At 29.5% G+C, this 72,089-nt stretch overlaps 1 protein-coding gene and 1 pseudogene across 3 annotated transcripts; both read right to left on the reverse strand.

The window, feature by feature from the left end:
- Nucleotides 1–6,399: 6,399 nt before the first annotated feature.
- Nucleotides 6,400–31,627, reverse strand: Fatp3 (Fatty acid transport protein 3). 3 transcript variants are annotated; one of them, XR_015810635.1, is made up of 12 exons: nt 31,495–31,627; nt 20,911–21,136; nt 18,162–18,312; nt 17,850–18,093; nt 17,553–17,793; nt 10,214–10,415; nt 9,940–10,144; nt 9,788–9,866; nt 9,325–9,718; nt 8,689–8,946; nt 7,671–7,761; nt 6,400–7,614 (listed from the first exon to the last, which is right to left on the reverse strand). XR_015810635.1 is itself a non-coding variant. In XM_088192109.1 (12 exons), the coding sequence occupies exons 2-12, from the start codon at nt 21,105–21,107 to the stop codon at nt 7,303–7,305; spliced, it is 1,992 nt and encodes a 663-aa protein (XP_088048235.1). In that variant the 5' UTR covers nt 21,108–21,136; nt 31,495–31,627; the 3' UTR covers nt 6,400–7,302. The 3 variants fall into 3 exon arrangements, 2 of the variants coding, with proteins under 2 accessions (XP_088048235.1, XP_088048237.1); XM_088192109.1 differs by having other exon boundaries at nt 8,689–8,884; nt 9,645–9,718; XM_088192111.1 differs by having other exon boundaries at nt 8,689–8,884; nt 9,645–9,718; nt 31,479–31,627.
- An 18,584-nt stretch (nt 31,628–50,211) lies between these two features.
- Nucleotides 50,212–50,696, reverse strand: LOC148231659 (uncharacterized; annotated as a pseudogene).
- Between the last annotated feature and the right edge of the window lie 21,393 nt (nt 50,697–72,089).

Below are 72,089 nucleotides of genomic sequence, written 5' to 3' on the forward strand. Positions count from 1 at the left end.
TTATCATATATACTAATATATTAGATAAATGTGCTAACATTTAATGTTTCAATTTTGTATTTAAAAAATCAAGAATAATCGTCATTACATTTATTACGAGAGTAAATACGTGACAATTTAACTATCCATAGGATAAACTCTCTGAATCTAGGTCGGAGTTAAAGTGGGAGTTGATGTAAAAATATCTGAAGATTTTTAAACGCATCTTCAACGCTATTTTTTGTTGTTATATTTTTTATCATAATTAAATTATTTACTTTAAAAATAAACTTGAATAAACATATATTTTCTACTATCCTGAACATAAAAATACAATTCAGAGCTTCTTATATAACTGTATTTAGTACTTATCGATAAGTTTTTGCAAGGTAGGTATAATTAAAAAATACCTGTCAAATAGCAACCCATGTATTCTAAAATCCTTTAAAGCGGCACTAATTTCTAAAAGCATGAAAACTCTGTTGCCGAAAACAAATAGACCGCTTCAGTGAGCTCATCCCGTAACGGCGTGAGATGGGATTTGCAGATAACCGTCGGCAGAATATTTCTAAAAATGTACAGACCCAACTTTTGAGCCCTTATCTATCTAAATCTCTTTAGCGCCGCGCTTTTAATCCTTAATAAATAATAATACGTTTGTGAATTACTTTAAAACTTACATAAGAAAAATCATGCATTTATATTTTTATTGCATAACACAAATTGTAAGCAATTGTATACAAAACTAGCGTCGTCATATCATACGAGTATCTTCATCCGTTTTCCTGCGACTTAATCGCTAGCTCACAATGAAATACAAAGTCATTTTCAGATGTTTCGTCTCACAGCTATACGAGCTTTTGACGCCACGCCCATTGACCAATCGCATCTAAGAAAGACACGCCCTCGACTATATCGAGAGCCTATGGTTTTGTGAATGATTTTAGTCCACGCCCCTTGGGGTTTGAAGGTGGGGGTGAAACGAAAAAGCTTTCAAGTGCGAATAATGGAGCTCGCTCGAGTGCCAATATGCGAGAATAAATTTCGCGAGAGAGAGCCCATTAGCCCGCTTCCATCGGGGGGTGGACGTGTGGCGCGTCGTTTATGTAATATTTCAAAAAAAAAACATATATCCATCTGTATATCTTTTTTTAAATATATTTTACTATGCCACTTATAATCCACATTCTTATATATTATATTTGCTATAAAATGCCATCAATATATCAAACTTGATTAACTTAAACTTTCTTTTACAGTGCAAAAAAGACTCGCGCTCCGGAGATGTACACTCAGTGTACATGTAAAAATGTGTACAATAATAATAATCAAAATTTAATAAAAATCATAATGATAATAGTCAAAGCTCAAACGTAAAATTTACGGTAATATAAGAGTTTAAAATAATCAAATGCAGTAATTTAATGTACCAAATATTTGAATACAAAATAATATTAAAAAAATAAATTGAAAACGTCTGTAGGTTGCATTGATGTTTATTTTTGTCTCTATCGATAATTATGTATATATTATATTTATTTAATTAAATTTGTTAGCGTAACTCAGAAAAACACTTATTAATATTTTATTCGGGATATTCACATAATAAGATACCATGTACACTCAGTGTACATGACAGTACATAAAAAGTTAATACGTGTCAAAATAACTTATAGCGCTACTAAATTTTAAATCGGTTTCTTGATGTTTATCTTTTCTTGAAAAATTTTATAATTAAAAAATATATGTAATATATATTATGTGATTAGAATAATACAGTATATTATTGTATATATCTTTATATTATTGATGAACAGAGAATTGGATGGTCGTTGAAGGGAAAAAACTTTAATAGGATTATGATTTATTATAATGTACGCAAATAATCGAAGGACTATAACGGTATGATCTTCTTTGATTGATTATAGAGCGTCGAGTTACGTCGGGCTCCCATATGTACATATATCTGAATCGTACCGAAAATTTTCAATAACAATTGTTGCTATTTCACATTTTTAATATTTTGAACGAGATTTAAGTTCACCGAAAGGGAATTTTATGGCGTAACTCTATGGAAAGCTTCCATACATTTTTGCAATCTGCCAATTCCCACGCGGGGTCGTTTCATCTTATCTAATTATTAATGTAGCTCTTAGATTATTAAAGCAAATATAAGGCAGAGACGTCATTAATGGGGCAGGTGAGTGCATTTTCCCACCTTGAATTTGGCTAGAAAAATACATTTTTTTAAATACTATGAATCTTATTGGAAACAAATATTAAAAATCTAAAAAAAACAGTCTCGATTCTATTCCGAAAATATTAAAAAATATGTTATTTCAATGAAATCATATCGGAATATATTTTCACCGGTAGGTACATATTTTTACTAGTGAAAATATAATATTTCAGGTGCTAGTAAAATTATATGTTTTAAATTTTTTCATGCGTAGTGATAGTTCCATGAATAAACGGAACATGAGAAAACAGAACATGTCGAATCAAAACTGTGACAATTTAGAATAAGTTAAAAAAATATTTATAATTAATTTCATGTTGACAAGTAATTATTTGATAAATAAATAATTCCATAAATGATCGGTGTACCTACAAATGAAAAAAAAATTATGTTATCAGGAATCCAATTTATTCTAAAATTTATTTATATATTTTATTTATTTATATACAATTATAAATTTTATTTTTAAGTAGGATCGTTGCAGAGAGTTATTCATGGGGTGCTTACTATTTTGATCAACGCTCACTCGCTACCGCTCGTTCGCACATGACCTGTTTAAATTTATGCAGCAAAACAACCTTTTGTAATAAAAATAAATAATCGGTATTTCAATTAAATGATCGGTAATTAAATCAAAATGCTCAGAATTAAATATAAAATAATCGGTATTTAATATATGATGATCGATTAGTACATTAAATGGTTGTTTTTAAATTAAACTAAAACTAAACTAACTTACTAACTAAAACGACACGTACGTTTGGAACATTTGGACAGTTAATGTGTCGCCCTACAATTATTTTTAAAGCAAAATTTGCTAGTGGAGTACAGGACTTAACAATAAATGATCAATGGATACTGATCATTATTTATCCATTTATTTTATTTTACTGCGCAAAAGCTGAAATATTTACTAATCAAAAATAATTTTATTTATCTGATCATTATTGAGATTATTTACTTCTTCAATAATTAGTAATTATTTTTAAACTTGTTCTGATTTGTCATTGTTCTGTTTTGTTACAGTTCTGATTCGACATTGTTATAAAATGATCTGTTTAATCATGTTATGTTTCGATCGGTTACCTGTAGTGATATATAAATTTGTAGTAATACATTAAATTCATAGTTAAAATTATTACATAATTATAGTTTTCTATTTTGTTTTATTTTAAAAACAAACACTACAACGCAAGTGTCTAAATTTATCGCAATTTCGGAAGTGAAGGGGAAATGCTTTTTTCGTGTGATATTTGACTCTCCAAATCCGGTGGAATCTTCTTTTGAGTCCCACTTTTTACGCCCAACGAAAATCTGCTAAATTTAGGCCGCAAAAAATAACTATAAAAAGAATCACAGATTCATATTAATGGTTTTAGTTTTATTTATATTTAATATTTATGCTTTTAAAAATATGTATATACATATTTGTTGGTATCAAATGTTCGAATATATCTCCGATCTTAATTAATTCTTATCGCCTCGATCATCTCACGATTCGACAACCCCTTTTGGGAGTTCTCCCTCACATTTCGAATCCCTAAGTTTCATTTAGAGCTTTAAGCTGTCCCCAGGGTGTCCTCTTATTGTTTTTTATGCTCCCTGCCCGCAAAAACCGGAAGAGATAAAAATCGGAAATAACGCTATGGCGATAAATTACTCGCTTAATTTAGTACAGGCAAGTGTGAATTCCAGATTTTAATACGCATAAAAACACATCTTCACCATTCACTTTTTTTTATTGTTGGGATTTATATAGATTTAGAGAGCGTTAAAAAACTAAACTCGTGTATCGTTAAGTGCTTTATATTCATAAAAATGTATCACATGTTGCATGAATTTATACATTATAATATTCGTCACTAAAATTAACTCCATACTGAAAAAAAGGTATATAGATAGTTAAAATGCATATTTATCTTTATGTTGTTTGATATCAAACATGTCCAATTATTTTTAGTCAACGAGATATTTATAGAATCGTAATGTAAGAAAACCTTCTTTATATATAGTATATATCTTTATATAATTCAATAATATATTTTTTACATATTTTACATTTGACATTTATTTTCAAACTATTTTTTGGAATACAAAACCGACGAATGACGCATACATTTCCATTAATATAAAAGTAATGCAATACCATTTTATAATATGAATCAATAACCCTTTCGTATTAAAGCACGTCTGGTCTAAAAAAATTCACTTTCCCTCAACAAATGATTATATTATATAATATGTATATAGTTAAAATTAGTTTTAGTTGTGTCGCTATGACGATCTAATAATCACAATTGGCGACTTATTGATCGTTTGTCAAAAAGTTACTGACTGATAATGACAAAGTAACTGATTTTATTTTGTCATTAACAGTGACAGTATCTTTGTCATTAACAGTTATATTTACTTTAAGATAAACGAGCAATAAATACCGATTGTAGCTATTAACTTGTCAAAACGACAATACCAAAACTGATTAATTTTTTTACTTAACAAATTAAATGCTCAATAATATTTTTATTATTTGGTCAGCAACATTTTAATAAACAATCAGTTAAGCTACAGTTGCCATGATTAACCAGTTATAGCGACATACCAGAACAAATTAATTTTTTCATTAAAAATATAAATAAATTCATATTGTTCAAGTGATTATGTGATTTTAGAATATTAATATTTTGTGGTGGATATAATAGCCGACCGTTTAATAATTAACAATTAAACAAAGTTGTCCATTTATCAGAAATTAATGAGTAAAATCAAACAAAATTACTCACCCAATAAATAAAAGATATTCAACTTTATCTCAAAAACTTATATAATTTTCATCCTAAAATAACTGTATATAAAATATTTTTTATAACAATTTTTTCAGAGATATAATATCAGTAGATTGTAAATGAAACGGACATTAATATTACTAATTATTATCAGTTATTAATAATAAATATTTAGTTATTATTATAAAAAGTCAGAAATGAAGTCAATAACTTTATAACAAACGGTCAGTAAACCTTCCATCATAGTGAGAGTATCAAAACTTTTTCATCACATATTTTTTTATTCTTAATATTTACACTCAATAAATATGGGCAATTTTTCTTAATAATTACAAATTATTTTTTAAAAAGCCACTGATAAATTACTTATATCATTTATCAGAAGATGAAATGTAGCAATTGTTGTACAGTCCGTCCAAGATGTGAACGCTCATCGATATACCTAGTATTGGTGAGAAATATTTTAGAGTGACCATGTAAAATTACAGGCTCAATTAATTTTTCCTTTTTTAATTTAATTTATTGAGGAAAATGTAAAATATCACTTTCCTGATTATTTTGTTTATTTATATACATATTTAACTCAAAAATTTGAGAGCAGTATTGGAATCACTCCAGGTTGAATATCTGTTTAATATAATATTTAAAAAAATACCAATAGAATATTACAGGAATTGTTTTATTGATTACAAAATACCACAACATGGCAATAATTTATAATAAAAATATAGCACATTAAAATTTTAAATTCAATTTCCAACGTATGGTCTCCCTACCCTTAAAACAGCCCTGATTTAGAATTGGTAACATTCTCCTATTGGTGTAAACAAACTCGTGGAAAACTGTTTATGTATGCATGCATGCGTACACGCACCCTTATTTCCAACAAAACGATTATGAGCGTTAACATCTTGGATGGACTATACATGACTTTAACTTTCCTTCAAAATATTTTAATTGCTAACAGATTAAATCAGATTAACTTCTAGCTGAAATGTTTTAATTTTTTAATTTTAATTTTCTTCACCGACAAAAGCTAATTATTTTCATTCACACAGTTTGATCTTTTTACATAGAGCGACTGACTCTTGAATTGTGAGTGGTCAATTTACTGTGATGGCATAATCGGCAGGTGAAATGGTTTTTGCTTAAAATGATATGTGACTGACTGGTGACTTATAAGTAGTCAATTTATTATTATTTTTAGACGCAATGTATCATCTACTTATTAACAGAATTCATATGATCATTTCTAAAAAAACAAATAGATTCTTTGACACTTTTATATATATTTATATTAAGAAATTTCCAGTAATTTAATAAAAAAAACACGCCATATATAAAAGGTATTATATAATAATTTAAATATAATATATTTAAATATTAAAATTAAAAGTGTTGTATGTATAAAATTTTTTTATTGCATATAAAGTTTATACTTGGGGTGTAAATATAGATATATTTCTTGAATAAACTATACTATGGCTAACAGATTTAGGTACAGTAGTATATAAATATAATAAAAAATGAACATTGATATTATAACGGGAAGTATGAACTATAATAAAAATATAGAAATATGTTTTTATAATAACATTTTTGGAAACGATGTAAATACTTTATTATGTTAATCCTTAATAATATTATTTTGGTCCTATTTTCAGTAATATTTTTTTTAAATAAAACGTATTTTATATAATACATTGTTTATCAAAAGCTGTAAATAATTTTAAAATGTTTTAAAAAGTTATAAAATAGTATTTTTTAGTTATAAATGAACACTTACATTGTGCAGTATGAGTTGGAATTTTATATCACAGTCTTAGTTCCCAATATTTGATTACATTATTTTTGGTATCAATGATTATAAAATTTCTACGTTTCAAATTCAGTTAAGTCATCTTTTATATTAACAAGTGATTATACATTGTATAATAATTAGTTAAAATGTGCTAAATACATAATAAAAATAACACAATCACATCTGGGTAACTAAATAAGACAACACAACTATAAATTTAACAACAATTTATAAAGACACAAACAGAAGTTAATATTAAAAATATGGCAGTTGTTTGCGTTGTATAGGTTATTCATTTAAGAAATTTAATTTTCTGAGGTAATTTTCTTAAGCTTACTTGTTTTAACACACGGAGTAAACTTACAAACATTACTGAGTATAATTTAACATTCATTGTGTTTTTTTGTACTATCCACAGTGTTACACAATTTATTAAAAATATATATTGTAAATATTACATTATGTCAATTTGTTAATCTAAGCTAAACAATAATTTACATTTACAGCCTGATTTTACCGTTTATAATGTCTTCATATAACGGTAAAGTTAACGGAACGTAATTAGACGTCGCTGAATCTAAGAAGTAAATATTGTCTTTCACACTTGTAATGTCAAAACCTTCTTTTTGTAGGTTTCGTTTGATGATCTTAAAAGTGGAGGTGATTTCCAAGGATGTGATTATCCTCAAAAATATTGGATGCGCGTATTGTGGCAACTTATCGTTCATTTTTAACTTCATCTGCTTCAAGTCCAATTTGCTCTCAGGATCGACGATCGCTGCCATTCCAGCTTTGCCTTCAATATGAGGTATCTAAAAAGTAATGATTTATTAATAATAAATAATAATGGAGTGAAATTATTATTTACCTGCACACTGTACACCACAGTATCGTTTAATTGAATTATGGAACTCAAAATAGTTTCTACTTCAGTGGTAGAACAATTCTCTCCGCGCCATCTATTGAATTATATGTTTATAGGATTTGTATTAAAATCAATTAATTATATATATGAAGTTCACAAAGCAATAACATGTTAGCTGATAGAATCGTAGTATGCTTTTATAATTGATTGGGACCACATAAAATCATCGCGTCCGTTTCCAATAAAGGATTTTTTAATCAGATGTGCTATTTACAATGGGATCTATTGTAAATAGCACAAATAAGAAAAAAAATATGCATAACCAACTGTTTGCAAACAAACAAAAATGGGCCAGCAAGAAGCCATTCTATAAGCAGATATCTACAGAATTCTATTGCTGCCGGAATTATACAATCCAGAACGTAGTGCACTTATCAACAGTAATTAAACAGCTGATATTCCAGTTCTGTCTTTTTCATGATTGGTCAATGAGTCAAGGAAAATGTGTTAATCTCCTCCCATTTCCCCGATTACATATAAGCTGAAACTAAGTATAGCTTAAACTTCTATTCACTACTTTATTTCTGACCAGAAATTACACCAGAATTTAACCCAAAGCTCACCAGTGGAGCAGGGACATCGTTTGGGGAAGGGGAGGGACAGATGAAGGCATTTGTCCCTCCTTGAGTTTGGCCAAAAAAATGCATGTAATTTAATGAAATACTATGAATCTTTATCAAAAATAAAATATTTAAAAAAAGCTGAGATGATATCCCTGATTCTAAAACCAGAAATTTTCAGGTTATCCCTCAAAGAAAATTTTAAAAATCAGTCTCAAATCTATTCCAAGATATTTTTTAAATTTCAGTAATGTAAGGGATCTTCAAGTCATTTTAAACAATGATATTTTGAAAGGACGCAGGAAAGTCTAGTCAAGTAGACGTTAAAACTAATTTTTGACAAAAATGTTAGTTAACAAATTCTTGCTTTGGGGGTCTTATAAATAAAATATATACAACACCTGAACGTATCTCCAGTTCTGTCTTTGAAATAAAAGTAGCCAAGATGATCCATGACTAAAATATCACCGGAATTGAAGTAGTAGTCGTCTTCGGTAAAAATGTTGCGAAGAACTTTTTTACTAGTGGCTTCTTTATCAACGTAGCCAGAAAACGTGTATAGTCTTTTTTTGTGGTTCAATTTTCCTAACATCAAACCTAAAATTAAATATTATGTAGTAAGTAATTTGCACAAAATTTCATTTATAAAAACTTGCTTGCTGTGGAATATGGACAGGGCAGTACAGGCGATCGCCTGGGGCGCTAGATCTTGTGGGGCGCCGTGATACCAAATAAAGGCGCAATATTCACTTAAAATTATCAAACCATACTGTTAAAGAATATAATCTGATATTATTTTTTTGTATACACTACTGTGCACTCTTTAGATTATTTCACGAGTAAAAACTCGCGACGAAAATAAAACTACAAATTCTTAAATACCTACAATCTCAAAAAATAGTATGGTGTCAAATATAATATTTAATTACTTTAATTTGAATTATATTTTTGTGCTCATGTAATGAGTTATTAAAGTATTAATAGGGGGGGGCGCAAATTTAGTTTTTGCCTGGGGCGCCAAATAACCTAGGGCCGGCCCTGAATATGGAATACATTGCGCAGATACATTGTTTATCCACCTGCCACTAATGAAATTTGTTCTAAACATTAATTATTATATTAGTATTTAAAAATGCGTTACCTTAGTGATTCGTTAAAATAAAATATTAGCCGGTCTATTTATATATATTTAAGATTTTAATTTTAATCATGCTCATAAATATAATAAAAATAGCTGTCTCTAAATAATCACAGGTTTATTTGCGTTAAATCTTAATTCCAGGCAATGTTTGTACAAACTACTAGTCTTAGATATACATGACATAGATATGCAAAAATAATAAAAAATCACACGTACCTGCTTCACCAGGTTGGCATGGTATACAAAGACCTTTTTCATTTCTAATTGGTTCACCAGTAAGTTCATCGCATCTGCAAAAAATTGTATATTATGTAATTATTTCAAAGAATTATTACACTTTTTTCTATATCTTTACATACTTTATTAGGTTAATAGGCGAGAGGAATGATAGCACCCGAGGCAAAAATCCGACAGCTCCCATCTTATTTGTGATGTTGACTACAAATATAAACATTATAAATTAGGCATATAACATAATAAATATAAGTGTTTAAAAAGTACAATAATTTACTAATGTTAGTGTTGCCTTCAGTTGCGCCGTAAAATTCATAAATATGCGGTACTTTGAAAGTTTTTTGGAACTTTTCCCAAATGTTTATCCTCAGACCGTTGCCAGTCATGAAGCGTACTTTGTGAGGACCTGCGGGATCTTTTTCGCCAGATTTTTCAGCCGCCAGCAATAAGAAGCGGCAGATTTCTCCGATATATTGAGCTGCCTGTCAAGATGAAAACACTTAGTCTTACATTTTCAAGATTTTATTAAAATTATTTATTTATCAAATTACCGTGCAATTATATTTAATGCAATCTTTCCAGAAGTTGGTTGCTGAAAACTTCCCTCTGAGAGCCACCGTTATTCCGCAAACTAAAGCTTGTCCAATGCCGAGAATGGCACCAGCCGTGTGATGTAGAGGCAGAGGAGTGTACATTACGTCGTCCTCTGTTAAACCGGATATTACAGAAAATCCCATAGATATCATGAGGTATCTGAAAATTACAAACATTTTAAATAAAACCACGTTCTTAATTATATACAATCAAATTTGATAAGCAAAATTTAGACATTGTAGCTAAATTTTATAATACGGCAACGAAATCTTCACAGTAAAGCGCCATAAATTTGAAAATCAGTAAGAAATTATCGTTAAAATAAACATATTTTTACCACCATAACAAATCAGGTTTTGATGATAAGAAGGAATTATAATAATACTGTAATAAGTGCGTAACTCCTTGATTAAATTAGTATTAAACTTGTTAAGCTACTTTTCCTGACACTTTTTGAAATATATGAAAGCGCCTCAAGTTGTGGTCTTCACAAAAACCTTGACTATATACAAATTAAGACTTTACATCGAGAAAGTCACCTTACTACTGTATGAAAGAGTAGAGATGTAATCAAGACTCATAATCTCTTCACAGTTTAAAAAATCTCTAGTTTGTGGACTTTTACCTAATAAAACTAACCACTTTTTCGGCACCATCAAGAACGAGTATTAATTCACCGAGAAGGTGCTTAGATGCTAGATGCCGCTGTGCTTTATAAGTTATAACGTGACTACAAATACCAAATTAAAAATATGACAGAATTGTAACCCAATTAATGCCATTTTCTTTGAAATAACAAACAATTGCGATAAATATATTTTCAACACTTATACGTTCTGACAGAAAATGACTAAGAAAATGTTTTTCTTCTACTTCAGTTTCTTCAAACACATCATAAAAGCAAAATTAGCAACATCTGTATTTATAAACACCTTCTAATTTTACTTCTTACTGTCATTTTAACGTTAGACATATCCTAAATTATGAATTTATTGTTATTATAGACATAATTGTGTCGAAACTAGTTGTACAAAACGTGTTAAAAGCGTCATAAAAGTAATAGATTTGTGTCCCTCAAATTTATTAGGAATCTTGAGTGTTTGGCGTCGTAACAAGCAAAATAGCATTTTTGCATATCTATGTGGATTTTTATTAATGTTAATCATTAATAGTGCCGAAGCAATTTGCATTAAGATCAATTTATTTCAAGCACAGATTTAAACAATTTAAAATATACATAGTTACACGCGCCAAATAGTCAAATAAGATATCTTTTGACTGTAGTGATTTTAAAAATATTTTTTTAAAAACTGTGCAAATACATTATTATCACAATCATTTGCTGTGAAGCCGAAAACTGACCATGTAAATGACTTTTAGATACTACCGAAGAAATGATGATGAAACATTCTGAGTTAGAGTTGGGATGTCATTTCAGCTTTTTCCAGGAGGTGGCAAAAGTTGGCCATTCAGTGGTCGTTTTCTTAATATTTTCATTGCATTAAGATTCATAGTATTTCATTAAATGACATGCATTTTTCTGGCTCAATTCAATGGAGAGTAAATGCCTCCTCCCACTCCCACCCTCAAATGACTGTATATACAATATTTTTAGTCTTTGTCTTCGCATATTGCAGTAACTCAAATTTTAACTTAAAATTTGAAAATAGTAAAGTTGACCTAGAGACGGCTGCCCAGAATGACATGTGCAAATGTCAGGTCGCTACTATTCGTCGTTTGGGAATAGTTGTTGTGACAGACGGGCGCATGTATTTTCTATTTTGTAGTATAGATAAAAAATTCAATATAAATAATTTTTCACAAGATGGCATTTCAGTTTCGACCATTCGGGAAAGTGATTCAAGTTTATATTCGTTTTCAAGACGACTGTTAGCCAGCTCTGAAAACAATTATAGTGTTTTCAATATTTACTGACAATATATTAAATGTTTTAATTAAAAATGGCGCGTTTAAAGCAAGGGTGGCTAACCCAAATGATCTTGCGAGCCACTTTGGAAATGGATCTTAACTCGGGAGGCCACATATAAAATTATATATCCCCATATTAGATTTAGATACACTATAGACATTTTTTTGGAGCGAAAAATTGAAACATAATGAGTTATTATTATTGTGTTTACTATTAGTCTTACATATAAACATATATAATATAATAATAATGATACTAAAAGTATTAAAAAATAGATCCGGCTTTTTCTCCAGGGCGGTATTACCAATAGTTTTTTCTGCAGTTTCATTGCGCATCTCGCATCTCGACAAATGTATCTATTTCTGGTTTCTAGAGGTGTAATCTCGTGTTCTGTTATTAGTAGGGCTAATAAAGTTAGAGCTGAGTTGTTTTCTGTCGGAATTTTGGTTATTAGGGTTTTTAGGTGGCTTGCACTATATTTGCGTTCGCACTGGTTTGCTGACGTTTGAAATTCTCGCTCTCAATTTGGCTACGACTAGTGATCAAAGTAGACGTATTTGCGTCTCTATAGATTCTCGCGTCGATAAGGTTCGAGAGACGGCCAGAAGCCGTAGGGAAGTTGCCTTGTTTGGGCTGTGCGTTTCATTATGAATATTTTTATTTAGGATGATTGAATTGTTTGAGTTATTAGTATTGTCTAATTGTATATAAGCTATGACTGCCGATAATAGATGTTGCAAATCGCTCTTTACCCATTTTGGTATTCATATCACCTAGCACAATAGTAATATTGTTTTTTGGACATAATTTTAATTTTAATTTTTTAATATTATGCCATAGTTATAAAATACTCCTTCGATTTGGACGTTACATGTGAAAAATACCATACGTTAAAAAATATAAATGATCAGTTTAAATATAGATATAATAATCTTGTACAGTATAAAATAATATTTGAATTAGCACAGTGTTGCCGCGTTTGGACGGTCTTAAGTAATTATTTAAAAAAAATATTTTTCGAATAAAAATATATTTAAATATTTAATTGTTTTTCAAATATTTTTACATGAGAGAAAACAAGATGGCGCAGGGTTAGACTTTTCGTGCGATTTTACATGTGCATCGTTGTTTTGACCGGTTATAAAGATTCAAAGTGCAAATTAGCTAGGTACGTTTTAACTATTGCAATGTAATATATGTGATAATTAGAGGTAAACATCGATTAAACCATGTAAACGATTTTTTACAGTGATTCGACCTTCGCCATGAAATGATGAAGTTTCGCGTTCCTGAGACAGAAAAGTGAGACAGCGCCTGAGACAGAAAAGTGAGTTATGTTTTGTAATACATTAAATTTATCATCTTTAGCTGTACATATACGATAATTAATAACGCGACGAAACTTTGCTATTATATGATATTATTCTCAAAGACTAGCCAAAATGTGGGATATTTGTTAGTAAATTTAGTATATTCTTTGTAAAACACGATACTTTTAAAACGTACTAGAACGCGTCGTATGCGAGTTATCTTTTTTAATTAAATTTCTATTATCATTAAGAGGAATGTTTCGAAAACAAAATTAGGATATTTTAATGAACCATTGTCAAACCTAAATTAGTAAACCCAGCCAAAAGTTTCTTCAAACTTTACAGAATTAGTTATTTGGCGCCTCAGGCAAAAACTAAATTTGCGCCCGCCCCCTCTATTAATACTTTAATAACTCATTACGTGAGCGCAAAAATATAATTTAAATTAAAGTAACTTAATATCATATTTAAGACCATACTCTTTTTTGTGATTGTGGGTATTTAAGAATTTGCAGTTTATTTTACGTCGCGATTTTTTACGCGTGAAATAATCTAAAGAATACACAGTAGGGTGTACAAAAAAACTAATATCAGATTATATTCTTTAACAATATTGTTTGATAATCTCAAGTAAATATTGCGCTTTCATTTGGTATCACGGCGCCCCACAAGATCTAGCGCCTCAGGCGATCGCCTGTACTGCCTGCTTCTCGGGCCGGCCCTGCTTCAAAGTGGTACATTTTTATATACAATGTTTGAATTGATAGTTTTTTGTTATCTAGAGCCTTATATTTATATTTATTTTGGTTTGAGGCAATTTTTTTTTAAAATGAACGTCTTCAACTCACTTAGTACCGACAAAAAATTCTCATAAAAAACGTTGTGATAGTAGTCTTAAACTAATTTTTAAAACGAGCTTTACTGACCTAAACCTAAAGGACTGATACAAATGTCCCCCGATAATGGACAAATACTTATGAATACTCCGTATTGCAATATTAAGGCGCGTATGTACATATAGAAATAAAAATCACTTAACCTAACCGACATTAATACGTGAATATTGCATTATGAAATGCGAATACATAAAATAATATTAAGTTTTGTTAAAGTAAACTTTGTATTGAATATTATTGGTAAAACAATATCCCTACTACTTATGTATATAGATACATATATGATCTCTACAAATATACAATACAGCGAGTGCGTTCGATCTTTTCAGTCCCGTGGAAATTATTAGAGCTGTTTTAATCCCTTTTAGAGTATCTTATCGTCAATTGAAAAATTCAATATCCAACATTGTAGCCATTGGAAATAATAAATCATCATTAACTCTAGGAAACAGATTGAGAAGTGAATGTAGCGAGTGTCGGGGTAAAATTCTTTCATTTGATTTGCACTGCGTTTCGAGATCCACACATTACTGCACAGTTCACTATCGAAACCGAAAAGTTGAAATTCTCATTCTAGCACATTCGTCAGACAGTCAAAGCCACGATTTAATTTTGCAATTCTTCCGCATAAACCTGATGCATACAATCTAAAAGATCATTTAAGACGTATTTTTGAAAGTTTACAATTTAGTCTGTCTAAGTTTGCTAGCTCTGTGATTGTAAAATTGTATTAGCTCGTCACATTCTCTTAACAGCAGTTCAGGAAAGCTGCAATTTTTTTTAACAATTTATAATTCTTGTCAAATAGAATTAGTTATAGGAATCTTGCTACTTTCGAGCTTCCGGATTCGTTGGGAAAGCTGTCTAAAGTCTTAAATAAAGTGAATCTTTTAAATAAAAGACCGCAAAAACTAAATAGGGAATTTATTGAACCGATTGACATAAAAAGTGTACGGCTGTCATTCCGAGTAGTATATATATTTGTGTGCAGATAAACGAGATTCTTTTTTTGTATTTTTCTTCTGCTTTTAAATATGAAAGTGAGATTTTTAATAGACGATCAACTTTACTCATATTCGTAGACGGACAAATTAATCTGAGTAATATTAAATTGTTAATCTGTGTAACATAAAACGCTCGTTACTGAGCTTTTATTGCTTTTGAAGTGGATTTTTGACTTCTGAGTAGTGATTATTGTTTTTGTGTTCTCATATTGACCAAAATTCGGTTTGAATATACTTTGACCAATACTCTCATATCAAAAGTCCGTAGTAATATTGATATGGATAGCTAACATATTTTTAAAACATAGTGTAATATCGAAGTGCAGACAAACTATGGAGCAATATGCGAGATGCAACGTCTGTCTGTGCTTCTTTTTCCGCTTATTTTCTTCTGAGAGATGATTCCGCTTAGTTTGTATTTTGAACTCGACCTAATGAAAGTTTTAAAACTATAATTAGTTTTGGAACCTTCATTAGGTTAGGTTTGGGTTAGAATAGCAAATGGACGTTTCGCAACTGTCAAATTAAGTTTCATAGACATTTTAGAGCAGCATGTAAATTCATTAGCGCCTAACAATTAAATTATATTTTCGCGTTAAGATAATATAAAAATAATACACAACGGACACCATAATGGAGATCGTGAATTTCATACTTGGATTGCCAATAGTGCTCTTCAGGAGTAAGAAGAAATGATTAGCGATATACAAGTTTACGTGAGAGCTCAGCGATTCATATCTTAACACTCCTAAAATAAAGGACTGGGATTAGAGTTCTAAATTGAGTATTTGAATATTCATTTATACTATCTCGAAGGAAATTTGAAAAAATCTTAGAATGAAACAATTTGAATACTTGAGCAAAACGCTTTTTCGCTCAATATACCCGAGTGACTAGTGCCGCTCCAAAATCTATGGTCTTGATGCGCCTTCATTTTGTTTCAAAATGTGAGAGAATGAGGCATTTCTCAAAAAAATACTTTTACGCCTACGAAAAACATTTGTGAATAGATTGTCTACTATGACATAAATTCAATGAATTCGTTCGTTGAACAAAACAAAATGTTGGAAAGGCCCACTCATTATTAACGTTAAATGCTTATCTCAAAAAACAAGTGTGAACTTCGTTTTACGTTTTTGTATTTGTCGTTTAAGACGAAAATATTCAATCAGTTTAATAATTCGATCTCCGGTTAATTTATATGTAAATCTGCCCAAAACAAACGCCAATACGGATCCGATCTTAATGTACATTAAATTCGTTTCAAATATTTTTAGCTATTGTATAGATATACAATAAATTCGATAAAATTATATAATATATTTAAAATGTTCTATCATTTCTTTAATTAATTCAATCGCAGCTGATCTTACTTCCAATAATTTGAAAAAGCTGAAATGACGTTCTTGATCAAAAAGTATGCAAAATAATAAATTAAGCATTTTCCTTTTGATGTCCTCCCTAATTAGTAATTCGCACAGCATTGTGCTATGCATATTTTACATGATAAAAGTAATTAATGAATAATTAAAATGATTAATACATTATATGGCAATTAATTGATTTTTTGCACTAATTAGTAATATAAATTAATATCGGTAAAAACCGATATAAAAATTACAAATATATTCGAATATTTCACCCATTTTTATTCAATATTCGAATATTTAAAAGCTATGAGTAATCGAGAGCCCTAATTCGACTGTTTTTTAGATTTTCTTTGAAGGATAACCCGATAATTTCTGGTTTAGAATCAGGGACGTCATTTCAGATATTTGTATTTTTTTAGATTCATAGCATTTAATTAAATGACATAATTTTTTCTGGACAAATTCAAGGAGGGGGGGGGGGGTAAATGCCCCCAAATGACCTGTGAGAGAGAGAGAGAGTACAAATATATATAGAAAGCATTTATGAGAGAGAATATCGTTCATATATGACAAAAAGAGCGAAAGAGTATGAACTATGAATATTGTAATGCAAAATATTAGAAACTAGAGATAACTATATCAAATAATAATTCTAAATACGTAGCTCATTGGGAAAGATACATACAAATAAAATACATACAGAGAGAATTTAAAAGAGACTAGAACTTAGCTACATTATTATTATCTATATTTATTGTTACAAAAATGTTAAAAAACAATACATACCTTGAGTTTTTAATTATAGCAGCTTTGGGAAGTCCAGTTGTACCACTGGTGTAAATATAAATCAAATTATCATTAAAATTTCCGAGTGCTAATTCATCAGTAAATAATGTTGGTGCCGTAGTCTTCATTGTAGAATTTGCACACTTAGCACCATCCAACAAAGGAGCCTCTGCATTATTTACGTTGAACTGGTATAGTAGAACATTTTTCATATCTGGACTATCTTGGATATCCTTGATGTCTGAAATGGTTTTGAAATGAGCCACATTCTATATGAGCAGTTTTATAGAATCTTACCTTTGGTTAAATGATGCGAATATACCAAGATGGAGATCTTAGCAATTTTGGCCGAATGTACAAGTGCCTCTCCTCTTAATTGAGGTGGTAGCAATGCACCGGTAGCTCCGATGCTGGCCAATCCAATCCATAGAGCTGGAAGTTCAGCTCCGCCGCCATTGGCAAACATCAGTCCGACTACGTCACCTCTTTTGATACCTTCCTTTTTGAGCATGTGCGCTGAACGAAGTGCTAAATCTGATAGCTGAAATTTTTTGTTACAAAAAGTTTTTTCTTTTAGAAAATGAAATAAGCGTTTAAAAATAAACTTACTTCAAGGTATGTCCACGATCTTGTCTCTGTATGAAAGACAATTTTATTTGGTTGTTTTTCGACCAGTTCAAAAAATATCTTTGGAACTGTTTTATTATTTTTTTCAAACCTCCACAATCTGTATATCATCTTGGACATTATGGTTGCCATTCTGAAAATAAATATTTAAAATGTTTGATTAAATATTATAATATATAGAAACTTTTTAAGCACTGAACTGTGAAATTTTAAACTTTTATGAAGGAATGAAAAAACACGCTTGTGATGAAATCCTTATAAAAGTTATGTGACATAAATTGATATAGGTTTTCTGTCGGTATTTTAGTAACAAAGATAATAAGAAAATCAGTGGTAAAAATAAGTTGTAACTCTTTTCGAAGTTCTGGTTTTAAAATGTGGTTAATAATGAAAATAATCGCATTTCTTTCTGATATAAAAATCATTTTCTAACATTTTCTTATGTTTTGTGAAATGTTGCGGAAGTTAAGAATGGCATGAACCATTTCTGCTTGTACTATATAGCCTCAAAGTATTGTGAAAGAACTTTTCTACAAAAATCAAACAAAGGAAGCAGTCATATTGTTTGAAGATTATCTTAAAATATGTATGTATCACGTTTGGTTTAAATTTTTGTAAAATTCCTGACAAATTTTCATATTAATTCTGTTTTGGTATTACATAATAAAAAAACATATTTTGAAAATATGTATTAAATCAGAGAGGAAATATTTTTAAATCATATCAGTTAATCGAAAATTAATATTGAATTGAAAAATCTCCCCCTTATGTCGCAAATGTCATTGAGCCAGACTAATGTTTGTTTCACACTTGCACAATTCCGCTGACCCCCCTCCCCTCTCTAAGCATGTGACATAATTTATGGGAGCCACCTTAAGTGTGATCGAGCGTTGGTTAGAACATTTATGTAAGGTAAATCATTTTGCCAATTTATATAATCCTCCTTTTAAGTAGATTCGTTGCAGAGAGTTATTCACGGGGTATTCACTATTTTTAGAAACGCTCTCTATTTAAATTTTAAAAGCGTATGTGGCAAAATATTATTGGCCACTTTCATAGCCGTTAGGGGCAAAACAATAATGTAACGTAGCAGAAAGCCATAATCATTAGTTTTTCAGTGTGGAACCAATATTCTTAGCAAATGCAGGAGGTAATAATGATTTATAATTGAAATTAAAAAAATAAATGAATTAAATTTAAAAAATATATTTAGAAGTCTACTTAATTCTTGTGGCCTTTGCCAGACGGATTTTCTTAGATCATTTGTGGTTTATAACAATTTTTATGAATATGATTACTGCCGTAGTTTTAATCATATCGACATATTTTTTTATAAATATACCTTGTAAGTAAATATGCCTGGACTACCATTATTTTTTTAAATGGCAGCAATTAAAAAATAAAAAAAAGAACAAAACTTTTTTACACACAAAAATTTATCTAACATTGTTTTTTGGTCCGATTCTTTGTTAAAAAAATAAATATAGTATTTATACGTTAAAATTTTAAATTATTAAAATCTTAACGTATAAATACTAGCGCCACACAGAGGCGATGAAAATAACTAATTTAATTATTATTTAAATTCAATAATACTAGCGCCGCGTATTGGCACGAATTAAAATCTATGGAAATTCGTTCTAGTCGATCCGCGATGAGGCACTAGAATCTAGTGCCTCATCGCGGATTTTTAACGAATTAATTTTAACCTTTTCAATTTAATTTTTTTTGATATAAAAAATTAAATTAATTAATAATTGTATTAATTTGTCAAAGGTTTTTTTATATTTTATTTAAAATTTTATATTTTATGTTTTTTAGCAATAATAATAATAGGTTAATAATAGGTTATTAACACATTACGTACCGTTCACGCGTTTTGTGTGATAGTGACTTCAGGTCAGTCCGTTACAAATTATGTAACGCTAGATTCAAACTTTATCATGAGATGGCCATTTATATATTTATACTTATTTTGCTAGCTTGAAAAAAATGTCACATTTTGCAAAAACAAAGATATACATATATTAATTTTAAATTCTACATTAATAGCGGTCTGTAGTTAATTTATGTATATACATACTATGTAGCCTACATAATTCCATTGCTTCTTTATTTTTTACGTATGTTTATATGAAAGTGAGGGATGAAATTAAAATCTTAATCCTATGGTTGTTCATTAAAATATTTATGATAAATGTTTGAAAAACATGTTATTTACCATTGACGCAAATACATTAAAAAAACATTAAAAATTAATCCGACTCTTTTTTCAATGATGACATTGAAGTATTGTCAACAACAAAGGAATTCGGCCCGAGATTTTCAGTACCGTTTCTTGACGTTACTAAGTATAAAATTCAGGGCAAATTATGTGACCGTTACATTGTTAAGTAAGCTATCTATATCGATATTTCCTTACTTTCATTAAAAAAACAATTTCGATATTAGCAGCGTTGAAAAGGTTAAGCAATCAAATGAGAATATTTTTGTTACTCAGTCATCCTCGTCAATCCGCACACGCTTGATAAAGTCAAACATGTGTGTGGGTCGTATACAAACGTAGTAATTTTACAAGTCGGAATGATTAAAGCAAAGTGACAATTATGCACGAATACCAACTGGCAATTACAAGTATAGCAACGCATGCGTGCTTTAGTTACAATTATGTATTATAAACTGTTTGGTTGTCTCATTATCGCGTACTTAGTAATAATGGCGCATCACTGACCTCGCGTCCCGTTTGAAGGTTTTCACTAGCACGTAGATCCAATAAGAGCGATTTCCTGTGACCAAGAAGACAGCGAGGAGAGTCAGCAAAGCCAGTAGGATCTTATTTGAGGACACTATTAGTAACACGGGCAGCATTACGCACGAGATAATTGTTTTAATTAGCCCGTGCGGAATCTCTTGAAGAATGTTGTCCATTTTGGATAGTTTTCGCGACGACTGATGTTCTGAAAAAAAAAATTAGAATATAATCAAATATTTTGATTGATTGGCAATTTGACTGGTCATCAGCATAGCATAATATTAACATTAACTACGGAGTAGCGCAGTCTGTAACGTCTCAGACTAGTAACGCTAAGGTCACGAGTCCTAGCCGTAGCGGCGGCACTCAAATCTTTATTAATAAAAATTACGCTCCTACCTAAAAACCGACCTACCTTTTTATAATTAATAATATAGATGTCACCTTAATTATAATACATATAATAATTTATAATTAATAATATAGATGTCACCGTTTTCCAGACTTTCAGTCTTGTAGTTAATATTTATTAGTAGGTATTCATTATGTCCGATTGACTCGTTGAAATATATTTACCTCATTGTAACGCATTAGGCTTACGCCCGTCAGGTTACAACGGAAGATTAAAAAATAATAAAGCAAAACTCTTTATAAATATTAGACACGATTTTTTAAACAACTAAGAATCGGGACCACTCATAATCTTGAGAAGACTTGCTATAAGGGCCTCACAACATATTCTAAGAAACGAAGTTTTTGTTTTCATTAATTGTTCCAAAAGGACTTGAATAAAACCATGGGCTTTATAAGAACTTTTTTTTTAGATTTTATTTCAGGGATAATCCAAAAAATTTTGGTTTATAATTAGGGACGTCATTTCAACTTTTTCCAGGGAAGGAAGGGGGGGGGGGCAAAAGTTGTCCAGTCAGGGATAGTTTTTCTTAATATTTCGATTTCATTTAGATTCATAGTATTTCATTACATGACATACATTTTTCTGGCCAAATTCAAGGGGCAAGTACTCTCACCTGCCTCCCCCCAAATGACGTCTTTGTCTGGAAGAGTTTTACCCAATAATTGATATTTTATAATAGTCAATCTTAAAATATTTTAAATTAATTTTCGTTTGCTAAAAAATATTTTTAAAGTAGCAGTAGAAAAAATAAAAGTGTGAAATATATTATTTGAAGAGCAACACTGATATTTGGATAAGACTAAATTATTTTTAATTAATATGTTTTGAAAGGCATATAGAATATCTTGGAGAGTTTCAGGTTTAAAATTTTGCAATTATGTAGTACATATTTAAACATTTGCAATAACTAATGTAGTCGATTTTCCTTGAACAATAGCATTCATAAATTCTATTGATAAGCCGTGTAAAAAGCAGACTTTGTTCAATGTTATTTGGCTCGCTGTGAATTAGTGTTATAAACTACTTTTCTGGTATCAAGTTTCTTATTTTTGTCTAATCTCTAATCAATAAAGTTTAGTGGTTCATCTATGTATATTTGATTAACTCTTATCTTCCACTATTTTAGAAATATATTTTTATCAATTTTTTAAGTTTCCTTTTAGGGCACCCTTCCTACAAAACCCTGTATATTTACGGCAAATAAATTTCTAGGTTTCACATTAGAAATACTACCATTGGAGATTTGGTATGCACATTATTATAGTTTGTATTAAAGCATCGAATATGCTCAGATTTGTTATGCGGAGCGCGTGTCACTTAAACAAATATTAACGATTCGATTTCTACACTTATTATGTCTGCATTGTCTGTAGCATTTAGATATAATTCCTTGCGTTCTCGTTCCTTGTGTATATAATGAAGTACTTTTTAAAGTTTTTGAAAGGCAGTGTCGACAATCCGTCGATGTTTTGGGCTGTGGAGTGCCTTAGAGTCGTGATTGCGTCCCTTATTCTTGATATGAGCTTCCTTACACGAACCATCCAGTTTCTCAACCAGTCGCAATGATGTTTTCGGCGATAGCTACGAGGAGCTGAAACATTTTTTTGTGTGATGGTGCACATATATTTAAGGAATGCGCCACATTTGCTCTTTTATTTAAAAAAAAATATTTATTTTGTATTTTTTAGTAAGAATAGGTGTGTAATACTGTGTATATTACTGCTTGTTTAAGCCGGCGTATTATATTTGTATGTTTATGAAATATTATAACAATTTTGTATAAAAGTCATCATGGTTCATTAGAGAAACCTGTCAAACCATGATTTTGTATATTCAAATATTATTCCATACTTTTCAAACTATCAAATCCGGTCCGTTTCATAAAAAGTTTGAGAGCCCCTGAGCGAAATAATAGCTGACTTCACCTATTTAGGGATCTTGATAGCTTAAAGTCGGATATTAAACCCGTTAAACCAAGTTTATGATACATGAACGTAACTCGTTAAAATCACGTTAAGCCAAAGACATAAAAAGTGTAGATAATCACGTTGTATGTAATATTTTTTTTTAATTCTATATTCAAAAATAAATACAACTGTATATTATTGTGTGGTTATGCATAGATATGTGTAAATAATTATTTTTACAATTAGATTTTTACCATAAAAATAAGATTGATTTTTAATAACACTGATTTTTGGGTTTATTTTCATCAAATATGAGAAATTCATAGTTTTTCATTTTTTTTGATATAAGGAAAACAGTTTTTAATTATTTAAATTTTGTGATTGATTGATTATGATATTTATTATGATATGAATTACATTTTAAAAGCAAATGAAACTAAATTTAGAATAAAAAATATTAAGATTTTTTAATCAGATTTTATATACATATATTATATAAACAATAATATACAGTATAGTAAAGATACTATTTTTATATAAAAGGGCACATATGCATATGTATGTGAGAACTTATTCATTAATCATTATTTAATTACACTTAATTAGTCAAAACATGGTTAGCGGTGTCTTTGACAGATCTCTCAAAAACAACGCAAAAATCTGTGCGTGCTCACTTTGACAACTCATATTTAAAGGCTAACTGACGAATGACTTGCAAATTGCTAGTTTGTAGTATTGTACTTTATTCTATTGATACTCACATACCTTCAGATATCATTTTGTTATTCAACTACTTGTAATAAATGTACGTTTGTTATTTACTTTTCATAAAAGCATAAAATCTAAAAATAATATATAACTCATCAACGAGCGATAAAATACTAATTAATCTTAAATGAGGTTTCGCGCCGCATTTTGGTTGTGTATGTTTGGCTTGTCGGAAAAATTGATATTGAAAAAAGAAATTGCGCATGGATGCATTCTCGTTTATTGGAATACATAAAAAGACATTCGAAGTAGGCCAACGAGTTTGAAAATACCTCAAATAGTACGTTACTTTGTCGTAATCTTTTGGTAACAAAAATAAATTGCTCGTAATATATTCGTATTGCATAGTAAGTAGGTTTAACAATTTATACCAAAATAGTGGTATTTCCATTAAGTCAATCGACTGTATCTTATATCTTTTTTTCTGCTTAAAATTTTATTTTTTTATAATCAAGTGTTATTAAAATAAGATTAATATAGCAAAAGTCATATAGAAAATCGGTTGTTTAATCATTTCATTATATAAACTTACGATGATAATGTAAAAATAAAGATATACTACACATACGATTACAAAATTAACTAAACCAGTTTAGACTACTTTTTAATGCATCGTAGATTACTATTAAGTTTGTTCATATCATTTATACATATTTAAGATTACGGTTTTGATAAAATACACAGCAAAACGTGTTTTGTCAAGTCATTAATTTACATAATAAGTGTTTAAATCTCACATTAACTATTTCGAATCAAATTTAAAAAAGGTTAGAGTTGACAAAATGTTTTAAAAATTAGAGATTTTGCTATAATTATATTAGCTTTTCTATCGCAAACTTCATGTGAAGCAGTGAAACTAAGTAGTTAAAATATTTTTTAGTTAATTTCCATTTAAAATAGACATTAATATAAAATATCAATCAACTCGGTTTAATAAAGAGTTCGTTTTATATTGGGATAGTTTATCTCTATAACTTTCTGAGTTTATTTATATATTAAAAAAGTCTGACGGCAAAAATGTTCTAGTCTAGCGAAACTAGACTTTAAAAATTCTCGGCCGACTCTTTCATAATATTTTAAAAATGGTTTAATATTTTTAGATACAATGATCTCCTTTCAACATAAACTGCATAATATGAATTATGAATAAAATTTCTTATTCACGTAAACGTAACTAGTTAAAATCACCCATCTACTAATTTGATATATTTTTTTAAGAGATTACATATTTCATTAGTAATTTATAAAATGTAATATTTTAGTTAGGTTTCGTTAACGTCTTAAATCATTCAATTAATTAATATAGAAAATAAAAATATTAGACCTAATAATTCCATTCACTTAAAAAGATATATTATTTTTTATCTGATTATACGAAATATTATCACTAGTCTCTTTATTTGTAAATGTTATATAACATATCAACACATATATAAACTCAGACATATGTTTGCACTAGGATTGAGTACACGTACTGGTGGTTCATTGCCAAAAGTAGTATTTATTTACACAGTTTAATGGTGTAATAAAGTGTGCAAATATTTGCTAAAGAGCTGAAGGAAAATATCTCTATTAAAAAAGTTAATGCAAAGAACGATTAATAGTCACCATGTAAAATTATTCAACTAATATATTTAATCCTTTAGCAATTAAACATATGCTTTGATATTAAAATAGCTGTGATTCAAAGTAAAGTTTCTACTATATATTTTTTATAATCAAATTAGTAAAATATACAATGGCGTGAAAAAAATTAATAATTTTTAGAAATCATGAAGTATTAAAAATGTATATGTAATCCTTGGTTGGATTTTTTGTAAATTCATGGTAAAAATGTTTATTAAAATTATAGTGCCAAATATTTCACAATTTAGTTTGGAGTAAAAATTCAATATTATTGTTATACAGTATTCGTTAAATAGGAAATCGACAAGTCAACTTTTATAGTATTTAGTTATTAACAATCATTACTTCAGAGACTTTTAAAAAAAAATAACGAAATAAGTGCAATGAATTGGGTTAAACTACCTATGGCGAAGATCCAGCGGTAGTCGTAAAATTATCGTGGATTTTACCAATTAGTATTTGCGAAACATTGGATAAAGATAAGCCGTTATCGACTGAAGAAATGCGTCTAACACGCATTTAATGGGCCAATCGAGACAAAAGTTGTACGATTTTGGATTGAGCAAATGGGGGTGCTGCTTATATTCTGGAATGGAAGGTATTCACTTTTTCGATCGAACAGTAAGAACGGTTAATTATAAAACTGTCCTAAATTTTGTATCGTCATTTCAATGAAAAAGCACATGGGCTTAAATTTGGACGGCAAATTAATTTTTCTGCAAAAAATATACAGTAGTGTTTTTTATTATTATTTTCGAGTTCATTCATTTAATCGGTCTTCTATTAACAATTATAGTGATTAGCTCATGCTATTAAATTAGAAAAAGGGCCAGTTTTGCATGTGTTTTTTTAAACCTGTTTACCGTCTAATAAAAAGTAAATTTCTTCGTTAAAATGGGACATCACCATGGGAAATCTATTAACAGCTTTAGTAATAAAGTAACAATAACTAATTATTAATAATGTATTCAAAAAGATTAAAAAACCGTGTAGTCAAATAACTCCAATATAATTTAGATAAAAGTTAAAATCAATCAATTTAATATTAAAATTTTAATATATATTGTAAAAATAATTATTGTCGGTTATGTTCATATTTTTTTCAATTATATTTTTATTATCACATGTTAATTCTAAGCCACATTGGATGCGTAGTTTATGATTGATTTGAGTTGACGATGCGTTTTGTCACGCTCGGTGATTTCTTTCTTTTGAAATGACGAAACAAAGAATTTGCTTTGAATTTTGCATTGGAATGGAATAAATTAATGGTACAAATGTTGGATAGGTCTTTAGCGATGTCCAAACAAAAGTTTTTGAATGGTTTAAACGTTTCAAAGAGAGACGTGAATGGTTGACTTAGGAACCACCGATAAAAATGTAAAAAATAAGGGTATTATGCTTATTAATCAACAAATCACTACTGGGGAGTATTCTGAAAAAGTTGGTGTCTCGTATGTTTCATGAAAAACAATTTTGAATGTAAACCAGTAGCGACCAAATTTGTTCCAAAACATCATCGTAAATAACTCGCTGAGCAATTGTTGAATGAAATGGCCAATGACCTAGAATTGCTTCAACGCGTCATAACAGGTGATGAATCAAGGTTGTTAGGGTATGACATTAAAGTAAAGGACCAGTTGTTTTAATATAAACAGAAAAAAAGTACGTCAAGATCGATCGATTGTCAAGGCTTTCCTGACTGTTTCATTTGATTATAACAGTTTAGTTCTCTAAGAATTCTCACCATCGAGTCGTACAATCAATAATGTATAGTTTTACGCCGTTTACGTGAGGCAATCCTAAGAAAACGACCAGATTTATGACAAATAGATTTTGCTCCATTCATTGAGTAATCAGTGAGATATTCCAGATATGCTAATGTCATATTCCAGTTTGAATTTTAGTGGCATTATTGATACATATATTTATTATCTAATTACAGCAAACTATTTAAAATAAAAATTTTACATTAAAGTATCGAAATGTAGGAATATTCTTACCTTTAATAAACTGTTTTAAGTTCAATAGTAGGTAAAGGTATTATACAATTTCTTAAATTATAAGTATCGAAAATATTTTACAAGCAGTATGCATGACAGTTGCAAATATTTTTACAATAATTTTAGGTAAAATGAGTTTTTAATAAAAAAAAAAATATCCTAAACCATTTTTTCTGATCCTAAACTCATTTTTAATACTATAGATTCCGCTTAATTTACCGTTTATTTGGGCCAAATATCAAGGAACAAAAACAAATTTAGAAACTAATTCTAAGAGAACGACCATAATTATGGTAAAGTAAATTTTAGATTTTGCTCTATAATAACGCACTTTTTGACCAAAAACAACATCGCTCTGATGCTGCTACCATTGCATTTATTATACGTGAATCTCTGCAATATGATATGGAAAGGACAACGTTTTTCGTCCATGAGAAAAGATTGAGATAATAACTATAACCAATTAGTAGATTCTATAAATGTTATACGGATTTGAATAAATACTGGCATGAATGTATTATATTATATTATATTATTTAATAACATATTTATCAATATTAACCCTAATCAGATTGAGAATCATTAGTTTAATCTTAAGATAGTTTTTAGCAAACCATTAACCATTTTTAATAATAAAATTGACATAATATTTAATATGTTTACAAAGTTCATCTCATAGAAGTATATCTGGATATCCCGCTATCGCGGGGTTGAAAACGAGTCAGGTCATAACGAGTGCGACAAAGATAGACACACAAATAGACCACGTGGAAGTAAAGTAAGGGGTCGTAAACATTTTTATTGTTTTAAATTAAAAAAACGTTCACGTTTTTTAATTAAACAATATCATGATTTACGACCATAATATTGAAGAACGAAAAGTGTATTGAAAAAAACAGTACTGCGATGAGAACGAAAATCTCATTATCATATCAGTCAATAAAAAACAATATCTATTGAAACAAGAATGCCGGTTATGTTTTTTCATATCGTTTTTTTTTTAATGTAAGTATTTTGTTCACAGAAAAAGTACTCTATTACCGAGAATTTGATATGATAACATAGTATGTGTGTTATACAAATATGAAAAAACACTGGCATGTGAATAAAGAACAACAAAGACCGGGTGAATAACCTCATACTGCACAATTGTAAAGAAGAGTATAATCTAATGCAAAGATCCTTCATCCTGATTTAGTCATTAAAAAGCATTACTCACAGTTCATGGTTTAAAGGCTTCTAAATATGATAATATGTGTTAAACAAAGTCTTAATTTAAATATTGAATAAGATTAAATATAGAAAAAATACTTTTATTATGTAATTAAAAGGATAGTAGTGCGCATGTATATTTATTTATAGATATCATAACATCATTGGAACACAACTGACTTGATATCCTTGAACTTAATTCGTGTTCAGCAACTTGATTCGGCGTTATAAAACATAGTGCGTTTCACACGTTACATATAAATTATACATACGTGTTAATACGTAAAAATGAGGCGTAAATTTGTTATCATTGTATCAGGAATTTCGCGATGTTAATTTCAACTGTGAATAACATAGGCTATTTATTATATTGTCGGGATCACCTTTGATGAAATGCATGGACATGAATGCACGGACCCAAGGACTATGAAAAATCAATAGCTTTATATTTTTATTTATTTAAATTTGATGCAATTAAACAGTTTTAAATTTATAAAAATTATTTATAAAAAAAACTCATTCTCAATTTCCTTTAATCTAACTTGCCATACATATGTTATAGATGTGTAGTATCATATTTTGCAAAAAAGTGGCAATAAAATGGCTGTAACAAATATTTTTAAAATATAAAAAATGAGACATGATTAATAAATACTGGTATATGTACGTTTTTATTATAAATACGTATAAAATAAAAATGAAAAAAATATTTATCTACCTTTTATCACATGTCAAAGTGAGATAAATACAAATATTTACTATATGTTTGTCAGTTAGTTTAATTATTATTTTATTTTAATTTAGGTAATCTCATAAAAAAACGCTTTAATGATAAATATTATATGTAACATCAATGAATATAAACTCTTCAGATTCACGTTTTTTCAAAACAATACTCTTTTACTCCACAAGTTATTAATTTGAGTGTTTTATTTTAAGCATATAGAAAATGTATGCAAAAAGTCATACATCCAAAGATATTAGGATTTGTCTTGCAATACGCACATCAATTGAATACCCTAAGGGCACTGTGCGCGTTGTATAATCACCTACTGCGCAGAATCCTCGAACACGATTATCTGATTTGGTTACTAAATAATGCAACTGACTCACTTCTTCTATATAGGGTCCAAAAAAGGGTTTCTCAGATACCTGTACATTTTTATTTTGCACAAAATTTCTACCCGTTATGCTTAGATATGATTCTTTCGGGTCGCATCGACGAGTGAACTTTAAATAGTACTTCTTTAAGCTACTGGTAAAAAAATATACAATCTAGAAATTTTGGAAGAACTTAATTTTTGTGTCACCTAATTACTATTCAATTAAGGGAAAGGAGAGGGGGTAGGTGAGGGCATTTGACTCTCCTTGAATTAGACTAGAAAAATGCATGTCATTCATTTAATAAAATCGAAATATTAAAAAAGGACCATTGACGGGTCATTTTTTGACACTCCACCACTCCCCGGAAAAAGCTGAAATGACGTTCCTGCATGCAATAACAGAAATATTGAACAACTAATATGACTTTACACTATCTGCCGGTTAATATTTATTTTTCTTACTCAAGTACTCGCAGTTGTTAGGCGCATTGTAGTCTAGCAATTGTTATTATTTTTTCTATTGGTGTACCGTCCGAGACAATCTTAAACTTTGCCCCCCCCCCCCCTAGTACAATTATCTAATTCAAAATCTGTAATTTAATGCATGTCTTCAAAATGCAAAAACTCCTCTTTTACATGTCACCCATACTTATAAAAATACATGTAAAAAGAAAGATATTAAAAAAATAGTTTTCAAGTTTAATGAAATATAGTAATGGTTATCAGCCATTTCATTATTTTAGCACGCGCTCGACTTGAACAAACAACGAGAAAAATCTGGTGTAACTTCGAATTTTAACGATTTTAAGAAACAGTACAAATATTTTTATTGGGGCGGTATTTTATGACCGACCGGGTCATAAAATCAGCATTTATTAAACTGTTGTTTATTGTTTTCACATATTCAACTTAACTTTCAATTATTCGTGGATATATATTATTTATTACATTCAGTTTGATAACCATTTCACAGAAACGATCCTTCTATCGCGAAAATGTCGTCTCCGTGCAAGTACCGCTCGGGGCGTTCCGCCTCCCTAACTATGCCACTGATTGCATAATTAAAAAAAAATCTATTAATTTATAAACTATTATTTACATATACACTTTTTAACATATTTTATTTTATCACCATTTGAATAGCACTGAACTGTTAGACATTTAAGCCAATTAAATCTTAAATATATAGAAGCACTATTAAAATTTTGCTTTGAGAAAACGTTGCATGACGATCTTTATTATACACAATGTATTATATATATTAATAATCTAATAAGCTAAATTCAGCTCTATATTATAACATTTATAGCCTTGTAATACTTTGAAAAGATCTTTGTTAGCCTATAAATAAAACAAAGTAATGCAACCATTGTTCCTATAAAGATCTTATTATGTTGTAAAAGTTTAAAAGTAAATAAGCGGTTCGCGTCCCGAGCGTTTGATACACCTTCCATCCCGTTCCCTGGTCTATGATTCTACTATTATCTATAACAAACATAACCTCACAACTCACAACTGGAATTACGCACAATTTCGAGTTCACAGCGTTTGAGTGTCGACCGGAAGTGCGAAATAACAATCTGCGACGATTGTCTCGATGTAACGAACGACGTTCAGAATCCGCTCTTAACGGCCACCGCGCACGCTCGACGCGCGTTCACTGAATTCAATTCTTGTTGTGATGTGTGGACCGTGGGGGCCGTTTGAATTGCGCTTTAGGCCGTCTCAGCTCCATATCGGGGCTGATCTAAACATTGTAACTGTTTTGATGGCGTGCGCATGCGCGGCGCCAACTTTCAATTCGAACAGTTTGAACTTTTTTCTAGACATCTAGTAACGGGTTTAAATAGTAAAATCAATTAGCGGTGCAGTTTTGTTTACGATTTTTTTATGAAATATTACATATGATAAAGTTCAATGGCAGCTGATGGTCATTCACAAATAAAATTAGCTTCAACTTCGCGTGTTGATTTTTCCACTTTTACAATATAAACAGTGATTATACTTTGCGATGGCTCTGATATTTTTTTGTACAATTCGTGATATCCAGATATACAATTATGAAGCTCGCGTTATAACTTGAAGGCTCGATCAGAATTATCATATTTTTCAAAGAAATGGTTTGCCAATTTATTACAAAGTTGAAAACCTTCTCGAATTACATTTGCAGTAAGCGTGACTGGAGTTTCATCTTCTTCCGATTTATTTTCGTTTTCTGGTTTTCGGCGATATCTAGAGATATACCAATAATATCATATTCATTTAAAACATCATCCTCAAGTAATTCATCGACATCATTTTGGGTAAACGTATCAAAACCTTCCCCACCAATTTCATGTCCTAAAGAAATCATTTCAACTAATAATGTTGATGTTTAATTTGTTTCATTGTCTGTGCACACATTCAGGTCAAATTGTTTTCCAGCAAGAATTCAAAGTTTGTGGTCTAATTTGATGGATAGCAGATGCAACACGATTTAAACTGTCCAAAATATCATTTTTTCCCCGAATTTCTGTCTGTTTTACATGGCAAAACGGTTTAAAATATGTAGTTATTTAAAAAAAATGCTTCTTGAAATATAAACCGCATAACTTCAAAACCGTATAAAATTAGTATGCATAAGAAGAGACCCGAGTGTACTAGTTTATTACTTTTTATAATTTTCCATAGGACAAAATGAAAAAATATGTTATATAATAACAGTGCCTCCTAATCCATGTAGAGGCGAACTAAAAGAACAAAAGCATCGACTACGCCCGAGCAATAAATTAAGACTAAAATTCCAAAGTTAGGTCCCAGTAATTAAGTGCGGCTTAATCCCAAACACGTTTGCACGGTTTATCGAGCATTTTTGTGAATTTTTCGTAATTATTCCGTCCTTAGACGCTAAGTGTAACAATCGTAATAATTTTCCTGGTTTCCAGAAATATCATCAAATCACAAATTCTTCAATTACTTTAAAAAAAAAATTTGATAATGCAAAAATTATGGGTGATGAAAAAATTATATTTTTGAATTTAGCATACAAAGTTGCAATATAAAGAACACTATCAACATAAACTGTTTCGTATTTCACTTATCATTTTATTGGACTGCCCCTAGAAAAATATTGTGTGCGCGCTTGAAATTGTGTAATATATATGGCATCGAGGTCATTGAAAATTAAATTGTGTGTTTCTTAACATGGAAGGGCAATTGGTTATCGAAAGCCCACCTCTATAAAGAATTGAGATCCTCCTGCAGGTTAAGGGAATCCGAGATCGACTGCTCTTGAAAATTTTCAGGTCATAAAATAACAAAAAAATCGAACGATTCATTGCCGTATCTGTCATTAATGAACAATAAAAACAGTAATGAATCCAAGATGGATCCATACTCCAGTAGAGGTATTATATCATTCTAAAAATGAGTTTTAAATCTTGACGAACTGATATTCTATCTGTCAACTAATTTGAGAATAACTTAATGAATTTGAAATTAGATAAATTTTTCACAAGTAAATCGTGATTGCTTGTAGCAAACGCCTTTGCAAAATCTATGTTCATTACGTCCACTTGTACACCAGAGTCCAATGATTTCGAAACTAAGTTAGTGACAGTCGATCATATTGCTGTTCAAGAAGCATATATACATGCAATGATTAAAATGTATTTATGTCATTTTATTTAAAATACTTTTGCTGAAAGCAAAGATACTAGGTTGTAATTATTAATGCGCGACTTGTCACACTTTTTAGGAATTGAGATGAGCTTAGAGCATTTTCACAACTCTGGAAAACAGGAGGATCTCAAAATTAAATTAAATGTTAACCGAATATTTTAGTAGTCCGGGATAAAATCTGGTTCTAAAGTAGAAATGGACTTCAGTTTGCTAAATGCGTAGTCCAGATCAACCAAACATAACTTTTTGATTGGCAGTACTGATGACCATGAACGCTGCCTCATCGTAATTAAAAGTAAAATCCGAATGTGAACCAGTGTAATGGTATCGGTTTGAAAATATTTAGCAAACCCGTCAACAATTTCTTCAGAATCGCATGTATAATATGTATTACCATTGACAATATTATTTATTTATAATACATTACATACAGTTGAACCTCGGTTTTCGAGCATAATTATTTTTCGAAACCTTCTTGTATTTCAAAACACTCCCATTTTCCCATGAAAAATAGTGGTAACAAAAATATTTCAATTTATTATAAAATAATTATTTAATTAATTATTGATATCGGAGTCATTGCTGTCTGTCACTGTTGGCTCAATGAAATATTTTCCTTTTCGTGGAACTATAACTAGGAATTTATTCAATGATACTAACTTATGTCTCCTTTTGAGGATTCGGCGAAAATATGATATTACATTGTCATTGAATAAATGCTACAGTTTTGCTCGGGTGGTGTTCGGATTAGCAATCTATACTTTCTCTACAGTGATATATGATATTCACTAAGACTAAGTTTGGTGTTTTTCTAGTTCTACATTTTTATCAATTGGTCGTTGCAGATTCAACAAGTAAAGAACATTTTAATTGAACTTTATGTAGGAGCAAAATATATAATTTACAATAAAAATGTACTAAAATATAAAATTTTATATATCTAAAATTACTTCTTCTATTTCATTTATCAACGGATGAATTAGATATGCTTTTTAAATCTTAAACAAGTACTATTTAGCATTAAAAACATGCAGGATTATTTTTATTAAAAAGTGTTATGGATATTTTTTATTCATTAAAATTTGCTGTCGAATGACATCACGTGTCTAAGGTAATACTTACTTGTCGCACAAATGACACAAAAACATTAGAAAAAATGATTTATTGTTAAACTATGTAGTTTCACTTTTGTTCAACACATCGGTTAATCTACATAAAGATGTTGTTATAAGGTAGGGGTCGGCATACATGAAAGGCTTAATCGAAAATATTTTAGGCTTGGCGGTACAAAAAGTAAAGCAAAAAAACGTTCCAAATTTTCAAACGCAGTGAAAGATTCATATATGAACAATGTTTTTCATTGAAGTTCAGTTACATTCGTTAATAATAAATGTCATGATATCTACAGCAAATACGAATTTCAAAAGTCATTTAGTATTTGATAATAATAACTAAGGGTGGATTTCTTTGTAGAGAAAAATTTCAATCGATCATTCAAGTTCAAAAAATTTCAATAAAACCGTACCATGACTGAACAATTGAATTTCTGTATGGTAGATCAAGTCAGGATTTTCTGTTTCTATTTCTGATAAAAAAGAGCCACGTAACTGACAACGGTTAAGTTCACGAGAACGAATAAAGATTACTGCTGACACAACTTCTTCAATAACACATGATAAATTAAGATGTGTCACACAATAATAACCAGAGGCTTTGCGCATTGAATATTACAAGTCTAATATTTTTTCAACTAAACCTAAACATGTTCAGCATATAATTTTACCACCATTGGATGTGACAAATTTAGGTCGATTTAACTTCAGAATGTCTTTTGTTAACTTTGTTTTCTCAACTTCATTAAACTATTTCATCTGTAGTTGTTCAAAGCAGACTATTTATTGAAGCGAATTCTTCAGTCATTTCAAACATAGCATTAACTCCTTGAATTAATAAAATGTATGTAAGCCAGTAACAAACTGTGTAGAAGTCTCATAAAATGGGTACTTACTGTTACTATTTTTACATACCCGTTTAATTATACAAAATATTCGCTATTTCGCACAATATGTTTGTTATGATTTAACACAGGGTGCAATGGAAAAATCTATATTCAGCTAGGGCGCAGAGTCTAAAAAAACAGAAAAAAAACACTTAAAATTATTTGCTTCGCTATTAAATTGACGATTATCTTGGAAGAATTTTCTCGATAGTAAAGGAAATCGCCATTTGGTTCCGACAGCAGCCAATATACACTATTTTTTTATAAATTCGTTGCGAAATAAACATTGTTTTCATGTCAGCAATTTTTAAATCTTTCGATGTTAACTTACTAATATACATATATAATTTTTTCAGTAATTCTAATGCCATTGTTTATAAATTTATTGTTTCAAGAAAAACGTTAGTCATTCAGAATAAATTAAAAGGTTAAAATTGAACTAGTAGAGTCAAATAGAATAAAACACGCTTTTTGTCTAGAAAGGCGTACTCTATCTAATTGTAAAATATTTTAAAGTATATTTTTTCGCATTTCTGGTCTTGATAATTCAATATACAAAAACATATATAGTATAATACTTCTTATCATAATTATAATCATTAACTGTTAATATGATAACGAATTAATGCTCGCTATCGCTTGACCGCATCGCTTGATTTTTTCAAATTGGCAACCCGATCAAATATAGATAGATAAATAAATAAATAAAGAGCATCTGTGTTTAAAGTAGTAATTTAGAACCGGATATTTTTTGAATATGATTATGGCTAACCATCGCGTGTCGCAGTCTAATATTTTAATTTTATTTATTTGATAAATACTTAAAACTATCAAAAATATTGATCTGCTTTATTTGATATGTGACAGCTATATGACAGTCAATGATTCAGAATGGCAATAACATCCACAAGAAAACATTTGAGGTATACCTTACTGCCCGTGTCTATTTTCCTATGGAAACGGTAATTTAATACACCCCAAATTTCGCTATAGAGAGCGGTAAGGGTTGCATCACGTTGACGCACTCATTCACGTTTTACGTCTTTTAATTATATATTATTTAATGAAGCGAAATTGACATTTACAAATATCTATTCGCGTATATCTTACTCTCCAATAATTGATGGATTGTCATTTTGACTTGATAATTAGGTGCGATAATTGCATACGCGATTTATTTCTCTCAGATCGAATAGATCCAACATCATCGCGGTACAAGTCGACGACAGTATAATTAAAGCACCAATAATAATAGTTAATAGTTGTTATCGTATTTTTTAATTTTCGTAGAACTTTGTTCAAGGCGAACATTCGCGTTTTAACGATTGGTAGAATTTAGATTAGTCTTAGAAATCGTTGGTCTTATAACGCTTTAATCTGCGTTTGTTTCTATAGGTCAACAATTCCATTTCCGTCTCATTCGAATCTATCTATATATTTGTAAATAGTATATCTCTTTCTCAAATTCGTCATTAGGGGGCTTTGAGCTTGGCTATAAAAAATGCATGCCGTTTAATGAAATACTATGAATCTTAAGATTCATAACATGTCCTTTATCTTTTAATAAATTTATTACAAGATATTCATTAAATCACATAAAATAATTGTTTTAGAAAAATAATTAAAATGAACTCTCAAACTTCGAATTTTAAAACTTTGGAAATTCTTTGAACTGGAGGTGCTGATATTTTAATTGTAATATAATCATATATATTTAACTAATTAAGTTAAACATATACGATTGTTAGTAATCGCTTCTAAGCAATATTTTATCTGAATTAAAAATGTATTGACTTTTATTAATCACAGCGCTATAGTTTTCATTATAATCGAGCAAATGTTCTCAAAGAAACAATTACATTCCAATACAATATAGCTCTAATTCCATATAATTCATTCTCATTCTCAATAGAACTCCAAATTTATTATATGGAATGATGTTTGTTCCTCCTTGAATTTGACACAGCCGTAACTATATTTCCTTAATATGGCATAAATGTAAAATAGTTATAATTATATAATATATGGAAGATATAAAATTCAAGCAATAACGTATTATATCAGTCAAGTAAAAAATATATATTTTACATAATGTGTACTAGCGTCCATTCAATTGATATAGTTTTCTATTGTATCATACGTAGGCTCGAGTTAAAAGTGACCTTACGACATTAGAATACTTAATTTAGGAATAAAGTCACAATTAAGTTACCAAGATATACTAAAATATTTTTCAGAACAGTGTTTTTCGTAGATTCATCTAAATCTTAATACGAGAGGTAATAAAATGTGAGATAATTATTTTTTATTTAAGTTCTGATTAGTACAAACAACGTTATCTGAACCTTGGATTGGACAATCGAATTTTAATACGACTGGAACTTATATTGATAATAATGATAAATGAGAAAAAGATACGTAAGCAAATGTTGAAAGTTTTGAAAGCTGACAGCAGATAGAATAACTTGTGGTTAACGAGTTATCTGTCTGTAACAGTGTAGATAAACTATTATATATATCATGTCTGTTTAGTAATAAGATTTTAGTTTTATGCATATGTTATAATAATATATGCAACTTTATACCATATATACTCTAAGATCCATGATGGATATAAAATACATATTTATTAAATATTAGACCTTGTTAGGACAAATCAGTGACATACATTTTAGCTATACAATTACTTGAGTCATCGTTATAAATTGTCAGTCGCTGATTGATACGTGGTTTATTTAAAAAAACATGAAATGGCGGTTACGGTTTGAAGTATAAAACCTGTATGTTTTATACTCATACAGCACTATGACTTGGCATACTTTAATATCAATCTTATCAACTCGATTTAAAACTATGATACATATCGCCCTTATCTGTATCTTGAATACACTGCATAACATATATTATCAATGATTTTGATATTATGATCACTAGATAAATATCTCGATCTATTTATACAGTTGATTCCATATCGATAGATTCAGTAATTGAATTTTGTAAGAGTTCAAGGCAATCGTTGGTTATTTCAGAGCTTTGATATGAGAGACACCAAACAATTCACTTTCGTATAGGAATATAAATAGAGCTTATTAGATAATAGGGTTAGCGAAGGTTCAACGTTCAAGTGTTACGTTTGAACCGTGATCTTTCAAGTGCGTAGATATTAGTTATCTCTGAAATTCGTACAGTGAAATCTGCCTTCTAAAATCAGTTTTGTTTTTCTAAAACATATAGTATATATATATTTTCAAATTTATGTATACATAAGGATAAGGTGCAAGCGTAATCTAAGCGTGTATTTCGATGAATAATTTTGACACGGGTCATAATGTCATAGACTAGAATGAGTACTATGACATGAATTATGCTAATGAATTGAACCTTAAGCTTTTTTGTCGTATGATTTTAGTGTATTAATTAATAAATTATTGTGTATATTTACAATAATATAATATATACATCAATCACTATGACTTTTAAGTAGTCTAAAGATTAAGGTATATTATGTTATAATTTACTAAAATATTATTGATATTAATACCTTATTAATTGTATTAATCAATTAGATTTTGAAAAGCTTATGAATTTAAATTAATTGACTGAATCTTAAATATTTTAAGTCTGGGATACTAAAAATATCTAATATTAAATAAATAATTATCATAAGATAATTACTCATTTTATAATAAAAAAAATAGTTGTTTGATTTTTTTATAGACATCTGTTGTTATAATATATAATTAATAGTAAAATTATATTTTTTTGTCGACCTCTATATTTAATTATTATAATAAACAACTTGATAAGTTCTATACATTTGTAATAGATGTCTCTAAATAGTACATATAAATGTCTCAAAATATAACAATAGAAAACGCGTACATTAAATTTCATAAAATTATTTAATAATTAAAAAAAATTTAAAATATTTTGATTATTTAAAATAAATTTATATTTTTATTTATTTTAATAATTCATATTATTATATCTTTTTTAATAATTTAGTTACGAATAAAATCGTAAATATTAATGTAATAGTCACGTTAATCCGTGAGTAACGCTTGAAGTTAGTTGCGAGTGTATTAATGGTTTAAAGCTTGCTATGTACGTACACGTACATATACATACAAAATAAAGTATTAACTTTAAAATTTATGGTAAATCTACATATAATATTTAAAGACACGTATTATGAGCATTTTTTTTGCAATTTTTACATTTATATAATATATGAATATAAACTATCTCATATTTTAGCGTCCATAAAAAATCAAAGTGAGCCAATACAAAAACCGTTTTTCTTCTGATTTTTTAAAGATAAATTCTCTACTATTAATAACATTTATTAAATAACAAATCGTAGTTGCTTGTGCTATTTTTTTATTATAAAATACTTAATATTTATGTATTGAGGCAGCTTATAAATTTTAGTATTATATAAATACTATTGTAATAACCTTAGGTTCAACAGAACATTTTTAAATGTAAATTTACATTATATCTATATTCTGCCACTGGGGACCCAATTTTGAGACACGTTATTTGGGGACACAGACCCTGGACGACGCGCTCTAATGTCATCGTCCTCAAGAAGGCGAAGGCTGCCGCCTTTATTATCCCTTTCATAAGGATGCCTTAGTCGAGTATTCAATGGGGTTGATCAGCCAAGGACAAGAGCTTGATGAATAGTGTTACCTGTTATGAGGACTGCATTGGCAGCCCGATGAGCCAAGGTTATAAAAACTCCGCCAGGGTAAGAAAAACGGTAGTACGCTGGCATGGGAGGGGGTGGTTTACAACTGGTGCTATCTCTGGCACCTGGCGAAAGGAAAAGATTATCGGAAGTACTCAGAAACGTGTGATTCCGAGAAATATCGTAGAAAATGGAGGTGCAAACGGTCGCTACACTTTTATGGTAACTTAAATAATTAGCATATATTATAGTACAGTAGTATGGTATGAAACCTTATGGTCAAATTTATTGTATTAAGCAAATATATTTAATTAGTGTAACTAATAATATATTTCTTAAAATACATTTAGGGTTTAATTCTTTAGTAAATTACAAACTTTTAATAATAAACTCATACTTTTGAATGGAATTTTTACTATGTGAATGAAAATATTCTTAACAACCGTCTAAATGTTGTTTTTATACCCTGTTCCTGTTATTATAAGTGATGCAAAAATAACAATAATAAATTATTAACCTCAGTGAACCCAACTTAACGGGCGTTAAACTTTGATTTATTATTCACAATCCTATCTCTGCAATTATAGATATTGTTTTACCTTGAAACACTCGTAATAGTATCGATGTTTTCAGGTAAAATTATTACAGTTAGTTCTAATCGGGGGAAATGGCATCAAACGTTTATATCTGCAATTCCAAGGGATTTTACTTTTATCTAATTAGTCACAAAACATGTTTACTGGAATTTTCGCTTTTTTATGTTCAAGCCGACAGATATAAATATGGGGTATACAAACATTGATTAAAAATAATAAATACCATAGGTTTTTAATGATTCATTTTAACTTATTGATATTAATTTACATATTCCATAATTATTTTGATCTAAAAAAAGGTGTGAATCACACGTTACTGACACGAATAGTGCACATTTTTTATCGGCTCATGTCCGATAATGCAACAAATGTTTTTTTTTACAAATAGATAAAGGTGCATTGCCTTTATGCTTTATTATTATCGCTTCTTCATAATTTTAAGAAGCACTGCAAATACATAATAGTTAAATAGTTGTGTATAAGCTAATTCAATTTTTTTAATATAATTTATACGCATATTTTATATTAATATAAGAAACATTTAGATCTGTGTGAAAAAGAAAAATAATATATATTTTAATTTATTTTCAATTTTTCTACTTCTTCTTTATGTCGGGACCACCCGTAACCTTTGCGAAAAAGTTTATTTTACTATTTTTTATTTGTGTCCTTAAATATTTTATGAACGATGATATACAATTGCATATCTGAATAGATATCAATTAAACGGTGTCCATTACCAGTTAAAGCCCTTGCAAAAAATTACGATAAGAATAATGCTGAAGAGTCAGTGTATAATGCGATGGTATACATTGCATATCTCCGCCGAAGACAATAAGTACGACGTAGCTAAATTTACTGATTTTTGATTCAATGAAACAATAATAAATATTTTCCGCCCCCAAATTATCGTTGAATACTAATTTCAATAGTATGTTAGCCAGAACACGGCCATGGTAAATCACTTCTATAGAAATATTTTGTAACTTATTTTTGGCACCTCAATCAGAACTCGATAAAGGTTCACCACTTTGTTTCTGTCTTCCAACGATGAAGCAAAGAAATTTCTGAAAAGGTTTTTAAAACTGCACGGAACAGCGATAAAAAGCCACTCCCTTTGCATTTATTACTTATCTATGTGTACAAGATTTTTTACTGTAATATAAAAACAAAGCACACGAATCAACTGAACCACAAGTACTAAAATTATTTTGACATCAAAAATCCAAAATGTTGATGTTCTTGTGTCAAAAATGAAACACAATTTCTCAAAAACTTGAAAAGAAAAATATTTTGTTACATAAACAATATTCTCTATATAAATTTATAAATAAACTATTTTGATTTTGCTATTTTCCTTTTTTAATTGTTGATGCTAATATAATAAATAATTGAATTTATAAAATACAATATTATAATTAGAAGTATAGACAAAAATGAAATATAAATAATATTTTTCATTTTTGTGTATACTTCATTAATTGTTCATAGGATACGAATATTATTATTATTTTATTATTTTTGCAATTAATCCTTCTATAGATGTTTAATCGTTCGTTAACGTTATAATAAATCCATTGAACTTAACTATTGCAAATTATTGTAAAGTTCGTTCCTCTTTAATATTGCGAATTCGATATCAATGCTATATTTATCATTCGTAATGAGATTAAGATATTAAATAAATATTATAGATAAACAGTAATTAAAAATATATACCACTATTATTATTTATTATGTATGTATTAATATGTTGTTAAACAAGGCAAAGGTTTTATTTTTATTTTAAATATGTAAGTAATTATTAATAATCTATAAACAATCAATATGGCAAAATTTCTAGGCAGGCGGCCCTTTTGACAACCCCCCCCCCCCGCCCACGTTACATACCCTTCACATATTATATGCATTTAAAAAATGTGCAAAACAGTTTTCAAGTATGGAAATATGTTAATGGTTATCGGAAATTTCATTATTTTAGTACGTGCTCGACTCGAACAAACGATGGGGAACATTTGGCGTAACTTCAACTTTTACCAATTCTAAAAAACTGACTGAATTTTCGTGCCGGAAAAAAAAAATTTTATTAATTGGAGCGCCATCATTTATTAAACTGTTGTTTATTGTTTTTTCATATTCAACTTAGCTTTAAGCTATTCATGGTTGTATATTTTTTAACGCATTAAGTTTAAGAACGATCCTACCATCGCGAAAATACCGCTCAAGCAAGTACCGCCCGGGCCGGTCCCTATATTCACCAACAGATAGCTTGTTTTAAGCATGACGATAACTTATTACTGGGTTAAGTTAACAACAAATCTGATTCAGATTACTTAAACTTATAATAAATTGGAAAAACATGTTTGAATTTGAAGATCATAACCGCATTTATTTTCTTAGCAACCTAATTGAGCTAGGATAGAAACAGATAATTGATTTAAACCATCGTCAAAGAGTGTCTTCTTCATTTAAAAAAATACGATTTATAGTTTATTTGTAAAAATACATAAATAAGTTGTAATATCAAATGAAGCTTTTCAAAGAATTCGTTGAAACTGATTGTATATTATCTTACTCTATAAAAAAATATATAATATATTTCAAATATATCTATCTATAAATATAACTACCCGGGTAATTTAAAATTAATGATCAATGTAATTAATGAAAAATAAATAATTACATTGTCGGCTTGCGTCTTAATAATAGGCGAGATAATCCTATCATCCGATTTCGACCATCAGATGAAAATCTCCACATATGGCGCAAACGATCTGTCTCGCTCATGGGAATCGTCGCAGGCGCGTCTAGCCCCCTTTTCAGATTTCCCATGTGTCGTAACATGGGTCGGTCCAGATTCACATAAGTTTCGGCGTCTTCGCCGCCATTATCGAATAATGGCCGACGCGTTATGATGGCCGCGCAACAAAAAAGACTTTCGCTCTCTCACGACCCCACTGGGTCGCGTGTTTGTGGGAAATTTCACATGGACCGAACGCGCGTGTCCCATTGATAAGATGCAGCTTCCCACTGAAACTGGGCTAACCGTTGGCTCGGATTATTAATCGAGCATTGTTGGCCATTGGCAATTTTGGCAATTACAAGGGTTAAAAGACTTTTTTATTATTGATAATTCATCTTCTTAATATACTGTTTATTGTGTTTGATGTCGTTGAGTTGATGCGAGTTATTTCCTTTATTATTTAGTACATGGCTCTAGATCTGTGTTTCTTAACCTTTTTACTGAATTTAAATCTCCTTGAATTTAAAAATACGTTTTTGCTCTCCCTTGAAAAATGTGTATCAATTTAGGAAATTCATTTAGTGCAAGATAATTTATTTATTGAAAAATACATACGCATATTTACTAAACAATATCTTAACTTTGAATGGCTAGTTTTCTGTTCAAAAGTAATACAAATTCGATTATACACAAGCAGGTGGCGGCAAATGGTAGAAGTGTAAAGCATTTTTTTGTCATGTAACGCGGTGGAACGGAGTTCCGGAATATTTTTTTATGGTATTTTTACTGTTTCAAAAGCAATTTTGCTGCTGAATACACGTGCGTAGCGTTTGACAATTTGCGGAACATTTTATTTCTTTATTTTTAGGTGAATATGACGTCATTATTTTCATTTTCCTTATTTTTAATTGTAAAAGTTTAAATCCAAGTATAAAAATGAAAGATAATTCCGGCTACTTATCAACCGCCAGTCCCACTAAAAAAGTTCAAAACAATGACATAAAATATGATAATATTGCTACAAGTTGATGATTTTGAATTATCTCAACCTGACATTGAGATTTAAGGATGACAAACTTTATCAAAAGCTTTATCAAAATTAATGTAGTGTATATTGTACATCTTACTGTTTGTCTGTGTCTAGATATTTTGTCTCCAAATTAAAAAAGTCGTTGCTATCGATCTTGATGCACAAAAACCTTACTGTTGCATGTGTATTGTAGAAATGACTTTTTCATCTCTATACATTAATTGGAACACAATATTCAGTTCATACGGTACATCAGCATTATAGAATTGACTTTTGATTATCTATGTTTTTTCAATACAACAATATATTATAAAGATCTAAATTTAGTCAACATTCTATTGGCAATAACTCGCATTGTCCAACGTAAATGTAATAAACTTTCAAAGTTGGCTAAATTGGCTTTTTACGATACATTTTTTGTCTTGTCTGCACCGGGCGCAGTGGCATAACAATATTATTATATTCATAATATAATAGCAATAAAACGTGGTCGGTTATCGGTCGTCGTTGTAGTTAGACCATTGTGCGCTCATTGCTGTCACAGTTACCAACTCGTGCATATCGGCCATTTTCACTTTCGTTCGGCGGCAGGTTGCCGGTTCGAATCCCACCAAAGTGTAACAAACGGCACACGAGCTTTTCGCTAGGCAACCATTGCTAAAACTGTGCAGGGAAATTATAAATAATAAGGATTTAGTCAAAATTGTTTTTAGTTACACTATGTCTATGAATAGTGGCTACATATTAGTATGTGTGGTCGCGCATTGTCGTGCAAGAGAATTGGACCTTTTCGATTAACTGGTGTGGTGCCAGGACGCCGTAGTTTAGATTTTGGTGAATTTTATCGACACCCTCAGATGTTTCGCAAGAATTAAAACAAATCGAGAGCAAATCATCGCTTCTTCACTTTTTTAAATACATTTTTGTATTATTATTACGCCGACCGCTCTTTGTTATTGTAAAGAATCTACCTTTCGTCGCACATAATAATACGATTGAGAAATGGATCGTTTCTGTTGCTTGAAAGAAGCGCAAAACAATTTTCGTAATGGCGATTTTTATTTTTTTTTACACTTCGTGCGGTACCCATTTGTCAAGCTTTTTCAATTATTTTAGCTGTTTTAAATAGTCCAGAATTGTTTAAAAAAATAATGGTCGTTATTAACTTGAAAAAAATCATTAGAATGACTTTTTGGAAATACCATTGCATAGTACGTTTCTTTACATTATTCATGCCAAATACCATTGTTTAAATTATAAGCAGTTTTCGCTGCCTTACTACCTTTTTTACTGTATACAAAAATACTATTATTTGCTTATATTTTTCATCTTAAATTTTATAGCTCAATTTGAAGCAAAAGTAATGACAAAACAAATTCGATATAAAGAAAAACATACAACAAGTAGTTTTAACTAAGCCACTTTAATATATAGTCTGAATACTGTTTTTATTTATTTAATTGATAGAAAACTAATGCGTAGTTAGATTTTTCCTCCTTTGAGACTTTTTATTTGCCCACGTATATTTTGGATTTTTTTCTTTCTTGTGTTATATTTTTTATTACAAATCTGACCACGTTGAGTTGCCAGGATTCTCCAATGCATCATGTTGACCATTATACAAACAATACTTTCACCATTAAATATTGAAAACAATTAGGTGCACACCTAAAATATGCTTTAAATGAAAATACGTGTACTTAGATTTAAATGTATATTTTCCTTAACGGTTTGTAAATACGAAAACATTATTAATTAGCCCCAAATAAAGTGGTATTAGTCAGATAATCTATAACTAGAAAGAACGTTAGAATTTTCTGAAGAAAGTATATAAGTCAGAACTCTATTGTAATAAAGCACTTTCTTAACCACATTCGTCCAAAACTTAAATCAAGATTTCCACCCAAAACTTCTGACTTGAGAGTTCAGCCGAATTAGTATCAAGAGATGTGTAGCCACTTTTCTTCGGCTGAAGAAAAGTGGCTACACATCTCTTTCCGTTCTGGTCCATTTTAGACAATCATTTAAAATCTACAAAATTTAATTTGATATTAGATAGGACTTCTACTTGACACAGTTATAGGGCGATAACAGACACATTTATATTACTAAGTAATTATCTGAAATATAGAAAAATGCACAGTTTGAGAACCGTTACGCTCTAGAGACAGCGTAATAATCATCGAAGCACAATAAACATTGTTCGGACGTTACATCACAACTGTTTGCGAGCGATTTTCCCGAGAGGGAGAGTGTATGGGAAAAAAGCGAAAATATACTTTACTACTTGAGAAAACACAAATCGGATAGTAATTGAGCCGAAATTATAAATTAATGTAATTATATAATTAGTTTCGGTATTTTTACACTTATATTTTTAAACAATAATATTTTTTAATCATCAATATATAAATAAACTTGTCTCATATAATTTAAGTAAGTAATTATTATTTTTAGTTTTAGACACATTAGTGACTTTGATATGTAACGATACGGTTGTTAATTAAATCGCACGTGAGCACATCATGCGTAGTAAAATATTGGGGGTAAATATATTATATCTATAAATGAATAATCTAACAAACAACGGATGGCTGATAATATAATATGTACTCCTAGTCTAGCTTTAAATCTGAGGATTAACCTGATATTTCTGATAATCAAACGCCAGCGAAGGTTCTACCACATTATAATAATTATTATATTGTATATTTAATTTAACATATTAAAAAAATGGTCCATTTGTATTTTATATATATTAAATTAAAAAATGCATTACTAGTATTCATTGTAAAATTTATTGAAATATTTTATTTAAATCTATCAATGGCTTATGATTTAAGCTGTTGTGACGAATTAAGTCGCGATGTACTTATTTGAAACTTATATGAAAGCTTTTGTCTCGTCGTCCTAAACAGACGATATTGCGTACCTGAGAAGACGTCCATTAAGAGTTTTAAAGCATTTTATAAAACTCGTGGAACTTATTGCCGAAGGATATATGTATATACGAAGGAACGCTGTTTGACTGTTTGCGTTTATTGAGAAATATATAAATAGATCGTGGATGTTGTTTTAACAATGAATTATTGGGCCATTGAAATAATTTATCTATAAAAAGAAAGTCCACTTTTGAAAAGTGTTAATTAATTTAAAACCTATTAGTCACAGGTAGATCGCGATTGTTTTATATAAAAAAACTACTTCGATCACTGGTATATATTATATGTAAAAAAATAAGTGAACAGTAATAAATATATGTTTACATCCTTCTTTACATTCGTAATGCAATGTCACGGATGCCACGTAATGACGCATACTATTATGTATTCGCGATTAAACCGCATTTTCCATTTTTACGGTATTCGAGATAACGTAGTGTGCAACAGCGAGCCGTGTGTGCGAGTGAGATTTATCTCACAGACCTTGGCATTGGAAATGACCTAATGTTCAATATGTAATAATAACGCATACACATCGCTTGCATAAGTGCGTTTGCTATAGAGAGATCGTGTGTGCTCTAGAAATAATCCAGCAGTCGTCAACGTTTTTGCACATCGAGTGAGAGCAAAACTGCAGTTATCTATATGATTTAAGCTTTGGTGAAGTGGTTATATTTTAAAAACACTAATGGTTTATATGAGCTTATTTTATTATCCCATATATTATTATTCTATAAGTTTGTCCCTAATAAAGACTAGCGATGTTGCCATCAATCAACTTTTCCTTGCTTGCTAAAAACGAGTAGGTACTGAGACTATTAATTGAATTACAATAATATAGTACTTGTTCTATTAATTTGTCTTTTAATGACAGTTATTATAATTTTCGACGATAAGAAAAAAAAATATGAAATAAAGGATTAAAGTTAAGTTTTCGGTGATTCAGTAAGCTCCTGACAAAACCTCGAAAGTTGTAGCTACAAATAATTTATCAGTCAATGAAAATATTACTTATAATTGGTAACTAATACCTGAAAGGCCTAGGTTTGAATCTCATATAGAATTTTTAACGTGTCTTGTAGATCAGAATAAGTGATGATTATATAATTTCATTTCCGATCGATCAGCACAGATTATGTTTTGTAGATCGTTCTTATCTTACGGATTAATAATTTAAAATAAAATTGAACTTGGTCATGCACAGTGACATATATTGATTATAAGCACTAATAATAGTTTATAATTATTAAAGTAGATGTCTCTGATTTACAGATTTTGATTTCAGTTGGTGTATCACTACTTACTTAGTGGTTGTTGACTATATTGATCCCATTGTAACGCATTAGGTTAGTGCCCGCCATGTTGCAACAAAAGATTTTCAATAAATAAATAATAATAATTCACATAACGTGTTTTTCATTATATAAATCGATCATAGGTTCACAATTAAGGCAGGCATTTGCAAATTCTTTTTCATGTAGCAACGGAAGATAACCAAAAAATATTAATAAATTATAGCTTTGAATTATTGAAATCATGATAAATAGGTAATATATTATATTTATTTATATTCAATTTAAAGATAAAATACTATGCTTCACATCTTTAAAGGTACATATCAACACAAGTGTCATTGACATTCAAAACCAACAAGCTTTAAAATCAACATTTTTTTATTTGCACGTGCCGTTTTTTCCCCCCTTCCATCGAAGAATGCATTTATCTGCAGACAAATTTGCAAGATAAGACTTGTTTGTGATACACTTTTGAATTGCATTTTTCCTGTATTCTTATCGGTCGACCCTTTAGGGTCAAAAACATATCACTTGTGTATGTTTATTGAAAATTTAACTCGGCAACTGTTCACCGTAGTAGCTGAGCCAATAAAACGACAAGCGTGAAAGCAATATCGTCACGAGCGGTGCGAATCGATCCGATCTCAATGTCAATAGAATAAACAACGCACTCACATACGGAAATAATATTATATAACACCATGTCACACTATGGGGTTAATGGCATAACTTTGCTTGCAGAAAATTTGCGAACTAAGTTTTTATCACGCTATATATCAAGGAAAACCTCAGTAAATGAATCTGAAAAAAGTAGTTTTTTATTAAGATTCAAGAATAATGCGAACCAAAGTGTCATAGAGGAGACGAATAACTAATTTATTTATTTATTTTTATTTATTTTATTAATTTATTTAGATTAATAGCTAATCTTTACATCTAACAAATTTAGTAAACATATATAAAAATATATAAAAAATACATAACAGAAAGAAAAAATAAAAATATACAATAATAAAGTCTTAATATTATAATTTATGTCTATATGTACGAAGGTGTTTTTTTATTCCATTTATGAAACCCGTTATATTTTTGCTGTTTCGGATTTCTCTTGGAAGACTATTATATAAATCAAAACCTCCGTACATAATTCCCCTAGCCGTACTCGTTTTCTTATACTTAATGGACCTTATTTTAAAGCAAAGCATTTTATAGGATTTTTTACAGATGTCGTTTACATGCAAAGAATCTACTTGTGTGATTCAGATATCGTTAGTAGAAGTTTCTTCAGTCATTTCAATTTCAATATTTTGATTGTGAATGCGGTCGGGCTTATATACATTTCGATGCAGACTTTAACCTCTTCGTCGGGGTCCATTTCGTTGTTTATACAACTACCCAAGTATTTGAAATGATTTACCCAAGCAATTCTATCTCCTTCTAATTCCAAGCTTACAAGGGCCACCGGGAGCTTGCTCATAACCATGATATTTGTTTCACCATTTGTACACGGAAATTGACTAAAATCGCTCAATTGATTTTTTTATTTCTTTACGCAAAAATCGGTAGAAAAAAGATTTTTAAGGAAAAAACTTTTTTTGGTGAATAAACATAAAATATAATTTGAACACAGTAACAACAATTTAATATTTATTTTTGATTAACGCGTCCATAGGGTTAATCGATATTTATTCGTAGGCTCTATTTTATAGATTCGTTATTCACACTATCCAGGGATCTCTAAAGGTTGTCAACAGTCTCGGCAAATATTACCATGGCATTAGAATAACGAATATTGTTAACTGGCTCCTCGCCAATTTTTATTTCTTTCTGTCCCTAGAGTGCTTATTTAAATATGGTTTTTATCTGACACCTGTCTCTATTGTATTATTTTTTGTGTGTTCTATCACGATGCATATTACTGCTGATTGATTCCATTACAGATTTTTACAATTTAGTTTTTTTAATTTAGATTTTTCTGTCATTTAGTTCGATAGAATATGAGCTCTCTATTGAAGTAACGTCTGTATGAAGAAGAGTGCTTCTCGTGTTCCTAAGCATTTCCGAAATTTAAATTGTTCCCTGCTAATAACTTTTTCGCGACGTGTATGAATTCTTCCTTGTATTATTTTTAACAAAATTTTCAGCGAAAGACTCATTAAGTTGAAGCCTGAAGTTGCTGCATATGTTCGAATTATATTTTGTTTTGTAATCAGTCGTAAGATATTTTTGCAGAGAAGTATACTTTATTGAGTAATTTTGTAAGATGTTTAAGTTTTCATTGCTTAGATTTTTCAAAAACTGCTGGTTTCTGGTTTGACATTTTTATAGCTTATTCTACAATAGGCTTTAATATGTGCCGTTTATGGCTTCTCTATGGTCCCCGAACTTTTTAAACTCATATTATTTTTTTCGATCTAGTCCTGTAGATTTTAAGTTAAATTCGTGGTGTTTTTGTTGTAAATTTCATATTTCTTTGCATTTATCATGCATCAAATTTTCTTTGGCTTCTTTAATATTTTTTATAATATGATAAATATAATGATTTATTGAAGTCAAATATCAAGATCATCAATATCCATATTTTTAAAGTCGTTTATCTGAGTAGGGTTATTTAATTTATTTTATTTTCTACATCCTTTTCGAGTCATTTTTTATTTCATCTATCGACTTTTCATACTATTTTTTTTCTATACTTAATGCTTTGACTTCCATATTTCAACATTGTACATGAAAACTGACACATAAACAAAGCATACATCTACTACAATGCAAAAGAGATATTGTTTATTGATTTTCTTTGAAAGGATTAAAGTTGATTAAAGATTATAAATATGCTAACGTTTATATTCACTAAGCCAAACAAATCATGAAGAAAGTCCAGGTATAGAACCGCTTCATCAAAACAAATATTTTCAAATGATAAGTTGAACTAAACAGTTAAGCGATTTGAAGAATCGCACATACATGATAGGATAAAAATACTGAAACATAACTTTGTGTTTTAAAATTCAGATTATATAAAACATAGTTAGGTATTTTTATATCAACATCTAAGATAATCATAGACGTATCTTCATTCGTATATTAATTAATTAATTGAATGACAGAAATGCACAGTGCGTTATGTCATGTCATGATCATGGCACGACTGCTAACGCTGTAACGCATGCTGCAGATTTGCAATGCGAATTGCCACGGTCAAGGTCACTGTCACATGAATTGCCATAGCATGCCAATGGATAAATAATCTGTAAACAAATTCCATTGCATACTCATTCATAAAAATATCGAAATAAAAATATAAAGCCAATTTAGATCCAATGTTATACGATGAACTCTTTTGCAACTCAGTTTTTTGTCGTTACAAATTCATACTAGAAATGCCATGATTCACATTTGAAACTAACCAATCGTTATCATCAAAAAGTAATAAACAATATACCATTAATTATCTATATTATATATCGTTATCTCGTAGATTTTACTGACCGTTAGAGATAAGAATGCCATGCGCTACTTTCACTTTTAATCTAAGACTTTTTTTGTCATACGCATTTTTTGTATTACATTATATGATATAACACATTACATACCAGTTTTGCGGATTAAAAACCGTAATGTATTCAGCTGCTATTTTTGAATGGCGATAGTAGTGCATCGCAGTCAGTAAGTGTGGTGGCTATTTTTAAAGTCGGTTTTAAGTTGTATACGTCTACGCTAAACGATCGTCGATTATTTTAATATTTTAGTTTAACATTACTGAGATTCAAAATAAGTGGTTATTAAGAAGTGTTATTAAATTTACTATATAGTCAATCTTTAAGCATTGTCAATTCCATTTAAATTATATTATCAAGTTTAAATATATGCTTTCAAAATGTGTTTTTCTTAGTAAGAAGATAAGAGAAATAATGGTTTCTATGTGAGAAGGTTAATGGAAGAAAGCTTCGTTTTCCATATGTATTGTTATATTATATATACTATTAGATTATTATAGTTATTTGTTGTTAATAACAAATTAGTCATTATAAACAGGTAGTATTTAGCAATAAATGCGAAATTTTAAAAATACCTTTTAATAAGAAGTTAAATCTTATCTTGAATTGTTTTTATCACTTTCTGTTGTAGGTATAGAATCTTATATTATCAAGTATAATATAACATTTTATTAGTTCCAGGTCATTTTATAGATTTCTTGGGCAAACATACTTAATCCTTCGTTTTTTCATTTTATTTTCACCTAAATTGTAAAAGGTTTTTTTTAGTATCTTACCCCAAATTTATTTACCGTTTTATTTTAATTTGTAGCATATTACACGATTGTAAGCGTATAAATTGGTTTTGTACCAGTAATATGTATTATATATAATAGAACGTTTGTAAAATACGTTTCAGACTAGTAACTCTGAGGTTGCGGGTTCGAGCCACGTCAGCAGACTCAAATTTTTATTAATAAAAATAACCCCAAATGGCCCCAACTGTACGGTGACATATGTTGATTACTATATGGGTTACATATAATAATTTATAATTAATTTTATAGATGTCACCGATTCGCAAATTTTCAGTTTTATACTTATTTGTAGGTATTAATTATGTCTGGTTGACTTACAAATTTACCTCGTTATAACACATTGGGATTACGCATGTCGGGTTACTAATGAAGATTTAAAAAATGTCTGCTTGTTTGTGTATAGATTACATAAAACATAATTTTAATAATAGTATTTAATGAAACTATTCGCCAACAAAAAAATATGTGGTACTAATATCCTCCCACCCCCTATTTTCCCAAGCTGGTTAAATAAAAAAATATGAATCCTATCTTTTGAAACTATTGATTTATTTGAACAATCAATTCAATTCAGAAATTATTATTTTTTAAATTATTGTGTTCATCATTACGCTTTTGTCAACCAAATACTTTTTTAAGCATTCATCGTCTAACGTGGACAAATTTCACTTCAATGCATATGGCGTGATTCAATTGACGGCGTGCTCTAATTTTTACGCCTTTATTTACATTTGTCAGAGCGACGCCTCATACTAAAATTTATTTCGAACCCATGAGTCCCTCAACAGTTACGTTGACCCTTAAACTTAAAAAAATATATTTTTTAAACAAAAAAATAAAGAAATGTTTTATATTGACTAGCATCATATTATCGATTTTTTCTCATTATAGTGCATATAGTACGAACGAGATCGGACGCTACCGATTTGAGAACGTCTGATTGGGCGTGTGTGACCCACATGCGGGACCCGCAAATAGCTCCCCTGTCCTCTTCAGTCCTCAGTCCTCACTTGGCCCTTCTAGGGCCCCCGGCCCAGGGACTAGAATAAATGAACCGTCCTAGAAACACAACCAAGATCGCATTAACACTTGTGTCACTATGAACTCTGTGCGTATCTATCTTTTTTTCGATACCCATAACAGATAAAATTTCGTGTTCCAATTATTGTTGTGAATAGATAGATAATAAAAAAAAGTTTAATATACAAAAAATATGTTTAATTTGATGTTTGTTGTTATTATTTGTTATATGTTTGCTTCTGTTATTAAGATCAGTTTAAATTGTACTAAAAATCTGTTTACAGTTAGTTAATTATTGCTCATATGTAAATGCGTTGTATGTTGTATAATACAATATGTTATTTCAAGATTCTAGTTATTTAATATTAACCTATTACAGTTAGAGTTTTTGAAACCATCCTTATATTTTTTGTTTTGCCTTTTGCTTTTTATGGCTTTAAACTAAATATCTAATAATTAACTAAGCATTTTCTTTTTGACGTCCTCACTGATTTAGTCTAACGATTATAAATGTAATTAATGATTAATTAAAATAATTATCACTAAAAAATAATAAGGTTTTAATTAAATCATATTTTACAGGCAACCAATTGATTTTTTCACTAATTTTCAGTCCTTGACTCTCATCAATGCTCCATTAATAACTGTTAAATAAAATAATACATATAAATAAAAAGGCATAAAGAAATTTCTGATGAATGTGTTGCAGAACGGTAGTGTTCTGGCTAATATACCCTTCAAAGTAGAAGTTTAACGTCCCTTCCAATTATCGATCGGCTGGACAACATCTATAATATGGGTCAAACTAGACTCTTTGTTATTGTCTGTTATTATAATATCGGTAAATTTGGGAACGTCGAACTGACTTTTTAGTGCCTTTCTTCAATTAAGATTTTTGAAAATGTTAATGGAAACCGTTTAATGGATGTCCACTCTAATATGCAATCGTATGTTTTACACTAACGAAAAAAAAAATGTTCTTAGAAAGTCTTACGGACACAATAAATAGTATAGTTTTATAAGACACTTTTAGCAAGTCCTGCGCGACTGAATTTAGCACAATAATTACGGGTGATTTTAAAACCGTTTTTCAGATTAAGTAAAAATATTAATAAATGTTAATAAAAAACTAGACTTTTTAAATGTTGGAATAGCTCAGTCCGTAACGACTCAGACTAATAATCCTAAGCTTATGGGTTCGAGCCCCGGCAGCATACTCGAATTTTTATTTATAAAAATGCGCTATTATTAAAAACCAGACCCAGCTGCAAAATAAAATCTAATGATTAGAAATTATATTACAAACAATAATTCATTTTATAGTTGCCACCAACTTTCAGACTATCAGTCTAGTGATTAATACTCACTTGTAGGTATTCATTATGTCTTATTAAATTACCCAGTTGGTACAGATTAACCCTGTTCTAACGCATTGGGCTTTCGCCTGTCAGGTTAAATAAAATACAAAACAACCATGTATTGAAATCAAGATATTTCAAAACAAAAATAATTTTTATTAGTAAGATAAAAAAAATTATAGCAGGTTGAAAGGAAAATGTGAATATGGTATTAAGCAAAATTTTCTTATTACTTACTTTTTGCGACACACTGCGACAGTGACAGCTTTGTATATTGTAACTTTTTAGTTTGGAAAGTTAATTGACCAGCCCTAACTGTATTTAAAATGATTGATTAACAATATTGTAGAACGATGACGAGATTTATTAATCATGACAGATCAAGACTTGTCACTAGATAACTGAAGCCATATTTCTTCAGTTATCTTTAACGTTAAGCTAATTTATCTATTATTATTGGATATTTATATCAATATACTGTATTTCAATGGATGTAAGTAGATTAATTAACATTGCTTCAGCAATGACATACTTTCACACGTTAAGAAGATAAATTGTGGATATTCCTACTTGAATTTATTCTATCATATTAACTTTTAAAAATATTGTTTCAATGAACTGAATACGGTTCATTATAAAAATATATTGTATTAAGCAAATATTTTTAATTATGATTTTAAGCGGCTTATAAACCACTTTTCACTATGTAACAACTATATAAACATCAAAATATAACATTTAATATTCTTTGAAGTTGGGAACAGGAAAATTCCTCTATAGAGAATAGTTTTCAAATACAGTACTAAGAAATAGTTGTTTGGGTTAAAAGGAAATGTTTTTTAACACTCGCTTTGGTACACTGCCATTGATTCTACTGATATAAACATTTGTTTTCACACAGTCAAGACTAGTATTCGTAGCACAATGTAGCGAATCCGGATATTAGTTTAGCGTATTTTTCACAACTTTCTATCAAACATGAAATCGTTAAAATGATGCTTGTAACTGGTAAAATCCTAAACATTCAACATCAAATAATATACAAAAATAAGATCAAGGTTCAAAAACAAACATGCTTGTTTATTCATCAAAAATAAAATGTTTGCATTGATATAGTTGTTTTTCTGGCTCTAAACTAAAATATATTAACTTAAAATCAATTATAATTTACTCATATTTGATTAATGCGTTATTCTTTATATTGAATTGATTTGTCACTTATTGTACATAGATAACACGAGTCGAACCTTGTAAATACAATCCACTTTAAAGGTACTTTGTTTACTTACATTGAGAAATTTGTTTACATTATGATATCTGCATGTTTGTGTGTCATGAATAGATCCGTGATACAGATCGGCGAAACTGCAAAAGTTTGACAAAATATAGCACCTATCTATTAGTCATTCGGTTTATAAACAGGTCTATTGTTCGGAGCAAGTACAGAAGTGAAAATGACCGACAGAGCCAAAATCATTGGCGCGTCCGTCAAACCGGTTACGACCTTTGTTACACATTCAAAGACACAATGGCGTACCATTATAATTGGAAACTCACCCGTGGATTGAAGAATGAATGAACCTAGATTTACATGAATTTTCCCCAGCGTGCCTTTACATACGTATACAATATGCCTTTATACAATATGAGGGCAATACTTTTAACTGTTAACTGATTTTTTGTCGAAAATGATTTGTGTTAACCTGATTAGTATTTTCATGTATACACATTGAGTGGAACATAAGATTTAGAGTCAAAAGACAAATTTGTCATTTACTGCTGTGTTGACAATATTTCTTTGTAGGTTTATTTTTGATATATTTAGGAGCATAAAATGACTTTATGGGCAGAAAAATGTTCTGTTTTATGACTGTAAAATAATTTGATTGAAAATTATGATCCCTTCATAAATATATTGCTATTTCTAATGAAACATGATCTATGTATGTATGTGATACATCAACATGTAAATTTACACATGTCTACTTTTATATCTATAAACAATGTGCCTCGTAAATTGGTACTTTTATCCTTGCTTTCGGGAGAAATTTTGGTGGAATTCGCCCAAAACGCAGCGTATAGGTATTTATTTTCGAGCGTCGATCAAATATAAACATAGAGATGTTATTCTGTATTATGCACCGCCATCTGCCTGACCCACTTGGCTCCATCGTTGCATCATCAGCTCCGACTTGTCTTTTTTTATCCGCGTCCGAACCAAACGCACGCAGAAGACCCCTCTCTCCTTCCCGTCGTCATCTTTTGCCGAATGGACTTCCCGACACCTCTGCAACGATTCCGCGTTAGCCAATCAGGCATTGAACTAGAATTCCGCCATGGAGCGCTCCTTTCCAATGCGACCGATGTTATATAACTACTAGAGACACACTTTCGTCTAAACGAGCGACCGGAATAAAAAACATCTTGTCCGACTTTGCTTGTTTGTTTTGCAGTGGGTGTTTAGATTTATCTAACTATGATTGGGATATCAATAAAAACATTCAGCTCTACAACTTTCTCGTAATATGAATCTGATTTTCAGCCACAAGGACGGTGTATATATTTAACTATTTATATCAGTTGACTGACTCAGGCGGATTGAGTAAGAATATTTTCACCAAAGTCGGCCTATTTACTTAAAAGAGTCAGTAATCTTTTTAAAGTTAAGGAATGCACATTTAGTAACAAAAACGTTTATTTTGCATCGTGGATATTAGACGCGTACTTCAGTTATTTTTGATCTTAAAATTATAGTCATTACCAGATTTTTTAATTAAATAACATATCGTGATTTATTTGTACAAAAATAGTTCCAAAATTAGTTTGTGGATCGCGTTTATTTTGCCCAGGCGAAAACAATATAATTATTATTAGCTTTTGCCCTAGATTTTTTATTTATTTATTTATTTATTTACAATCTGTTTATACATGAACAATAAGTATTTTTATTATTCTTATTATTATTATATTGCCATGTAAAGAAAACATCCCATTGTATGCTTCTTCATATTTATTATTACAAAATCTAATTTATTTTATATAATACTTATTTATGAGTTTTGACTAATTTACTATTTTAAATGGTGTCGTCATATCTACAGTCAAGTAGTTTAATTGTCATTTTGTTTTAGTCTGTCTCTGCATGTCATATATTTTTTCGTTATTTCATCTTATATGAATTATATGTTAAGGTCGTTATGTATTACATCATTAGGAACATACTATCATTCGTAGAACCTTGTTTTGGAATCTCTGGATGATGGCGATGGTGGAAGCATAAGTACTACACCAAAGTTTAATCCCGTATGTCCATACTGGTGTGAAAATTGACTTGTATATTAGTAACTTGTTTTCCAGTGTCAGTTGGGATCTTCTTCCCATCATCCAGTGCATTTTTTGAAGTTGAATTCCAAGTTGTTTCTTTTTAGTTAATATATGTTTCCACCATGTGAACCTTGGTATTTAACCTCTTCTTTTTGTCGTGATATTTTACCATTTAGCGAAACATTTGGGCAGGTTTTTTAATGTAACGTGAACGTTACATGCGTTGATTTTGTCATGTTTGCTTTCATTCTTCAAGTTTTCATCCTCTATTCGATTTTGTGAAGGTTTCTCTGGAGGTTTTTTGACGCTTTTAATGGGTCATAATGAGAAGCGATCACAGCTGTAGTGTCTACAAATGTCGCTATTGTTGCTGAATTTATTATATATTAGGTAGAGTACCGGTCCCAATACACTTCCCTGTGGAACTCCAGAGTCGATTTCTTTCAGCTCCGTGTACTCCGCGCTGACTTTTACGTGAAAGTATCCACTCTTATGAAGGATATCTAATATATTACAAATTTTCTTCGGCAGGTTTACTTTTATCTTATGGAGCAGTCTATCATGGCAGACTTTGTCGAAAGCTTGATATATGTATTATGAACGCAGCGATGCTGTACCCTTTGCTCTCAAAATCATTGCTGATTTTTTTATAGTTCTATTGACTTGCTCTATAGTCTCCTGACGATTTTTGAATACACAATAATGATCTGGAATGATTATTTTTTCTTCAATTATCGGGTTTATTCGTTTAAGTAACAGTTTTTCGAATATTTTTGACAACACAGGTAACAGGCTCATCAGTCTATATGACATTTTCCTGGACTTGGTATCATTATCTGCTACTTTCCAGAACTAGGGAAAGTATTCCAGCGTATTGATAAGGCGTTAAATATTACTGTGATAATTTTCATTTATTTTTCCGATTATACTATTAGTATTTTTTCTGATATTAAGTCAAATCCCAGCGTTCTTTTGGATTTGTGTCTCTTAAAATTATTTGTTTTATTTCTTTTAATTTAAATCTCTTAATTATTATGCTCGCTTGAATAGGTGCCTTTAGATAATATACGATTTCATTTGCATCTATTGTAGTTTCTGTCGCAGGATCATATGGTGTGAATACCTCCTTCAAGTGAGCTGCAAAGGTTTTGGCCTATTCCTTATCATTTCTAACCCATTAATTGTTTTCATTTCTAATTGATGGTGAGTATGTTATGGATTGCTTTAGCTTCTTCGTAGCTTTCCACAGCTTGTATTCGTTAATTTTTGAGACAGAAAAGTTCTTCAAGTAATTTTGAATTGAATCATTTTTTTTAATTTTTCATCCTAGCATATGTAATGTGGAAATATCTATCGGCACCACCCTCTTTAGTTGAAAGTGCACGATTATTTAGTGTTGGAAGTAATATTTATTTGCCTAAAAGAAATCGATTGAAAGGCGAAACTAAAGAGTTGATAATGTTTTTACATTTTAATTTAAGAATTTTAGGACTGAAATATGAATTTCTATGTAGTACCTGAAATGAAACGTGGCACAAAAAAGGTTGGGAAACTCTGATTTAAATTATTAATTCTCCTACTTTATATTATAAGCTTTTGTATTAATTATTTTACTAAATGTTTTATTAATAAGTATACTTTGTTCAACCACTTAACGCAGATTTTTTTTTTATTAATTTAGGATAAAAAATAATGTTTTTTTGTCTAGTATATAATTAAGTATCCATAAAAACCGTAATATTGCATATATAAAACATACATACATAGTTTAGTATATGTCAGAAACATTTTTTTAATTTATTATTAACCGCCATTTTAAGACAGTGTGGGGTTAAAAACTGTTTGTGTGTGTACATACGTACGTACGTATAAATATTGCATATTGCTATTTTGTATTTAGGCTATTATGGAATATTGGGAAAGCCTGCCAAACTTGTATAAAATAAATAAATAAATAAAAAGTATTTTGCTACAAACTAAATGTTATCAATGAATATTATACATCTTATTAACCACTCATGCGTCCCCTACTTCCCTTTTGGATAAAATTTTCCCTTTAGATTTTTCCAACGTCCACAGGAGGAATCTATATATAGTATATAATAACAATATATAATAGAACATTGAAGGAAATAAAAATCAATTTAATTTAATTTATATAAATACAGTAATTGTATATCGTAGGTATTATGTAACCATTTTTTTAGCAATTGATTTAAAAATAAGCACGTTGGAATAAATTTGATTTAATATGATTTTATTATGTAATGTGGGAAGCGTCATAATAAAAACGACGCTTGCCAACGTATATGGTCAACAAATTTGTTTCGGCCGAAAAAAAATTCGAAATGTGCGCGTCGCCTTCCGAGTGTGACATTAATGGCCGCCTTCGTTCCGCGGGTCACTTTCGTTTTCTAGCGTAACACTTTCGATCGAGATAATTATCGTCGGCCGTTTTGCTCATTTTTATTGGCGGCGAATACTAACGACCGAATTATTATCGAACAATAGGGCTATGGCAGTATTTTTAAAAACATTTTTCGGTCCGCAGCACGACGGATCGTGACCATATTCTTGTTTGTTTGTTTTAAGTTAATCTGAACCAATATTGACCATAGACACAATGGACCAATTTATTTATTTAAAACGTACATATAAAAACCCTTATGATTTTTATTAAATAAAAATTGTTTAATTTTAATTAAAATACTTTTCCGCACTGTATAACTAAGTTTCAATGCACATTTTCGTCTCGTTCTTGTCTGTGACACACTTTCATCCATTTGCTTTCTTGTCTCAATGGACGTTGGACTATTGCAAAATTAGGCACTTTTTTACATTTCCCATTTTAATGTTTTGTTGAATTGACAAAAAACTAAATAAAAACAATGAACAAGTGTATTACCAGCGATTTGCTATACACAAAAAACTAGAGCACATGGATTTCTCCGTATTTAATAAAAAAAAACATTTTTTAAAAATACAATGGATTTATGCTTTGTATTATAAATGATTAATTGTGACTAATCTTTGGCATAAAAATTAATTTAAATAAAATGGAATTATCAGAAGTAGTTCATATTACAAATAACCAGAATAATATTATTTTATAATATACAACATCAATATTTTCACGTGTCATAATTATTTTTAAATTTTATATACAATAAATAATGAATAAATTGTATTTATTTATCTATAATGCTTTTTGGCACTTTTCCTTGATTTTTTGATAGATATGATACTAGTTAGTTTAGAAACTGATTTTGCAAACCAATTTTATGGTATATAAAATATAATGTGAAGGTAATCCTTTCATTTTATTTGCTTATCAATAAATATACAATACAGTCGTAAAAATAAATATGAAATTGTACATTACGATTGGTACATTCCAAATCAAAAAATTAAATTCTAAAGTACTAAAATTACAATCAAAAGATATTAGCTAAACCATCTTTTACGACAATTGAAGTCTTATAAAATTAATAATGCGACTTTTTAAAGAAATATTTTGTCAATTTTTTTTGTATATTTTAAAAGTGTAATTTATAAAAATAATATCCAAGAATTTCGCTCTGCGCGACCTAAAAACGCCCTTTTATTAAGTTTTACTTGATCGTTATTTAAAAATAAATAACTTTGTGAGTGGAATTCGCAAAATTTTCATCTTCCTCCATGTTTCAAAATTTTTTTATTAAGAAATCGATTTTAAACAGCCTGCTTATAAATCGAAATTAAAAATGTGTCCTAAAAGGCGTATAGTTCGCTTTGTCAACTCCTGATTTAGGATATTTTAAGATAAATCAGAATGACCATTTAATAAAACAGTACAAAACTCTCGTACAGTGAGCTCTGGCGACATAAAATTTGCATAGCTTATTATATCTAGAATGTATAGATCAGTGCACGACCGTTTCAATCATATGCTATGTAGTTTAATATATACATATATTATATTTAACCGCCGAAGACGTCATAGTCGATAGCATAACTAACTAAAAAAATGTTTTTTTAGTTAATAAGTGGAAAATTTTGGTGGAAAGTCTAAAAATCTCACTCACACAAAATACAATTAGTAAGCCCCACAATATCGTTAATCAGTAAATATATCAGACGAACTCATGTCGCATTTATATGCACTTTGTGTATGTACGCATGCAGCAGCAGCGGCATGCAAGAAAAGCTGACATGAATGGACCTCATTTCCACAGGCCGGTGCTCCGATCGAATGTATGTAAGTGTGCTAATCAAAACGGGTATAAATTAAACCAAAACACGTAAAAGAAACAGAAACTCCGGGAAAGTTGCGAAAGAGCCGCGGGTGTCTCTCTCAGACCGGCACAAGCTTTTGCGTAACACGTGACGTCACAGCGGATCACCCCTCCATCTTTGGAAGTCAAACTTTCCTCGCAGTAGAGCCTCTTTTGTACTACCACGCCAGAGATCGAGAAATGCTCATATATTTAATTCTAATCATCAGTAATATTATTATTAATTTTGTGAATTAAAAATGAAACTTTCCCATGTACTACTTCAATACTGTTCCTTAATTCTTTGCTTTGCAAAATCCAGTATATCATATTTTGCTTCTTTGGGGGAAAATTCCATCACTGAAGATATATTCAGGTTTTCGGGGGAAAATAATATATTGTAATATATAACACATTGATATTTATAGACAACGGTAATTACAAAAGCTCGGCAGCCACAGGGTTATAATACTATTTAAATCGTTATTAGCTGTTATTAATATAATTAGTTGATAGCAAACATTTTAAATACCAAATTGTACTGATTGTACTGTTTTATTAAAAAATATTGACACACTAAAATTTAGATCCGTAGTGGAAAAATTGGCACTTCTTAGTAGTGGAACTACATATCCCCCTCCCCTTTACCTTACAAAAATTCGCTTTTTTTTCCAAAAAATATAAATTTTATAAATACTAATTTCACCAAAAAAATATTTAATTTATTTGATGCGGCGTAGCATGAAAATTTTCGATAATTTATTTTTAATTTGCTTATTTACGCTCATTAAACGTCTTTTTTTTATTTAGTCGCCTAATTTAAATCTCTCTTTTTTCTTTTTTAAAATTATTTTAGTTATAAACTACTGTTTTTATTTTAAAAGAATGCTATGCCACACAGAGCAAAATTTTACAGGAAAAAATAAATATGCCTTAGTGGGGTTTGAATGGGATAGCATAATTATTACCCTAAGATAATAAAATACAATTCTATTTAGCAGCGCAGTGGAGAATTTTTCGATAAAAACTGTCTGCATGGCAAAGAAAAAATGTACTTAGAAGAAGCCGCGCAGGAAATTTGTTTTCTAATAAATGTTATATTGTCAGGTTATTTTTTTGGAAAAAATGTCAAAGAATAATTTTTACGAGAATTTTGAATATATTTCTTGAAATTGTGATAATGTGCATTAGGCTGTGCGGCACAAGTTTTGCCGTTTTATCTACAGAAAGAGTTGTGGTTGATTTTTTGTAATTTTCAATTAAAACTTTAATACAGTAAATAATAAAAAGAAATATAATTTAATTTCTGCCATTCTCAAAAAGCGATTTTTCTGTAGCACTTTTGATAGAGCTGAAGAAAAAATGCAACATATATGTACATACTAAATATTATTTTATAATCCTAGCCACCAACCCTCGTTTAGTAATTGCATAAGTCTCACGAGCTTCAAAACATGTCAACTACGACTGTTACCTAGTTGGTATTTCGCTTCAGTACACTGTGCTAACCTCCTACTTGGGCTGTCACGAGTGACGCTGCGGTCGCGTGAACCAACACAAAACTATCTATGGACTCACATTATCTATCAAAGTAGCTTTACTTATTGAATCATGTGCTCGAAGACATTCTATCGCATCAGCAATGTTTGAAAAGCACTGCTTTTCTCGCCGATCACTCTCACTGGCGTTCTCTGACACGAATCTCGGTGGTCGGACTCGTTCCGAGCGAACGCTTGCGCCAACGTAACACCCGTAACCAACGAGCCACCAGCCGTTGCCGGCAAGAAAGTAGGCAACGCTATGACTGCTATGAGATAACTTTGCTCTCGTACCCTATTGTTACACGCGCGTCTTCTTCAATCGCAATTTTTCACCCATTGACACATATTCACACCACGCACACGTGAATTGTGAATATGAATGTTCTTAATAAAAAAATTAAATCTTGGAAGGCTTGGACTACTTATTTTGAAAGGATTAAAGAGTAAGACAAATGTGCTACATTCAGGGACGTCATTTAGAGGAGGAATTTCACCCCCTTCAATTTGGCCAGAAAAATGCATGTCATTTAATTAAATACTATGAATCTTAATGACATATTAAAAAACTGAAATGACGTCATGATTCTAAGTAAAAATTCTCGGGTTATTCCTCAAAGATAATCTAAAATAAAATAATCGCGAATCTAGTACAAAAATATTTTTAAATTTGTTATCTCAGTGAAACTTAATTGGAATATATTTTCACCGGTAGATTTATATTTTTACTAGTAAAAATATATTTTATCTGGCAGGTGCTAGTAAAATTATATAATTTAAACTTTTCCGTTCGAGAGTACATTTACATACTTTTCATTAATTTAACTAAATACTTTGTATTTAATAATGTCTTATTAAAGATTTTTATTTATTGTTAAAAATCAGAAATATTTTATCAGATCATTGTATTACGTATTTTTGGTAATTTAAATTAAATTTAGATTTAAATAAGAAAATAAAGAGCACATAGCTAATTATTTTAGATTTTCGCTGCGCAGCAGAATTAAAGCATGGCATTTTATTTATTCAAAAAGGGTTTAAATATATCAACATTACGTAAGAAAAATAGTTTTTTACTAGAATATTATATTTTTTTCAAGATTATAAAACATTTATTGAAAAGTAAAATGTACGCAAACAATCAGCTGTATAAACAAATACATTCTTAAAAAAATAGCAATTTATAAAAAAATCTTATTTAAATATTTTTCGGCATTACGATAGATTAGTGGTTTAAGTCGATTATTAACAACGTGGTTTCAAAATTCACATGAACCTTAATATTCTTAAAATTTAATTGGAAATAATTATAATTATAATTTTGCTGATCATCACATATTAGTTTATCAAAGTATTTTTTAATCTCACAGTTATAAAATCGAGCAAGGCTATACAAATAATAATATGATTACCCATTGCTATATCGTACTGTTAGTTGTAATGCCTAGCTAGTCGGTGATTAATACCTGAAAGATCTGGGTTCAAGTCTCACATGGATCCTAGTGTTTTTCAACTTTTATCGTATTTGGAAGTTCCGAATTAGTGATTATTATATATAATAATTATAATTTCAATCGATTGTCACTAGCAGATGCTTAGAAAATTTTATTTTCTTTTTTAAGAGCCGATTTATTGCTGTTTAATTGTATGTTCACGTCCTCTGCAGGGACAGAATTTAGAAGGGGGAAGATCAGGTAGTCGTATTTGCCCCCCCCCTCCCCTTGGATTTGTTCAGAAAAATGCATGTTATTTCATGACATACTATGAATCTTGAATGGTCACTGGCTAGCCATATTTCACCCTAACCTTTTAGCTGCCAATAAATTGGTTCTTGCGATTTTAGCGAAAATTACCACATCCGATTTCATTACTGAAAATAAATCTTAGGGTATTTGCTTTAGGGGAAAATAACATTTTTTTATTATTATGTTATACATCGATATTATGATAGCAATTCTAAAAATCCCGTAAAGCAGTAGGTTAAGTCAGGGATCGTCAACCTTTTTTTACCTACTGCCCACTTTTGTTTATTTATAACGAAAACATTCCTTACCGCCCACCAACGTTGCAGTAATTCAATTTAGTGGAATTGTGAAATATTTTTCATAAGGAGGAACGTTTTAAAAAATAGTTACTTTAATTTATTTTTGTATTTTCCCATATGTATATAGACAAACATGCAAGTTGTTTATAGTATGGGAGAAAAAACAAAATTTGTAACACCGGACAAAAATACCCATCATACCCACTAGTGTGCAGTACGGACAGGTTGACGACCACTGGGTTAACGAGATGGGAAAATATTTTTGAACAAATGCATTTTCACTACACGTACAACCTTTTGCTTAAATATTACTATCTGTTAACTATATAAGTATTATTTAAATAAGCATAATTTTTACTTATATAGAAATGTTTTTACTACCCTATAAAACATATATATATATTTTTTATGTAATACAGCGGTTTTTATAAAATAGTCACAAAAGGCTCATACACCAAAGGGTCAGGATTACAATAAGTAAAAAACTTTCTCTTTTAAAAAGTTTAATATGACTTTTATGCGCATTATTAACAATATAAAGCATAATATTTAAGGAATAAAATTAAATTTAAATTGTAGTTCGTGGTTTGAAAATGTTACCGAAGCCTGTGAGTAAGTGTACCGATTTTCACAAGAAATCCTAGGCTCATACTGTCCGTTTTTTGAAAACATATTGAAATTTTGCATATCTCAACTCAATTTTTAACTTATGAGTTGCAACATAGTTTTAAGATAGCATTCAATATGTTTTATCAACATTATTTCATTTAGACATGGAGAGTTTTATGAAGCCTCGCTTTTAATTAATCGTAAAACATAAATTATGATTGTTGCAGTAATGCAGTAATTGTATTTTACGAACATTCACCTTTTGAAATCCAATAAAAATAATCTAATTTTCATAGGATTTGATGAGATTCATATTTTCAATAACAATAGTTATTATATATACATATGTATATTTAACATATAATTTGATCAAACATTTAAATAAAATTAATATATACTGCAAACATAGTTTCAAAATCTTAAATATAAATATTTAAATGTTTGACCATCTTGCTTTTCAACGATTTTATTTTGGTAATTTTGGCCTAAAAACCAACAAAACCGAGCTGTTATATAAGTACAAACATGGTTACAAAACGAATAAAATATCCACTTTGCATATATGCAAAACATTTTTTTATGGGGTAAAATAAAATTATGGCTATTTCGTTATATTTATTATATAATAATATGGTCGTTCGTAAAACGCTTTTATTAAAATTAATTACGGAAATAACACTAGTATGTATGAAAAACATGGCGGTTTTAACAATATTTCAAGTACAATACGTTATTTGAACGGAGAGCAAGCTCTACAATGATCTTTTGTGTTTGTAATTATATGGCGAGCGTTAAAAGGAAAATAGGTCGTGAAAGTTTTTAAAAACCGTTCCAGTTTTTCGGGCGAAGCGTCGGTCGGTCAAAGATGTGAAACGATTTTTGGTATTGGTAACACCCGCTGGATATTTTTTGATTTTGGGACTTATTGCCAAATATTTCGAAACGCACGCAATGATGCACTTTGCTTTCTACCGGATACTTTAAACACCTAAACCTACAAACATTCCAAAATTTAAAAACGTTTCACAATACGTACTACCAAAATCTGTAGAAGAAAAGTTGTGCGAAGACGTATGATTAAAAAAAAACTCAACACCTACGCGTGACAAATAATGTATGCGACATTTTCAAATTAGCCTTTTGAGGTTATATAACTTCGATGATTTTTTTTACATTTCGAACAAATCTTATCGACTATATAGGTTTGTATATATGTACATATATATATACACAAGCAGCGCTTTCTAAATTGACATAAATACGCATTTTCGCGACTGAAAAAAACACATGTGTGTACAAACGCAAGTAATACGAATTTTCAACGCGATAAATTAACGTTTGTCCCTAGTGGACGCAGACGAAAATCTCACTTTCTATTTTGAAGAACAATATCCGCCATTGAATACAGATTAGACGCGCGGGCGCGCGACTGTCCCGCTCGCGCGCGTCTGAAAGTAAACGCGTGCGAGAGAGAAAGGCATAGACGTCGCGCGCGGCGTCGAAAGAAATTGCATTTCAGATTCGAGTGTGCGTTTAATTGTTGCCAGTGCACAAAAAGGTGTCCCATATATTTTTTTATATTGCATAATAATTTATAGTCACAATTAAAATACATATAATATGCGACTCTATTTATAATAAACATATTTATTTTAATGATTTTCTTCAAATATCGACACTTATGCAAATTTTATGTATTCGACACATGCGTTGAATTGCAACTGCTCATTTTTTAGGAAAGAGTTTTCACTATCGACGGTCTCAAAAGGTTACTTATTGGCCTTAAGAAAATGCGCAGTTGATATGAGCATAATAAAAAAATAATTAATTGATATATTTGTTGAAAATTATATTTATTTGAATAAGATTATTTTGGCCTAATTGCTTATCCCAATAAATCATAAAACACACATTAAATGGAGCTCGGCGACATCCATAGGCGAGTTAGCTAGTGCAGACGTTCTGGCTCTAACTGGATTAAAAGAGGTCGCGATCGTAACTTCATTCGCGACATTCCAATAAAATAGCAAAAAATAAATTATTAAAATAACAAATAAATAATAGTTAATCAGCAACACATCATCAATCTTGCGTTTTGCGTCAATTTTTTTGGACTACGCGCTCATAATCTTGCGCATTGCTCATGACTATAACTCATAAATTATCATTTAACTAAATTAATTTTATTTATTACTATATTATTAGTGAAATTTGGGTATATACATATATATAAATATTTATCAGATAATAGTCATCAAATGTTTAGAGTACTATCAGACAATAATCAGTGTTTCGTACATTTTAGAATATCTATTATTATTAGATATCCAAATTTAATTTGATAATATTCACAAATCTGGAAAATTATTATATTACGTGTGTATATACAATGGAGTGAGGATTAAATTTCGATACTTATTTGATTTATTATTGTAGATAAGATATTTCAATAATTTTGGTATTAACGCCACTGAACAAGACCATCGAGATTTGTGTTAACCTGGGTTCCGCTTGCGTGTATCGAGTTATGCTAATTTTAGCTAACACGAGTGACGCTCGCCGGTTCTAATTTTCATACAATAAAACGTCGTGACACGCTCGCGTTATTTATTTTATTCAGTAAAAAGAAACATGCTGTTTTTTTCATATATAAAAATTGTAACTCAATTAAAAACAGTTTTACCGTAAAAATAAATAGGTCAAAAGCATTTATGATCATATCTGAAATTCAATAAAAAAAATCTATTAATTTTTAAAAAAGTATTTTTATTTTGCTGACTTTTGAGAATACGCTAACTTGTTAATATCTATATATAAATAAATATTGTAAATATCTCGGTTAAGTTCGTTTGCCAGTTTGATCTTGTATCATGTTTCAAAATGGTGACTAGTAAAAAATAAATAATCGTAGCTTCGCAAAACAAAATATTAAAGAAAAAATCAGAGCTGTAGAGTCGGAGTCGGAGTCGCGCATTATTATATTTATTTTCCGCGCTTAAGATAATCGATTCTCATATTAAAACTGAAAGCTATTATTTTTTAAGATCTAATTTAGTTTAAATCACGGATAGTAAAAGATTAAATTTAAAATTAGAATCATTAAAGATTTAACCCTTTGGCTACCGAAATCCGATATATCGGCTTTCGCTACACTAGCGAGAACTGCCGGATCCGACGGCTCCGAAATCGTAGTATCCAATACATTTTCAACCGTCTGTAGGGTAATTGCTTCAGGGGTTTATAACATTTTTTCAAATATATGTTATAAATATATTATAATCATTATTTTTATACATATACACACACACATATATATATATATATATATATATATATATATATATATATATATATATACATACATATATATATATATATATATATATATATATATATATATATATATATATATATATATATATATATATATATATATATATATATATATATATATATATATATATATACATATATATATATATATATATATATATATATATATATATATATATATATATATATATATATATATATATATATATATATATATATATATATATATATATATATATATATATATATATATATATATATATATATATATATATATATATATATATATATATATATATATATATATATATATATATATATATATATATATATATATATATATATATATATATATATATATATATATATATATATATATATATATATATATATATATATATATATATATATTCAACAGTCTGTAGGGTATTTTTACTTAAACCATTATTTAAAAATATCATATTTTATTAATTTACGAAAAGTTTTATTTACATTTTAAAAATAAATAACATATTATATACCATTGTTATTGATTCCTGGTCGGAGTTCGGCCGCTCAGATCTCGTATTTTTTAATACGTCATGCGATAATGACTCTTATTACAGCGCAAATAAGAACTAAAATAACACACAATCGCATATTCATCATTAATTAGGTCAAGTTCACTGCAGACAGCGTCGCACGCCGCGACAGCATGTTTACAAACTAAAATACACATTTTGACTTTTTAATTATTTAATAAAAAGTCCCGGCAGTTCTGGAACATTTTTCCAAAAATGCCCGGCATCCAAAGGGTTAAAACCAATGAAACAAGCTTTTTTCCTTGCGAGTATTTTTATTATATTTGTTATTTTTATTTATTTTAAAATATCGTTTTATTTATTTAGGGTATATTGTGCATATTTTTATATTAAATTATTTTTTTAAGCATATCACAATAAGTCAATAAAGATGAATTTGCTAGATCCTTTTTTTGCTTAATTATTTTTATAAATTCTTATTTTTTTGTATTTTGAAAATCTTTGACTTTATTTTTATTGCTATCAATTATATACGTACTGGTAAAAAATAATGTTATTAAAATTGTTAAAATCAGAGTCGGAGTTGGTAAAATTTATTACTAAAATATATTCTTTTTTTGTAATTCGTACATAAATATATGTATTATGTATGTACGTATTTACAGTAGTACAGACATATACATATATGTGTATATGTATTTGGCGTATAAAGATTTTTGTTATTAACAATAACTGCCGTAGTTTTGATTGAATGTCCATACAACTTTTTTTAATTAGGCTTAAAAATATTTCGATTTTTTAGTCAGTTTCATTTACCATGCGATTATTACAAAATAACGATTATTAAAAAAATAAAAACTAGTAATTCTGTA

This window comes from Plectrocnemia conspersa, unplaced genomic scaffold (assembly GCF_051122295.1).
Source record: "Plectrocnemia conspersa isolate PC_06_02 unplaced genomic scaffold, ASM5112229v1 ptg000009l, whole genome shotgun sequence".
Classification (NCBI taxonomy): Eukaryota; Metazoa; Arthropoda; class Insecta; order Trichoptera; family Polycentropodidae; genus Plectrocnemia; species Plectrocnemia conspersa.

Bases quoted from the DNA above. Each gene is read 5' to 3' on its own strand.
- Fatp3 (XM_088192109.1), bottom strand. From the start codon at position 21,107: ATGGACAACATTCTTCAAGAGATTCCGCACGGGCTAATTAAAACAATT. The intron at 18,094-18,161 runs GTAAGTTTATTT...AAAAAATTTCAG, and splicing joins GATCGTGGACATACCTTGAA to CTATCAGATTTAGCACTTCG. The intron at 7,615-7,670 runs GTAAATAATAAT...ATTACTTTTTAG, and splicing joins CTGTGGTGTACAGTGTGCAG to ATACCTCATATTGAAGGCAA.